This window comes from Miscanthus floridulus, chromosome 7 (genome assembly GCF_019320115.1).
Source record: "Miscanthus floridulus cultivar M001 chromosome 7, ASM1932011v1, whole genome shotgun sequence".
In the NCBI taxonomy this organism is placed as follows: Eukaryota; Viridiplantae; Streptophyta; class Magnoliopsida; order Poales; family Poaceae; genus Miscanthus; species Miscanthus floridulus.
Genome location: NC_089586.1, coordinates 122,755,035 through 122,826,373, shown reverse-complemented (window position 1 = coordinate 122,826,373; position 71,339 = coordinate 122,755,035). Strand labels below are relative to the sequence as shown.

Here is a 71,339-nt window from a genome sequence, read left to right as displayed (position 1 = left end):
CGCACCAAGATCTGATCGCCGCCCAAGTCATTTCACTGACTAGCATCACGATGATAGATAGCCCCTCTAGGGGGGAGCTAGGGGCAACCACATCGAACACCTTTGCCAACACAACCAGGAGGTTGACCAGAATGTCCAAGTGCACCTCAATAATCTCTGAGACACACGACGATGTATCGATGAGCGCCGCTTCAGTGGCCATGAAGAAGTACACCGCTATCAAGAGTACGAGCAAGAGTTCGATAACCTAGACTTAGCTCTTGAGCCACTCAACGTCGGCAATGTTGCAGATCATGACGCCGACAACCTCGAAGGGCCTCCAGCATTCATGAGGGCACTCCGAACATTCTAGTGGCCCTGTGGTTTCAAAATCACTAGGGGCGAGCCCTACGAGGGAAGGATGAACCCCACACAGTGGCTACAGGCTTACACCACTGTTGTGCGCGCCGCTAGAGGAGATACCAGTGTCATGGCGAACTATCTTCCCATCATGCTCACGCCAACCACCATGAATTGGTTCACAAGCCTTGCCCCAGAGTCCATCGGATCCTAGGAAGAACTGAATGTGGGGGTATGGCCCCCCAAGACGTGGGCCGCACCGTCGGAGGTGGCCCGGCCCATAAGATCAAGGCGTGCACGGCGCTGCTCAGCGTGCACCGCAAGACATTGTATAGTACCAAATAGGATACTTTACTTGTAACCCTGCCCCTCCAGAGTATATAAGGAGAGGCAGGGGTCCTCTACTTGACATCATGTATTCAATACAATACACCAAAGACACAGGATGTAGGGTATTACGTTGATCAGACGGCCCGAACCTATCTAAATCGTTGTCTCTGCGCCTTGTGTCACCATCTGGTTCCTGATTACGCGCATCCCCACCGACAAATCTACCATTGTGGGATACCCCTCGGTGGACTATCGAGCATATTCTATCGATAGTTGGCGCGCCAGGTAGGGGTGTGCGCTTGATCCATGGCGAGCTAGATGGATCTCAAATCAACAATGCGTTCTCATCGTCAATCTCGTGGAGATCCATCCTAGTCCACGACGATGATTCATCGCTGCTACACCAGCCCCTGCGACAGCAGATCCGATCTCAGAACCACCTCCGAGGTTGTCCTCGCTGACCACTCACCGTCGCTGCCCTCATCGACGACTCACCGTCGACTCGTTGTCACCGCTCGACGGCCTTCGCCGACATCCTTCGCCGACGTCCCTCGCCATTGACTCGTCATCACCGCTCGGTGGCCTTTGCCGATGTCTTTCTCCGACGTCCCTCGCCATCGACTCGTCGTCACCGCTCGGAGGCCTTCGCCGACATCCTTCGTCGACGTCCCTCATCGTTGACTCGTCATCACCGCTCGGCGGCCTTCGCCGACATCCTTCGCCGACGTCCCTCACCGTCGACTCGTCCTCACCGCTCGGCGGCCTTTGCCGATGGCCTTCACCGACATCCTTCACCAACGCCCCTCGCCGTTATCTCGTCGTCATTACTCGGCGGCCCTCACCGACATCCCTCGTCGTCGTCGAGCTGCAAGCGAGTTGCCCGTGTCGCCAACCAGATAACGCCATACGCCGTCGACCAGACATTCTGTCTAAAGCTAAGTCATGCTTTAATATTTTTCTAAATATTCTCCAATCTTTGTATATCGCCATAATATTTCTCCGAGCTGTTTTCTCCTTGTTTGCACTCCAAATGATTTTCCGAACCCTCGAACAGTCACGTTGGTGCTCGGACGCCTCCAGAGACGGCCCTATCTCTGGCTCCTCCCTACACGTGCTACGGGCTCCATGCTCTACGTTATGGGTGATCGGCAGCGGCTCCTTGGTCACGCCTGTTCCTCCTACACGTGCACGGGCTCCGCGCTCGATGTTATGGACTATGGGCTAGCTAGAGCTGGAGACTCAGCTATACACTAACTGTTCGGACGGTTTATATTAAACATAAATATATTTTCACACCAACTGATCACCAAGCTACATACGCTATTTTTTCTCCAGAGTTTATTTATTTGTACATCATGTACTACCCATTCTATATGTTTGTATTGCAGGATCATCATCCAGGTGATCGGACCACCTGGTGCTCGGACTTCTCCACCGATCAACTGGTCAGACCGCTTGGTTCATGGACTCTGTCGCCGACCAGTTGATCGGACTATTCGCTGGTTGTTTCTACTCAATGTTCACTTCGCCACCGACCAATTGACCAGATAGTTTGCCGCTCGTGCTTCATCGCCAGCTACGCCAGTTACTCCTCAGCACTTGGATTCTTCATGCTCGAGGACTAAGTGGGCACACTTTACCGCACGGACGTCGTCAGCTATGTCGGTGCTCGGACCTAGCCGCCTACGCTGGGGACTCCTCGGTGCTCGATCATCGCCAACGACGCCGGAGACTCCTCGCTCCTCGGTGCTCGATCATCGCCAGTGATGCCGGGGACTCCTCGCTCCTTGCTCCTCGGTGCTCGGTCATCACCGCCTATGCCGGGGACTCCTCGGTGCTCAGTCATCGCCAGCGACGTCGGGGACTCTTTGCTCCTCGGTGCTCAGTCATCGCCGCCTACGCCGGGACTCCTCGCTCTTCGCTCCTCGGTGCTCAGTCATCGCCGCCTACGTCGGGGACTCCTCGCTCCTCGCTCCTCGGTGCTCGGTCATCGCCATCTACGCCGAGGACTCCTCGCTCTTCGCTCCTCGGTGCTCGGTCATCACCAGCGACGCTGGGGACTCCTCGCTCCTCGGTGCTCGGACATCGCCAGTGACGCCAGGGACTCCTCGCTCCTCGGTGCTCGGTCATCATCAGCAATGCCGGGAACTCCTCGCTCCTCGGTACTCGGACATCGCCAGCGACATCGGGGACTCCTCGCTCCTCGGTGCTTGGACATCACCAGCAACGCCGGGGACTCCTCGCTCCTCGGTGCTCGGTCATCACCAGCGACGTTGGGAACTCCTCGCTCCTCGGTGCTCGGTCATCGCCAGCGACGCCGGGGACTCCTCGCTCCTTGGTGCTCGGACATTGCCAGTGACGCCGGGAACTCCTCGCTCCTCGGTGCTCGGTCATCGCCAGCGACGCCGGGGACTCCTCGCTCCTCGGTGCTCGGACATCGCCAGCGACGCCGAGGACTCCTCGCTCCTCGGTGCTTGGTCGTCGCCAGCGACACCAGGGACTCCTCGCTCCTCGGTGCTCGGACATCGCCAGCGACACCGGGGACTCCTCGCTCCTCAGTGCTCGGACATCGCTAGTGACGCCGGAGACTCCTCGCTCCTCGGTGCTTGGACATCACCAGCGATGCCGAGGACTCCCTTGCTGCTTAGATCTTGCTACATCTCGTCGGTGTGCTATCAAGCTGCTCCATGCTGTTCAGATCAGGGTGCTGATCTTGGGCAGCACGTCTGGGGTTTTGATACACGCATGTCAGATGACGTCAGCAAGCTTTCAGACTTCTTTGACCCTGCTACAAGATTCATTCTTCATCTTCCAGCAGGCTCGGGGACTAAGTGGGCACACTTTACCTTGCGGTGAATGTGCTTGTTCTCATCTCGAGGCTATGCCTGGGGACTAGCTGCCTGCTCGGCTGGTCTTCTACTTTATGACTCTGGCACCACATGACTGCGTCACCTACTGTCAGGCTCGGGGACTAACTGTGGGGGTATGGCCCCCCAAGATGTGGGCTGCACCATCAGAGGTGGCTCAGCCCACAAGATCAAGGCGTGCACGGCGCTGCTCGGCTGCACCGCAAGACATTGTATAGTACCAAATAGGATACTTTACTTATAACCCTGCCCCTCCAGAGTATATAAGGAGAGGCAGGGGTCCTCTACTCGACATCATGTATTCAATACAATACACCAAAGACACAGGACGTAGGGTATTACATTGATCAGACGGCCCGAACCTATCTAAATCGCTGTCTCTGCGCCTTGTGTCACCATCTAGTTCCTGATTACGCGCATCCCCACTGACAAATCTACCATCGTGGGATACCCCTCGGTGGACTGCCGAGCATATTCTGTCGACACTGAACAAGGTCTTCACTGACAACTACATGGCTACGTGTACTCGGCTGGGCACCAAGCATGATCTGAACCGCGTCTACTAGAAGCTATCCGAGCTCCTCTATAGCTACATCAGATGCTTTTTCAAGATGAGGAATTCTATTCCCAACATCATGGAAGCCGAGGTCATCACCACCTTCGTCTGAGGACTCTATCACCGTGATCTCCACTCCAAGTTCAACCGTAAGCCGCCCACGGGGATTGGTGAGATGATTACGATCACCAATCAGTACGTCGACGCCGAAGAAGCCAAAGTGCGCTTCAATGAGGATGCGGGCACTCATCGCCTAACTCGCTGCAGCGACGATCGCCCCGATGATCGGTGCCACACCAACCGCCACTACGACAACCATAGTCACCATTGGGACAGTGGCCGTGATCAACCAGAAGGATCCAAGTCTGGTCAATATCATCGCCGCTGACCAGACCATATCATCACCGCTATTGACGAACCTCACGCCAAGCGCGACTATGATGAGCAATATAAGAAGATCCTCGACGACCCATGCCCTCTCCACAAGAACGTCAAGCATAAGATGAAGGACTATCTCAGCTTGGCTAAGGAATTTTAGGCCAAAAAGCCAGATGACAACAACAACAACGGCGCCGGAGGCCACCGACCACCTGGGGGCAATAACAATGCCTTCTAGGATCATGACAAGGTGGTCACCACCATCTTCGAGGGTCTCGCCTCCACCGAGAGCAGAAGAGAATGGAAGCTCGTCGCCCGCTGGGTGCTCGCCGTCAATGCGGAAGACGTCACCGCCAACCCTAGCTATCGCCCCTGGTCCGAGGTCCCCATCACCTTCAACAGGGCCAACCAGTGGGTGGACATCCCCTACACAGGGCGTTTCCCCCTCATCCTTGATGCAACCGTCCAGAAAGTGCTTTTTAGAAAAGTGCTCGTCGACGGTGGGAGCGCTCTGAACCTCCTCTTTGCTGGAGCCCTAAAGGAGCTAGGCCTCGAGATAATAGATCTCACACCCTTTGACTCCTCCTTTTAGGGTGTGGTACCTAGCAGGGCATCCAAAATGCTTGGAGATAGCACCCTACCAGTATAGTTCGACGCGGCAAGCAACTACCGCATCGAGCACATCAACTTCTACGTCGCCGATTTCAACACCGCCTATCACACTATACTTGGTCGGCCAGCTCTAGCCAAGTTCATGGTTGTACCGCACTACGCTTATCTAGTGCTAAAGATGCCTTCGCTTGTAGGAGTCCTGGCCCTGTGGGCCAACCTCTCCATCGCCTACGCCTACGAGACAGAGAGTCTCGCCATCGCTGAAGCTACCGACCTCTCCATCCACATGGCCAGTGTGGTCACCGATGCCAATACGGTGCCCACCGACGACCTAGAGATCCCATCGTTGGAGCCTCCTCGCGTGTCCGTCAAGTCCAAAGAAACCAAGAAAGTCGGACTCAGCCTCGATGACCCCTCCAAGACAGTGAAGATTGGGGCTCACCTTGACCCCAAATAGGAAAGCGCGCTCATCTACTTCCTATGTGCTATTGTTGACGTGTTTGCTGGGAAACCTGCAGACATGCCGGGGCTACCATGGGAGAAGATCGAGCACTCCTTGAATGTCTCGCCGACCGCCAAACCGATCAAACAAAAACTCTAACAATTCACGCTAGACAAGAAGGAGGCTATTAGGGTAGAAATAAAATGGCTCCTAGCTGTCGGATTCATAAAATAAGTGTATCATCATGAGTGGTTAGCAAACCCTATTCTCGTTCAAAAAAAGCATGAAGAATGGAGAATGTGCGTTGATTACACTGATCTTAACAAACACTGCCGTAAAGACCCCTTTGGTCTGCCTCGGATAGACGAGGTGGTAGACTCCACCGCCGGCTGCGAATTGATCTCCTTCCTCGACTGTTACTCTGGCTATCACTAGATTTCCCTCAAGGAAGAAGACCAGATCAAGACGTCATCCATTGCGCCTTTCGGTGCATACTGTTATACCACCATGTCCTTCAGACTCAAGAACACTGAAATGACCTACCAAAGGGCCATCCAGATGTGCCTCGATCAATAGATAGGCCACAACATCGAAACTTACATCAATGATGTGGTTGTCAAGTCCAAGACCACCGATAATCTCATTGCTGACCTCGAAGAAACGTTCGCCAACCTAAAAAGGTACCAATGGAAGCTGAACCCTTTAAAGTGCATCTTTGGAGTTCCATTCGGTATACTCCTGGGCTACATTGTCTGTGCCCGTGGCATCGAACCCAATCCCGACAAGGTCTTCGCTATCACCAACATGAAATGTCCAACCTGTGTAAAGGACATATAGAAGCTTATAGGCCGCATGGCTGCTCCAAGCCACTTCATATAATGCCTCACTGAAAAGGGACTATCATTCTTCAAACTCCTCAAGGCCTCCGAATGCTTTTCCTAGTCAGAGGAGGTAGATACAGCTTTTGAGAAGCTCAAGTTGTTTTTAACAAAGTCTCCGATCATGACGATGCTTCGACCAGATGAAACTCTACCAATCTACATCGCCGCCACTTCTCACATCATTAGCACAGCTATCGTCGTCGAACGTGAGGAGGCCAAGCATGCCTATAAGGTGCAATGTCCGGTCTACTTCATTAGTGAGGTCCTTAACGAGCCCAACACTCGTTATCCTCAAGTTCAAAAACTACTATATGCTATTCTGATCACGTCACGCAAGCTCCGCCATTACTTCGAGTATTACAAGATCACCATGGTCACCGAGTTCCCTCTAGGAGACATTCTCTGCAACAAAGAGGCCAACAGTCGCATCATCAAGTGGGTTGTCGAGCTTGGCACTTACTCCATCGAATTCAAAAGCAGGCCTACCATCAAGTCATTGGTGCTCGCTAATTTTGTCGCTGAGTGGACCTAGATCCAAGAGCCCATCACCGCTATTTGCCCCGAGCACTGGGTGATATACTTTAATGGCACCCTCAACATCAATGGTGCTGCCGCGGGCATTCTGTTCATTACGCCGACAAAGGATAAGCTCCGATACGTTCTCTGAATACATTTTTCGGCCTCCAACAACGCCACCAAAAACAAAGCGTGTCTTCACGGACTCCGTATAGCCGTTGAGCTTGGCCTTAAATGCCTCATGGTATATGGGGACTCTGCGCTGGTCATCAACTAGCTCAACAAAGATAGGTCCTACTCTAGTGAAAAGATGGATGCATATTATGCCAAAATTAGGAAGCTTGAAGGAAAATTCTATGGTATCGAGTACCACCACATGGTACGAGATCAAAATCAGCTCGCTGACCACCTATCCAAGATAGTCTCTTCTCGCGTTGTGATTCCACCAGGGGTCTTCGTTCAAGATCTTTTGGCTCCATCCACTAAGGAAGAGAAGGAAGTTCAAGAAATCCCCCTCGTCGAGCAGCTGATACTTACAGTACCTTCACCAGCTGCTGATTAGAGGGAATAGTTCATCAATTACCTCATCAGCGTTGAAGTACCCGCCAACAAGACTGAAACCAAATGCCTAATCCATCAAAGCAAGCATTACATGCTGGTGGACGGGAACATGATGAGGAAAAGTGCCAAGGAAGGGATACTATAGAAATACATCACCCAAGAAGAGGGAGTGAAACTACTTCTCAAAATTCACTCTGGTACTGCAGTAACCACATGGCCTTGAGAAACCTGGTCGGCAAAGCTTTCCAAGCTAGTTTTTACTAGCCCATGGCCATCTCTAATGCAGAAGACCTCGTCTAACATTGTGAAGGGTGCCAATTTTTCGCTAAGCAAATCCACGTGCCGGCACAAGTACTGCAGACCATCCTAGCTTCCTGGCCTTTTGCTTGCTAGGGTCTAGACATGATCGAACCTTTCAAGCCAGTGTCAGGTGGTTTCCGGTACGTATATGTCGCCATCGATAAGTTCTCCAAGTGGATCGAATACAAACTGCTTGTTTCGGCTACTGCAAAGAAAGCAATCGAGCTCTATGAAGATATCATCCATAGATTCGGTCTCCCGAACAACATTATCACCGATCTCGGAACTACATTTACTGGTCATCATTTTTGGGACTTCTACGAAGACCGATGCATCTATGTAAAATAATCTTCGTTGCCCATCCTAGATCCAACGGCTAGGTCAAATGGGCGAACGGCATGATCCTTGATGCCCTCAAAAAGAGGCTATATCAGAAAGAAGAAAAGCATCTAGGCAGATGGCTCAAAGAGCTACCAGCTGTGGTCTAGGGACTGCATACTCAAGCTAGTCGCAGTATTGGTGTGTCTCCATATTTCTTGGTCTACGGCTCAGAAGCCATACTACCAATGGAAATTGCCTTTCGAGCACCTAGAGTAGAACATTATGATGAAGAACAAGCCGCAGCTGTTTGGACAGAGGACGTCGATAGGGCCAAGGAAGAACGCCTAGTCACCTACATTGTGGTAGAACCTCCTAAGAAATTGGGCCCACGTGCACCTATCATTGTCTCAACAGACCTCTGATAGCGTACACGAGTTCCCAACAACTTAACAGGTATGTCGGGTGTCCTCGGGAAACCCGAATCATCCATGAATCTTTTCCAAACAGGATCCCAATCATAGACATTGCAGATTGCAATAGTTTTTCAATATACATACCAGAGATTATAAAGCGGAAGATTTAAGTTTTAATATTACAAACTAGTTTTTTCAAACTTACATAACCATAAGTGTCACACAACCATAGTAGCGGGATAATATTACATTAACATTATTTATCATACAAACTAGTGCCTTGTACAAAGGCCATTCATCATTCCTCATCGTCATCGACTTCAAACACAGACATGCAGCAGGGACCAAAACAAGCCTACGCATGCGACTCACCTACAACAAGGGTTAACCAACCCTGAGTACAAAAGTACTCAACAAGACTGACCCGATGTAAAAGGGGTGAAAGACTTTAGAGATGCAGGTGTTGGGGCAAGGTAAGGATGAAGCAAGATTCAAAAGTTCTTTGCCAAAAGCTTACTATTCTTGATCCTATTTTCAAGTTTTACCCCTAAGTCGTCTTAGTTCATTATCTCAAACTAAGTGTTCATATCCCATGTTCCAATCCTTCTCATTCCATTCCTTTTCTCAAATTTTAGTAATTCACTAGTCCTGCATTGTTTCTGTAATGAAATGAGTCTCCATATCCGTGGAGCACCGACAATTTGATTTGATTCAAGTCCCAGCTGGGGATTCCTTATCACACGATATATGTAGAACTTAATCTTGCATATATCAACCTTGCTACTAGATCCTCCTATACTAAGTCATCTCCACGCCACCCGAGAGCACATCACACCTCTAATCCAGCCACATTCTAGCCATGAGGGTACATGCTACTCCCACCATCTCTCCACTCCCAGTGCGTGGGCATTCGTCTTAGTATCGGATTAGCCAAAGTAGGCTTACTGGAGTATGTGACCAGTACTATAAAGTGTCTTGTTCAGAAGATCCACAATGAGTGGCCTTTAAGCGACATAGTCGGCAACATTACCCAACATTCAAGATAAGTCACCCAACTAGTCTCTAGTTCATTCTATATTCTTTCTTTCTTTGGCCAGTATGCCATCTTTGATTGTATCGAAACTTTTACTTTGAAAGCCTACCATAAAGCATACTAAGCATTCTACGCCTTTCTAAATGAAATCATCTTCAAGGATGATAAACAATTAACAAGGTAGGCAATGCATCAAGTAGGTAACATTTGAATAAATCAACTTAATGCAATAGGTAACATAGGTGATAAACTTTTTAAAGTAAACAATGTAATGGTTTAATGCAGAAACCGGGGCTTGCCTTCGTTGACGATCTCGGGTTCCGGATCTGTACCACAAATATCAAATTCCGAGACAACCGGGGATTCTTCCACAACTTGCTCAACTAGGATTGGTTCACTCTTGGATTCTACATGAAATAATAACATATGCTTCAACATGATGATAATATAAACATGATGCTTTCATGGTGCATGAAATATAATAACACCTTGAGTACAACTTTCCTTCACGGTACAGTTACAGGCCAACAAAACCAACTTGCAATTCTACCATCAAGGACCACACAAGTGACTTGACCAAATTGATCTTGAAACCCTACTGGTCACAAAACATGACCAAAACAAGATCAAACTCTAACCTAACACTTAGGGTTTGCTTTTATTCATTTTTGAATTAATTTGGAAATAAGCCCAAAAATAAACTTGTTCCAAATGACCTCAAAATTTTATGTAAGCTTCCTCATGACAAATTAGTGTACCAAAACAAATTTCATAATTTTTGGAGTTGTACAGTGGCCTACAAAAATTATGGAAATTACATTTATCAATTAATTGACTGAATTTTTGAACATTAAAAATTTATACAAATTTCAAGTTTCATATTTTTAAACCATAATAGAACATGTACAGAAGCTACACACAAATTTTCAGAATTTTTGGAGCTGTAACTATTTTCCTATGAATTTCCAAAGTTACTATACTATTCAAAATTTAGAAAATATCAAAACCTCACTGTTCTCTCTCTTCTCTCACTGACAGCCTGGGCCCATTCGTCAGTGACACAAAACAGGACACGACAGCGCTGACGATTTCGGTTGGCCAAAACGCGCCGATGGTGAGGCTCCGACGAGGTGGACAGCACCATCATGATCTACAACACCTCGCGAACCTAACCCGACCCTCAGAACAGTTGCAGATGCACCGGAGGAAGCTCTACATCAGCCATGGCGGCCACGGTGGCACGGGCACGGCGGCGCATGGCACAACGTTGGCTACAACGCGGTAGAGAGTAAAATAGAGAGAGCATCACGCTCAGGAGCTCACCGCGAACACGACGGTGTGCTTGACGAAGGCAGAGACGGACTGGAGCATCCTAGCCAAGGTGAGGTCGGTGGTGGCGGTGCTTTGGCCGGCTCCGAGGAAGAAGACGTCGTGCTGGGTGATTCCAGCCAACTCGAGTGATGCAAGCAAGCTGAGGAAGCGCTAGATCGAGACGATCACGCTGGCATAGCTAGGCACGATGGGAACGGTTCGACGACGGCTACGGTGAGCGGCGGAGCTGAGCGGTGGCGGAACAGAGCAGAGAAAGAAAAGAAGGACGACGACGAGTGCTCCTATTTATAGAAGGGGAAGGCGCGTCTAGCTTCGCCAGCTCCTGAATGAGGTCGCCACGGCGACAAAAACATGTCACCGTGAGAGGAAGCGGTGAAGATGATCGGCGGCAGCAGCTCGGTGGCAAGCAAGCGGTGGCGCTCTGCTGTCAACTGAATTTTTGAAATATTTATAGAATTGCCACTGAGTTCATTTTACAAATTACTCCCAAATTTTCTAAAGAAGTTGAAAATCTCCATCAAGTTCTACAACTTTGCTTAAATGAACATTTTCAAATTCTGCCTCCATTTTGAAATTTGAATTTGGGGTGCATTCGAGCATTTGAATCATTTCAAAATTACTCCAAATTTTATATGTAAACTTTAAAAACTTTGAATACCAAAGTTGATCCTTATAAAATAAGCTTCAACTTTGCTTTTTGCCACACCCCCAAATTCTAAATGGATTTTGAAATGGACAGAAGGGGCAAAAAGGACTTTTATGATTTGAATTTGAATTCAAATTTGATTTGTTTACCATTTTACTTAACTATGATTTTTGACCAATTACATGGCCCATTAGGGTTATTTGAGTCAATTGACACATGGTCTCACATGATCACATGAAATTTGACACTTGTGGTCATGATCTTTATTTAGAGTTTTGGATCACATACATCACATAAAATAACAACTTATGAAATAAAGCTTATTTAGTGAATGCATTCAAATTTTTCTACTTTGTGAATGCTTTGCAATGCATATGATAACATGTCAAGTTGTAGTGCTAGGTCAAAACACCAGAGGTGTTACATACATCCACACAGCCAAATACCTAAAAGGCTTGTAGAGATACTACAACCGCAACATCAAAGGTCGTTCATTTGCTGTCGGCGACCTTGTTCTCCGTAGAAAATAGAAAACCGAAGGGATGCACAAGCTCTCCTCTCCCTGCGAAGGGCCTTACGTGGTCAAAGAGGTTACCCGACCAGGGTCTTATCGGCTATGTGACATGGACAGAATCGATATCCCCAATTCATGGCACATCGAGCACCTTATACGTTTATATCCTTGAAACGCTCCAGATATGTATTCTCCACTCCATGATGAATAAAGTTTTGGTCGCCATAATTTGACTCCATTATTTCTCCATTATTGATGAGTACAGGCCCGATCTTCCGAGAGGTAGCCGGTAAGTTCGATTTGTAGAGATCTCGACGTTGGCGATCCGGCTTCAAATCAGACACGATTCGAACCCTGCAACCGTTACACCACTGCTCCATTGGTTATCAACCAAGCACAACTTGATTGACCTCGCCAAGAAGGCTTTTCCTGCAAGCGAATCGAAGAGCACAAGCAAGAAGGTAAAACACGCAATCTGAAATTGCAAATATGAATGACGCGAATATCAATAAAGGATTCAAGAACTCGGTTCCAAAGGACTAATCGACACAGTGGAGGAGATCAAGAACGGGGGCCCTGGATCACTGTAAAAGGATTTGTCACCACAGTTACAATGAACGATTCAGTTTCTCGATGGAAAACTAAACTCTAAACAAAACCCAATTGTGTAGCAGCGGCGGCGGCTATGTTTATAGTCTAAGACTCGACCTAGGGTTGGGGACGGCCAGGGGTTGGGCGCCCACAACTTGGGCTTAAGGCCCGACACGATACATGGCCAAGTTGGCCCAAATAGGTGACGCAACATCTTGCTGTGGTCACACAGAATGATCCACGGACCTTCTAGAGCTGGGACTAGATCCAAAACGACGGCGTCGTCGTCCCCTTTCCAACGCATCCAAGAACGGCCCATTTCGATGTCGTATGAGGAAGTTATGACCGAAACAGTGACAACATGTCTGCTGAATCCGAGGGCGACGTGGCAGCTGAGTTGGGAACGAATTGGAACTTAGGGAAGACCATGGCGTCGATGTGTCCAACGTGGCGATGTCCTCATCATCCTCCCCTTCTCGAATTGGAGTCGTCCTCGACTCCATCTTGGCAATGTCCTCATCATCCCCTCCTTGTAGAATTGGAGTCGTCCTCGACTCCATCCCATCATCAGCGAACTCCTGCAAAAGGTTAGTGACAGCAGGCAATGCACCAGACATAAAAGGTTGACAAAACATAGTATAACATGGTGCATCAGGATTATCACATAACTCAACAGTAGCAGGAGTTGTAGCAAGAAAAGCACCTCCTTTTAACTTAATCCCATTATTTTTAGCAATGTCTGTTGGAGGTTTATTTTTTATCTCATTAGCATGTTTAATAATATCCGTAGGAGACAAAGGCAGCAATGTAATTTTCTTGTCCTTATGTATGATAGTGTATGTATTAGTTCTACCATGGTGTAAAGCATCATTATCAAATTCCCATGGGCGACCTAACAAAATGGAACAAGCTTGCATAGGGACAACATCAAAATCAGCAGTACCATGATAAGAGCCTGTGAAAAAACTAATGCGGGCTGATTTAGTTACCTTAGTCTTACCACTATTATTAAACCATTGAAGTTTATATGGATACGAATGTTGTCGTGTGGTCAAGCCAAGCTTGTCAACCAAATCTGAACTCACCAAGTTGTTGCAACTCCCGCTATCAATGATAGTGAGAACACGACAACCCTACACAATGAGATACATGTGGAACAAATTGTGGCGTTGGATCTTCATCTTTTCTTCATGACCCACACGTGTACTCAACACATGCTGCACAAGAAGGCTAGGGTAGTCCGCGGCAGCAGCCACGGAGTCAATGGTGATGGCCTCCTTGTCTTGATCGCCCTCGATGGGATCTGCATCAATGTTAGCAGCAAGGGCTAAATCATCTTCAACATCACTAGCACTTACATATCCATCCTCGGTAGCAATGAAAGCGCGACGACTGGGGCATTCCTTCATGACATGTCCCATGCCTTTGCATCGGTGGCAAATGATTTTAGAGCTGGACGAGGAGGAGCTAGTAGAAGCACCCGGAGTGCCACCTTTCTTCAGCTGTGGAAACTGCACATTAGACAATTTACTTACCCCGGAAGAAAATGGAGGTGTAGATGGCTGTGGTGCAACAGGAAGCTTGGGCGTCTTCGGCTCGGAACGCTGCTGAAAATTCCTCCCATTGTTAGACCTGAAAGGCTAGTGTTGTTTGCGTCCCTGTACTTCTCGTTCGGCCTTAATAGCAAGATGATACAATTGGGAAAAATTGCGCCATTCTTTGTAATCAAGTATGTTCTGTATATCATGGTTTAAACCACCAAAAAATCTAGCACTAGCATCATCATCATCTTCATTTATACCACAACATGCTAAACCAATAAGCAATTCTTGATAGTATGCTTCTACTCCTTTATCACCTTGTTTTAAAGTTTGTAGTTTCAAACGTAAATCACGTTGGTAATAAGGAGGAACAAAACGAGATTTCATACGTTGCTTTAAAACATTCCAAGTTTGAGGCATAGCAGCAGCATTATTGGCATTGCAAAGATCACTCCACCAGAACAAAGCAAAATTAGTAAACTCACTAGTAGCAAGTCTAACTCTATGCTCAGCAGGAACATTATGAGAATCAAATTTTTGTTGAACAGCAAGCTCCCAATCTAAATATGCCTCTGGATCAACATTACCAGCAAAAGGTGGTAGACTAAATTTAATTTTAGCAAAAGGATCATTATTACCATGATTATTACCTGCCATACCGCGACGATTGAAGTTGAGGCGGCGACGGGCACCACCGTCAGCATACGCATCTTCATCACTAAAAGCATCTGCATCTTCATCATCAGCATGATAAGGTGGAGGGCGTTGCTCAAGCTGTTCAATGCGGGTGACCAGATTGTTCACGTTGCGCGTCAGCTCGGTCATAAAATTGCGTTGTTCAGTCATGAACGTTGCAAGCTCGCCCTTGGACACGCACTCATTGAAGTCCGTCGGAGTTCCTGCCATGGTTAGAAGATAGAAAAAGACAACACCAAAGTATTATCCCTATCAACTAAAAGGAAACAAGTGGTGGTGATGGTGGTGAAAGTGGAATGCAAAATCATAAGCGGCTTACCACCGTCTTGCCTGTATTCTTACCAACGCCAAACAGGAGCAAAACCAAAGTGGCGAAGCAATCCGTTGTTGAGCGTGGGTAACAGTTGCAAGATGAACCTGTGCTGACAGAAGAATATGTGGAGCTATGGGTAGGCACACAATATGACAACAAGGATTAGCAATTAACGAGTGCAGAGTAGCGATTGTTCAATCTGGATCCAAAGTACAAATCACAGGTGCTGGCTAAGACGTGTCGAGACGTAGCGCAACAAGGTGAAAACAAAGGACGATCGAAAGAACTCACAGAACAAGCAAATAACCCGGATTTCTCCTTTTTCCTGATTTTTTCCCGGATTTTTCCAAAAGGCACTAGTAGGAAACAAATTTTTTTTTTACTATTTAATCTCCACTTACGGTCGCCGAGCACTAAGCTACTCCTTAACGAACTCCAATACGAGATCGCCATAAATGCTCCACCATGTTTCTCCATATCTCCAACATGTGATCGCCATGAACACTTCATCGCATTTCTCCATATCTCTAAAATGTTTCGTCAATCGCCGAGCAGCACACGTTCTGTTCTATGCTCTATGGAGAAGACCTAGTCTTTGATCTCTCTCTACACATGCCATGGGCTCCGCGCTCTATGTTATGGGTGGTCGACTGTTGTTCCTTGGTCATGCCTGTTCCTCCTAAACGTGCACCGGCTCTGCGCTCGACGTTATGGACTATGGGCTAGCCAAGGCCAACAGCCCAGTAAAGAACTAACTGCTCGGACGCTACTAATACTATGTATATCTCCAAGTTATTTCGCCAACTGCCAGGCAGCATACGTTTCACTCTGTTCTCTATGGAGAAGACCTAGTCTTCGATCTCTCCCTACACGTGCTATGGGCTCCACGCTCTGCGTTATGGGTGGTCGGCTACGGTTCCTTGGTCATGCATGTTCCTCCTATACGTGCACGGGCTCCGCGCTCAACGTTATGGACTATTGGCTAGCTAAGGCCAAAGAGTTCAGTAACAAACTAACAGCTCGGACGCTACTTATACTACATATAATCGCGTTAGGGTTAACACTACAATGATCTTTTCACCGTAATACTAGCAAACTGCATAAACATGCACATGTCATCTCACAACATTTATACATATATATAAATGATTGTCTATGCCCTTGTGCGTTTTAACTACCCTGTTCAGTTATTACAGCATGTTCTTTGAGCAGATCATCGGGTTTCGTCATTGACGTCCATCTCGCCAAACAGGTCGATGTTGCTAGCCAACTTCGTCGCTGCGTCCTCCACCTCATCTTCCAGCTGCTGGTGCTCCGTCTCACCAGTCCCTCTAGTGAATCTAGTCCCTATCGCTTGAAGGTCAATGGTAGGATAGTGGGACCGTACCACCGCAAGGGCATGTGTTATGGCTGTGACGATGGCGTCATGGTTGAAGCTCTTGAAGTTCTCCCACGCTGCCTTGCATCTATTAATGATGGTGTCTCAATGCGGTGGCCTACCATCGGGCTAAGGAGCCACCTCCAGGTCGATGCAGTCGAGCATCGGCTTGACTCCGGTAACCACGATGTTGAGCTTGTTCCTCTGGGTCCTAGCCTCCTGCTCCAGCACATCAAACTGTGCCTTGGCCCTTTGACGGTAGCCTACAGGCATCACAAGGAACCGTCAAACAAAAGAAATCACTCCGGCAACAACTCCGACCATGAAGTACTCACCTTTTAGCTCCTCGTCTAGCTTCTCTGCTCACCCAGCCATCTTCTTCTCCTCCTCCTAGAGTTGACTAACGACTTGGTGCAACTAGCCGAGCTCTGCATCTTGCCCTACAAGCATAACGGTCGTCAGCAACAATACAATTTTAGCAATGTAAAGTAATTTCGTCGATCCGCCATACCTTTCTTCTGCTCGAAGACTTTCTGCAGCTGCTCTGACTTGGTCTTTAGCTACTCAAAAGCACCCATCAACTGCTCGGACACGATGGCCAGTTGCTCGGACCTACTCTGCAACTGCTCGGACACAGTCGCCAGCTGCTCGGATAGGATGCCCTTCTAGTACTCTAGATCCTACGTGTTCAATTTGGCTAGATCACGCTAGCACTAGGCCTTCTGGATGTTTTTCTCCTTAATTTTCAATGTCTCCTTCAGTTTTTCATTCTCCTCAGCGATGGGCTCCATCATCTTGATCAGCTAGCGCCGTTGTTTGGCGGTCTGAGCTATGCCCTGCAAAAGCAACAAGATTATGAAGAACTCAAAATCTCCAACGACAAACACAAACATTGATGATGCAATGCTAACCTTGATCTATTTCACCACCATGGAAAGGGTGGACTCCATCCTCCTGAGCTCCTTCATGGTGTCCTTCTCCTCAATGACCACCACTTCATCACCCCGCTTGCGGATGATTCGGATGGCTTGAGGTCGTGATTCCTCACGCTCAATCTCCTCCAACTCGTCCTCTTCCTCCGCAGCAGGTGGCGCCACCTAGGGGCTTCGTGGCCTCACAACATGTCCAACCACGCCGTCCGACGTCTCAGGGAGTGCGGCTAGCTCTTTCGGCTGCATTGGCCTCCCTGCCCCACACTCAGGTGCAGCACCAGCATCTCCAGCATTCGCTGCTGAAGACCCAGCGTTTTCTATCGTTGTCCTAGGCATCGTGGCCGACCCATCCACTGTCTGTGCCAACCATTCGCCATCGCCAAGTTCGCCAGCAGCGGCGGTTGACTCCTTCGTAGGCTATCGAGTGCCTAGGGACTCTAGGATGGGATCTGTTGGCATCGTATCCACGCTGGGACCAGACCTAAGCTGCTCGCTAGTCTAGACAGACGGATTCAACTCATCCGTACGCCTCACTCTGCATCAGATTAGCTCATCAGTCACCACCATGATAAAGATCTTATAGGAAAATAACTACAAGGCAATGATACTTACGTGTTGGCCTATTGGTACACTTTTTTGAATCGGCGCTGCCTACCCGAGCCCCTAGGCATGGCCTTGGGGTCGATTCCTATGCCTTAGGATGGAGGTCTCGTGGTCTCTACCATCGGCCTCTCTTCCACCCATCGCTCCAAGATTCCCCTCGCCTGTTGCTCAGAGACTCCCATCGCCTGCTGCTCGGGGACTCCCTCCTTTCCCTTCGATTGAACCTCTACGTGTGTGTTGTGTGGAGGCGCCTTAGTGCTCGATGGAGGAGCCACTGGCACTTCATCGTCATCCGACCACTCGAACATTGCCACACTCTGTGTCCGATCGGTCTGGTCGCCACCAAGCGAGATGTCACCTAGCTTGTAGGGGATAGCACCTGTCGTCTTCCTCTTCTTTCGGGCTAGCTCATCTGCTGCCACCCTTTTCCCCCGGGCTTTCTCCGACACCGGGAGGCTACTCTCCATCCGACCAGCGTCGGCGCCTTTGGATTCCGACGAGGCACTAACAGTACCTTCCTCAGGCTACGTTGATGGCTGGGCGTCTACTGCATGTGGCCAATTGCCTCTCAGCATACCCGAGAAGTACACTGCTGGTTCCTACGAATGGATCTTTCCATAGTGCATCAGTTCACTGCTCGACAACTGTAAAGGATAAAAGCATCAAGAACAAAACAATTGGGATGTTTACCTGAGGAGGTGGATTCTTGTAGTTAAAGGGTCTCGTCTACCCTGACACGTTGAATGAGGCAAATGGAGCGAATAACTCTACAGCCCGCTCTAGCACATCGTCCCTCGATAGCATCTCTGTCCTCTCCCGGATGTCGTTGGTGTCACCCTTGAAGTCATAGCCCGTGTGGGCCCTCTCCTTGCAGGGCTGGACGTGGCGCACTATGAAGCTCACCGCCATCAGTCCACCATTGGTCTTCACACCCTTTATTAGGGTGAGGAGCTCCCTCACTTGCTCCATATCAGCACTGCTTTGCCTCTCCGATCAGCTTTTCTAGCTCTCCAGGATGTGGTCGGTGTCGTGGCGGATGGCAGAATGGCTCTGCTTCATGTAGAACCATCTGGCATTCCACCCCTTTAGCGATGTGTTCAACGGCACAGTAAGGTACTCGCCCGCCATTCCATCGTGTAGTTGAAGATACACTCCGCCGACCACCTTGGAACCACCACCGACTTTCTTCTTCAGCTAGAATAGGTGATGGAAGAGGTTGAAGTGGGGAAGGATTCCGAGATAAGCCTATTAGAAATGGATGAAGATAGATATGTGCAATATGGTGTTTGGGTGGAGGTTGCACAGACTAACCCTCCGGAACTCCAACAAATCCCTCAAGAATGGATGAACAGGAAACCCTAATCCATGCCCAAAATAGTTTTCAAATACTACAACTTCATCAGTATGAGGCATTGGATAGGGCTCACCAAGGGTCGCCCGCCATCCGATGGTGACGTGGTCAGGAAGAATGCCCGCCTCCACCAATCTATCGAGCTCTGCCTCCCCCGTACACGACGACACCCACTCTTCATCACGACTAACTCTGGTGCTCACCTTCTTCTAGTTACCAGCTCCCTTCTTCAGCACCATCTCTCAGATCTGGTTTGCGGTGGTGGCGGAAATGCGGGCGAATATGAATCTGGAGTTGCGAGGGCAGAGGAGGGAAATGAAATGGCAAAGTGGCAAAGGTGGGAATGCGGGGTGCGGCGGCGCAGTTATAAAGCACTCCCCCTACCTCTTGCATTCAAGGATTTTTGGGAAACCGCTCCTGGATTTGCGCCTTTTTGAATTCTCTGCAACCACGTGGTGGGCCGTTACCTAGGCCTTCGCGTAAATAAAGCCCGTATCGCTCATTTCTCACCACAATTTGATACTGCTCACTGAATATTCATCGACTTCTCCACCATTCGTTATGGCTCAGTTATTACTATTGTATAGCCATTACTTCGGTATTTTCTTCGTGATTTGTTTTCTCTAAAATTTCCACTTGTGGCTCAGGGACTACGTCAGCAATACGACTTGGATCCTCACCGCATTGGGGACTTTCTTCTGATGACTGCTGTTTCTAACCCTGGCACCACATGACTACATCACCTACTCGAGGACTAAGTGGGCACACTTCACCTAGCAGTGAATGTGCTTTTTCATTTCTGGGCTATGGCTGAGGACCGGCTTCCTGCTTGGCTGGTCTTCTACTTTTCTTCTACTTTGGACCCTGGCACCATGTGACTACATCACCTACTGTCAGGCTAGGGGACTAAGTGGGCATACTTCACCTTGCGGTGAGTGTGTTTGCTTTAATGTGGAAGACTCCACGCCTTTTGAAGTGGAAGAAGACTGTCTTCCTTTCTCGTGGTCGGACTCTAAGTGGGCACACTTGGTTCACTGCGAAGAAATTTTCGATTCTGAACTTGAGCTCCTTACATCCTTATGGCAAGCCATGCTTGGTTCACACTGCTCAGCGACGGTTCACACTGCTCGGCGATGGTTCACGTTGCTCGGCGATGGTTCACGCTGCTCGGCGACGGCTCACAACTTCTCGGCAACTCATCATGGTGGCCGGACCATGAGTTTGACTGCTTGGCTTTGTTCGCACCTGCTTAGACAAGCTCAAGACGGCGTTGCACAACGGATACAAGGCGCTCAGGGACTAGCTATGGGGGTACAACCCTAGATACCCATAGCAGACCACATGGGCTGCACGGCTACACCCCAGGGGTGGCCTAGCCCACAAGACGAAGCCTTACGGGCACGACGCTGCTCGGCGCCTCCTGCAAGACACCAGGAAGATATCCTGAAGATACTACGAGATCTGTTAGGATACATATAATTCTAGGATTCCTATAATCTGTTATTACTTTCTGGTTATCTCCTAGATCTAACCGACTTGTAACCCTGTCCCCTAGACTATATAAGGCGGGAAGGGACCCCCTCAAAACACATGCAATATCATACGATAGCCAATACAAAACAACAGACCATAGGAGTAGGGTATTACGTCATATTGACGGCCTGAACCTGTCTAACTCGTGTGTCTCTGTTGCCTTCTTGTTCTCGATTACACGTATCTCTGTCGATCAATCTACCTTCATGGGATACCCCTCGAAGGACTGCCGATGATATTCTGTCGACAGCGCGACTATAGCTCCAACCGACCCCTGGACGTGCGGGCTTCACCTTGCTCGGCCTCCGGGGGAGGGCTCCGCCTCACCCGACCACAAGGCCGCGGGCTCCGCCTCGACCGACCCTTGGGTTTGTGCTCTGCCTCGCTTGACCCCAAGGCTGCGGGATCCACCTCGCCCGACCCTTGGGTTTGCACTCCGCCTCGTCCAACCCTTGGGTCTGCTCTCTGCCTCGCCCGACCCTTAGGCTTGCGCTCTACCTCGCCCGACCCTTGGGTAAGTGTTCCGCCTCGCCTGACCCTTGGGGGAGGACTCTGCCTCGCCCGACCCTAAGACCGTGGGCTCCGCCTCGCCCGACCCTTGGGTTTGCGCTCCACCTCGCCCGACCTCAAGGCCACAGGCTTCGCCCCGTCTGGCCCTCAGGTTTCTGCTCCACCTCACCTGGCCTCTAGGGGAGGACTCTGCCTTGCCCAACCCTTGGGTTTACGCTCCGCCTCGCCTGACCTCTAGGGGAGGACTCTGCCTCGCCTGACCCTTGGGTTTGCGCTCCGCCTCGCCCGGCCTCTAGGGGAGGACTCCGCCTCGCTCGACCCTGAGGCCGCGGGCTCTGCCTCGCCCAATGGAGACCCATACCACTGCCAACCACTCCAGGTCCAAGCGTATGGTTTTGAGTCAAAGCTCTGACATGAAGGAAGAGATCGACACGCCTCGATGTAACCCGTGGCCTTGACGGGCCATACCGGAGGATTCACATCAAGAACAGCGTCGGGCGTACCAATGTTGTTCTGCCTAACCCCGTACGAACACTGACGGGTGCGTCAGTTCACCATGATGTTCGCTAGAACGAAATGGAGTGCCATGACTGGCATATGACACCTACGCATGGCGCTAGTGATGGACAGGACCGCGACACGAAGCCATCCCTGTTGACATCTACAGGGTCGACAGGACCCGCATGAAGGAGAAGGACCCGGCGATCCTAAAGGCCTTCGGCTCTCACTCTCTCTCATTCTTCTTTTTCCTCCGTTATAACCCATGCTTTCCCTTTGCCTATAAAAGGGAAAGCAGGGCGTCCCATAAGGGGATGGCAACACATCGGATCAATTCAAGCCAGATCCGAACAAACCCATCAAACCCCGAACACACGGCTGAGCAGCAACCGAGCTCCCTTAGCACCCGTTTACTCCTTTCACCAGAGACTTAGGACCTGTCCCTCTCTCGCCCGTTTGTAACCCCTACTACGAACTTTCGGTGCTAGTAACACAAGCAGCAGCAACGAACTGGACGTAGGGACATTTCGCTCAAACCAGTATAAACCTCGTGTCCTCTTAGCACACCATCCGAGCCAGATGCGCAATATTAGAAATTTACTTGTCGGTGGTCGAAACACCGACAGCGTCGTCGTCGCCGACGAAGTCCCACACCGAGGTAGCCCGCTGCAAAGCAGAGCTAGTCGCCACAAGCCACTGCAAGCCGTGTAGCCCTCCCATAATTGAATCCGCTTGCGCCGCCTCTGAAGACGTTGTCCTACGCCGGACTAGCCACTGCCAAGCAGGGCTAGCCGCCGTGGTCCACTGCAAGCTGTCAACCCAATCGTGGGCGGTTGCCTCTGGCACTCACCAAGTAGACCCCGCCACCGAGATCCCCGCACGCACCGAGATCCAAATGGATAGTAACATACTTATTAATTAGATGTTATATAGAAAAATTATGTAGTCTTGACGGAGCCCATGGGGTATATGGCCTAGGCCTCCCCGGAGGAGGCCCAAATAGAGGTTTAGGTTGCTTCATGTAAAAATCAGTCCACGTCATAGGTCTTCTTGTATGTGATCACTTTCCTTTGTAAAGTGTTCAAGGGCATAGTGAGGGGGAGGAAAGAGTTCTCTAGAATGGAATAAAGGAAGTCCCAATTCTTGTTATCCTGAGCTCGAGAACGAAGAACCTCCAAGAACATTCGAGAAAAGGTTTAACCTCTGAGAGCCCTTAAAAGAAGGTTTAATCTCCGAGAACCTTCAAGAACATCTGAGAGAAGGTTTAACCTTGGAGAACCTCTGAATGAAGGTTACACCTTCTTTAACATGTGAGAACCTCCAAAGGAAAGTAGAACCTCTACAAACCTCCAAAGGAAGGTAAAGGCTCCGAGAACCTCCCAGGTCTTTATATAAGCCTGCTGATGAAATGAAATAAGATCTCCAAACGTTGTTTCACCAACGTGTACAATGTTTGAGTTTATTGTCAAACAATATAATGATACTATATGTTGAGTGAGTTATATTATAATTATCATAATCATAACAATGTAAACGCGTGATCACTGCGGACAGCGGATAGCCTAAGCCAGACGGCAACGGGCAACGCGCAGCACCGCGCGGAAGCAGAGAGCTTGTAGCTGTAGGGTGTAGCAGACCACGTGGATCAGACTGGCGGCTTCGGAGTGGTATTCTTGTTTCTTTTTATATGCTTACTAATAAATAAAGTGGTATTCTTTTGGGAACAACTAGATGACCATAGGAAAATCGTATTGTATATTTTACACAGTACTGGCAAAAATACGGAGCACGTACGAGGCCGGTACGCGCCTACGCGGAAAGCACGTCGGTGCAGTCAAACAGTTGGTCTTAGCTGGCGGATCACCATCAATCACAATCAGGAGTGTATTGACCTAGAAATTTGTTTGTGATTTTCTTGGGTGGCGGCTTAGCACTGGCGTTCAGAATAAATATTGGAATATGATTTTGCTATTTAAAAAATAATAATTTTAGAGTCTCGTGTCTTGTAGTTTTGTACCACTGGAAGCTATTGCTGCGCTAGTGTATGACCGTTTTATCATGTCACTCTCCGTGGTTACAAATGCTTGACATCTACCCTGTACAGTACTCTCAAGCTGAGCTTCCCAAACATTTCTTGAAAAAAAACACCCAAAATTTTTTCTTGCAACAAAAGAAAAGGGGAATAACTAGTGCCCGGACATCCGGCCACAAGCCCGCGCCCGGACGTAACTCCGACGCACAATGTCCCGTCCCCCGCATAACAAAGCGTCCACCGCCCCTGCATGGGGTCTCAACCTTGTCGCGCCTGCGTCACCTCCATAGCCAGGGTCTACATCTCCATCACGTGGGGAGATGCCACAAACTCATGCTCCAGGCCCTCCGGCGGGGCCAGCGGAGGCAACATGTCATACAGGGATGGGCCGCGTGCGTTAGCGCGGACACCTGCGAGTCCTCCGGTGGAGCGTTGCTACCAGCTTATATCCGACACCGCCATGGCTCTCGCACTAGCTCACTTTACCTCGCTAAACAGGGACATTGAGATCTACTTTTCAACACTCAGATAAACAAATGCAACATATGACTCAAAACAGATGAAACGTTTGGAACATACACTTGCAACATAGTCATTGTAACATATGCAACATCCAGATAGAACACTTGCAACATACGTCTAAAACAGATGCAACATATGGAACATGTTGCAACATATGTATGAAACATATGCAAATATCCGGATCAAAACACTTGCAACATACGTCTAGAACAGATGAAACATTTTGAACAAACGCTTACAACATGCCTCTAAAACACTTGCAACATGTGCAACATTCCCGATCTACTTTTGCAACACCAATAAGAAACAACTGCAACATACCTTTGAAACGACTGAAACACCTGAAACATACATTTGCAACATAGGGTAGGAGAAACCTGGGCCGGTCTATTCCAGCCGTTAGGGTCAGAGCCGGCGGCGAGCGGCAGCGCACGAGCACCACCAGCATCCAGCACTAGTAGCGCGCGCGAGCACCACCACCAGCACCGGCCTTGGCTCAACCTGGTGGGCGGCGCGTGCTACGAGAAGGAGCGGGCGACGCGGCGCACGGCCAAAGCGAGGAGCGAGGTGCGGGTGGGGCGTGCGACGGGCGAGGGAGAGGAGCGAGCAGTGCGGGTGGAGCGCACGACGGCGTGGGAGCGAGGAGCAAACGAGCAGCGCAGGGTCAAGGTGTGGTGGGATTCCTCCGAGCGGAGTGAGCGAGCGGTGTCCGGATGAGAATAAGAGACGGAGGAAGTCAAAATTGTAGTGCACGTCACGTCACACATCCGTTCGGAGGGAGTCGCTGGCGTTGGACGTCCTGTGCGTAGCGTTATCGAAAGAAAAAACCTAGCGAGCTAGTGAGTGCAGACGAACACGGCCCGCCAGAGGCCCATCTGTTGCTTCCCGTCTCAGCTTGCAAAAAGAAGGAAATACCACCAACCAGTAGCAGCGCTCGTGCAGTCCACAGACCACAGATAATGTGGCCCAAGTTCTCCTCGTCTTATCAGATCGGAGCCTGGCAAACAACCACATTTTTGCGCTTTTCCGCCCTGGCATCAGCATCACAGCCCGTCGGCCATTGAACGAAGCAACGAACGCCTCTAATTCCATATCCAGAACCAAGAGCTTTCCTGTCCAACAACCCCGGCCAAAAGACAAGATCAAGCACGGAACAACCATTCCCGGTCCCGGCTGTAGTACCCGGCAAGCAAACATCTCCGGCAGCGAGGGTGGGCAGTGGCAGCAATGGCGTCCACCGTAACAGCCGCCAATAGCCATGGAAGCGTCCTGCGTACCGGTACCGCCCCCTCCAGCAGGCCGCTCGCAGGTTGGAGCAGCAGACGCACGCTTGCTATGCCTGCACACCACGCGCGGTCACCCAGAGCTCGGGTTGTCGCCGTCCGAGCCGCCGGCACCCAGCGGCCAACCTGGTTGCCCGGACTGGATCCGCCGCCTCACCTCGACGGCACGTCGGTTTTCTGACGCTCTGATATCTGCCGGTGTTTCTCTGGAGGCGATGATGATGTTCGTCAGCTGACAGTGGAGTGCTTATCTCTGATTGCAGACTACCAGGTGACTTCGGCTTCGATCCCCTGGGCCTCGGCGAGGATCCAGCAAGCTTGAAGTGGTACGTTCAGGCCGAGCTCGTGCACTGCCGGTTCGCTATGGCAGGAGTCGCAGGAATCCTTTTCACTGACGTAAGCTGCTGCTCACCTTCCCGTCAGTTTTTCATCAGAGCAAATCGCTTCAACCGAGAGATCAAATATTAGATGGGAAACCGTAGCGACAACTGGTAAGCTCTGAAACAGCCAAAATGGTTATTATCAAAGTTAAGGAATTGCGGATTGCTTCACAAATGTTGTATGCAGCCCTAAACATTTTCAGTTACGAATTGTGGGCTTTACCCTGGTTAGAGGGAGCCCTTCCAGAAATTCTCTGCGGCCCAGGGCCGCAGAGGGGGTTTGGAAATAGTTTTCAACCAGCAATTGACGCGCCTCGGTATTACCTCATGAGCTGCGTCATTGCCCCAAGCGCAAAGACGATTTCCAACGTCCACCCACAGCCTGCTTTTATACATCTCTGGGGACGCACGTTCGCTAACATAGGCGATGTGGTACTAAACGGCAACCGACCTACTACTGGTTCCCGAAGTGCCGATTTGGGCTTTTCCTCTTCTATGTTACGCCCTGCTAATCATGCATGGACCTGGTATCTAAAGCCAAGATTCACATGGGCTTTACTGATTTGGAGAACAAGGCTGACTCAACCCTTGCTTTGCTTGTGACTCTTTGGTCTTTGCAGTTGCTCCGTGTATCAGGGAACAGCGACCTCCCCGTGTGGTTTGAAGCAGGTGCGGCGAAATTCGACTTCGCGAACACCACGGCGCTCTTCTTCGTTCAGCTTCTCTTGATGGGGTAAATTCAACATAAACGACCAATCATTCCATCGGTGATAAAAAAAAAGTTTCCATAGAAAATGTTTGATTTCACGGAAAACAAAACTGACATTGTTTTCTATTCAACTCCGATCCCGACAGATTCGCTGAAACCAAGAGGTACATGGACTTCAAAAATCCAGGATCACAAGCAGAGGAAGGAACATTCATAGGGTTAGAGGCTGCACTTGCAGGTCAACAGCCAGGGTAAGTGAGCGTTGAAGCATAATAAGAGTTTACCTGACAAGGCCTTAGCTACGCTCATTGCATTTTTAAAATTTCGACAGCTACCCTGGGGGCCCACTGTTCAATCCACTAGGACTTGCAAAAGACATAGAGAATGCTCATGAAGAGAAGCTCAAAGAAATCAAGAATGGTAGATTCCTCTCAGTAAAATTTGCGAGAAAAATAAGCCTACACTTGAAGTTGCTAACAACGTGATTTCTTGCTGTCACAGGGAGGTTGGCAATGGTAGCCATGCTTGGCTTCATGGTGCAAGCATCCGTAACTCATGCCGGCCCCATCGACAATCTTTTAACACACCTTTCAGACCCGTTCAACAAAAACATCATTCACGCAATCTCCTCTTCCTAAGTACTCGTCCCAACTCCCAAAACCTTTGTTTTCACTGTCCAGTACTATGGCACAAAAAGGTCACACTGTTTTCTAACAGAAAGTGGCCCTTGTTAGCTCTGCTCTTTCAAAGTTTTCTATAATGAAAATTGAATAAAAGCTTCAATAGCTGACGAACTGTATTAATAGCTCATGCTAGGGGGGGACGGAAGACAAGGAAATACAGCTTATCATTCTTTGTCATTGATCATAGTCCTCAGTATATTTGCTCACTTTTCATTTTCTTGGTTGATTTTTCGCAGTTCAAGCATGCTATAATCGCATGAACAGATGCTATATATAAGAGATACAGATAATTTATATGGACAAAACTGTTATAGTTGCACTATAAGCTTATACCTGATCACAATCAGCATTCTGTGCCATTTCGTATTAACTACGTCACTCAAATCTTGCCTTCAATATAAATACAAACTTGAACCTATATACCTGAAAAATCCATAGCACAAAGCATTCTGTTGTACTGTACATATATGAATCAAACAAAGAAAAAACACCGCATCTTGTCATCTACAGCTCACCCGTATCAACTAGCTTGAGCCCCCAGCTCATATCTTCACAGTGTCTTACATGTGGAACAAGCGTTCCTGTATCAGTTCCCCTCCTAGTTTTGCAATCATAGAAAGGTGGAGCATGAAAGCACGGCTCTATAGACATAACTTGACGGCAAGGTGGATTAGGTGCAGTGCGGTTTTCCGGCTTGAACATTAGCCACGTCTTCGAACCACTCAGACCCTGAGCTACATACCCAAAAGTTGACCATGCACTTGTTACCATAACATCAGATAAGCTCAACAAATAAATCTCTGCCCATGCTTTCATGTTATGCATTTTCTTGTCTGAATCCTGATGCTCCTCGTGACTTGGCTGATGGAAGCTAATTATCTCACCATTCTCAGTTGGATGTTCCCAATACATGTTCCTGATTCTTTCATAATATCCTGAGTTCAAAGAAGTAATCAGAACAACTTTGGACCTGATGTTCCCTGTCGAGATAATTGGCTGTTGTGCGTTAATCTCTGGTAGTAATTTTTCCTTCAGTGCGCAATCAAGGACCTGATCCAAGACATGCTGAAATGGACCGGTTTCAGTATCAAAGACTCTAATCTGGATACCTAACTTCTCATCAGCTCTGGCAAGGTAAGAATCATAGTACCTTGTAATCAAGCCCCAGACAACATTGGTAGGGTGGAACAAGTAACGTCCCAAGTGATGGAAAACAACATCTTTCTGAGGAAACAGCCTCGTGAGTTCTTCTTGGTATGATGGGATCAGAAAAAGTGAAGGTACAAAGTAATTATCGGATCTTAAGATCAGCCATGGGATCTTCTGAAGATGTTGCTGACTATGTTCACAGAAAAAAAGCTTATCATAATCATCATAGTCATGAGCCAGGTGAAGATATACAAAGGCAGGTTTAGGACCCTTAAAAGAACCATCAGAGTGAACAGCTTCAGTTTTCACCATGTTTCCGTAACTCTCAGGGGAGCCAATACTGAAGTTCTTAAATTGAACAATAGGGAAATCCGGCGGTAGTAACCATGAAGTTTCAGGGAACGGCTCACAGAAAAGATCTGCAGTGCCTTTATCTCCATCTACAAGTAAAACTCTGTTTGTAAGGATGGCATAGAGAAATGCTGAGGTAATAGTCAAGATCCTGTTCCCAAGACCACTATAAGATACCCATACCAAATAGTTGCAATCTCCAACCGCAATATCCTGACCAGATTTTAGTTGCTCAATAGCTTTCTTGTATGAATGTGTATATGGGCCACATTTCTTCTGGAGAACCTCATGTTCTCTCAATCTTTCCAGAAGGTATGTTGATATTAAATGGGGCGATTCTTTACGATACAATGCCGATTGGTATCTACTTAGACATGACTGTTCATCAAAACCAGGAGCTAACAAGCCACCAATTAGTTTGTCCCTTTGAACTTTGGAAGACGCCATAGTTCCATGCTCCCCTGAACACAGGAAGTGAATAGTTTTATATCAGAGTTCAGATGGGGTAATTTGACTTCATTCTGTGCAAGACAAATGCTACTTTTCGTTCTTCCATTATATCACATTCACGACTGTGCAAGACAAATGGTACTTTTCATTCTTAGTAGAGATTACATTCATGACATATACACATGTGAGGTAGTGGATATTCTCAGAAAAGAAAAAAAAAGAAAGGTGAGGCAACAGTGAATTACTAACTTTAATTATCAGTTCAATAAAAACAAAAATCTGTGCTTCCATGAACATCATCATGGCAAAACTTAAATAAGACTTTTTGCCACGGTTTAAATGGCAAACCAGAACAAATTCTTTTATCACAGATGCAGGATGCTATGTGAACGGTGAACCGCCTATAAAAAAAAAGTACTCATGTTAAAACACAGTAGCTAATGCAAATCAAATGTCCACTACTTCAAATGCAGCGAGAAGCGAGAACATATAGCAAGAAAGACTCCACACATACACAGTGGTGTTACATTGCAGGTGTCAGCCAAGGTAACTCAAGACCACTGCGCCTAAAAGTTGTACCGTTAAAAAAACATTATCAGTGGCAATTACTATCCCTCCACAGTGATCGATAAGGCTGGTTTGATATGAGAGGAAAACACTATTGACTGGCTGATAAGCCAAGCCAGATACAGGCAGATACAGCCTACCGGACAGGCTGCACTTCGTATGACTTATTGAAAGCTAAATTGCTACTGGCCTACTATATGTAGGAAAAGCACCACATATGGTTGTAGGAAAAACAAATGTCTGTTAAGTTGGCCCTCTTTGGCAGGGCTCCGGTGGCTCCGACTCCCGCCCCTCCGCACCTGTCGGCCACCCATGGGCCGACAGGGGGCTACTGTTCATTGGAGCCATTTTTCTCTCTCCTCCTTTCCTCTCTCACCGACAGAGCAGAGCCGGAGAAGCTCGTTTTTCGGGCTCCGCGACTCCGGCTCCGTCTGACACCTATCGGCCCATGGGCGTCCGACAGGAAGAAACCCTTAACGCTACATCTACAATAGAGTATGGAGCATAGCATGCGAAACAGGGAAAGTCACGAAGCCCCAGATATTGATTAAAGACGTCACGTCTGCCATACAAGACGTCACGCCGAGACCCGCACAAAGTGTTCGGGGAATTTCAGAAGCGCGACCAGATGGCGGTCCCAAACCGTCGAAGTCCAAATGGAAACTGTCAAACCAAGGACCACATGAATGTATTACGTACCATCGCGCGGTCCGGCCTGGTCAAGGCCGCCACGGTCGTCGCCGCCGGAGAGAGTGGTACGATCCGCGCCGGTGAATTGGCCGCCCCTCCTCGCCGCGGAGCCGCCCGCAAGCAGTAGCAGCATGACCCCGCACGCCACGAGCGCCGCGATCGACAGGGGCAGCACCGCGACCCGGCCCTTCCTCCCGTGCGGGTGCCCGGGCGCGAACGCCGCCTCCCCTACCGCCTGCGGCGTCGGCGTCGGCGGCGGCGACCGGCGGATCCGCTCCTTGATGTCCATGCGGCGTGGCGCCCGAGCCGAGCCGCAGGGTTCTTCAGTCCTCCCCGCGCTTCCGCCGCGGTGTGGTCTGTGGGAAAGCACAAAGGAGTCGCGGTCGCGACGTGGGGCGTCGTGTCGCGCCACGAAAGGCGCAGTTCGGGCGCGGACCCGCGCGGCTGAAATAGAGGGGTTTTCGATGCGTTTGAGGTGAAAACCAGTGGGGTCCCGTATAGTGGCGACGTGACGGCACGGTGGCGAGTGGGGGCGTCGTCCTCGGCACGACGTTGTCGGTGAAACTGGAGCGCCTAGGCGTGGCGATGGAGTGAGGACATCGGACGTGGGGTTTCGCCTGTTGCAGAGTCGTCGTCGCCGTGGAGTGTGGGTTCCTGGCCTTGCTGGGCGCGGGCGGGGACGCCGGGCGCGGCTCAGCGGATGGTGATAGTTGAGCCGTTAAGCACTTGAGCTGGCCGGCCGACCGGGTCATGTCGCTGGGGTGCCGGGTTCGTCCTCCGCTTTGGGGCGCACTGACTGGGACTCGCGGGCGTGTGCTTCGTGACCGCTTTGGGGCGCATTTCCTGTTTGGATCCGCTTATTAGGTACGAGCTTTTTTGATAAGTCATTGTTTGGCTCGTGGAGACCATAAGAGAGAGTTGAAGAGGAAATTCATAACCCCTGTTTGGTGTGAAGGTTTTAAGTGAAAAATCATATGACAAGTCATGGTGATGGTGTATTTATTTTTCATTAAGAGCACAGTTTCCACCCAATTGCCACCCCTTCCTAGAAAATTAATTAGTGGCAGTTGGCCGTCTGAACTCTCATTACCTGAAACTCCCACTTCCACGAAACAAACAAAAAGATTCCTAAACTCCTACCTTCGAACTCTAATCCGTCCTCTCAATTACCCCCAACCAAACCTGCCATAAAGGGTCCTTTTCAAGACAAGGGTCATCCGAAACCTTTTTCGACCAAATCATGGAAAACATCCTTTTTCCAACTACCATTTTTCCAAATCTAAAGATAGTCCTAGTTATATCCTCATGAACTCCAAAGTCAACAATTAAAGGAACATGTTCACTAAAAATTTTGGATCATATGTCCTAACAACAGCTAAGGGCTACTTACTTTCAAAAGCAATGCTGCTAAAAAAATTACCTAGAGCAGCCATAATTAGTTGTTCCTGATTTGTTTCACCAAGTGTAAGCCCTACTAAAGTTCTTATATTCAATCATACCCCACTCATTGCACCAGTCATTTAACATAGTAGGCTAATGATGATTAATCATCCCATTATTTTTCTCATTTTGAGTTCTACAATATTAAAATCCCCACCAACTAAGGTTGGTTTATTCCAATTATCCATCACCAAGTGAAGTTCATCAATAAACTCTTGTTTACCTTCCTCATAAGGGGAGCCATACACCACCACTAGCCTTCAAACAAAATTATGTACTACATTTTTAATATGCCCAATCAAACAAAATTTGAAATTCTGTCAACATGCTACCTCTAATTTGCCAGCATTAACCCCTTCTTACCCTTCTCAGGTACCTACAATCATGCAAAGATTCTATTAATGTTACAAGACAACACATGAATCTTGATATTGTCCTTTTTCTTCCTGCTTGGCTGCGATTCGAGAACCTAGGATAAAGCCATACATTAGAACTTGTTTAGTTGCACTCCAATCCATCTTAATTGAGATTTATGAGCGGTTGAGGTGGATTGATGTACAACCAAACAATGCCATAGGGATTTAGACTTCGATCTGCATGTCTCGAACAATCAGCACAGAATGCCCCTTCCATGGTTTTGTAGTCCCTGGCGGCACGTTGCTGGGATTTTTGGTGATCAAAGTTAAGCAAATTGAACCCTGCCACTTGTCAGCACCTGACTGATCCACCCAAAATCTGTTCTGAAATTTCAAGCCTTGTACAACTTTGCATCGACAAGTTTGAGTCCCCAGCTCACATCCTCGCAGTACCTGACGTGCGGCAGCATTTTCCCTGTGTCGGCTCCACGCTTCAGCTTGCAGTCGTAGACGTGCGGCGCGTGGAAGCACGGTTCCATGGACATATCCCGGAAGCACGGCGGGTCCGGCGGCGACGTGACGTTGGTGGGCTTGTGCAACACCCACGGCGTCATGCCGCCGAGCCCTTGCGCGACGTACCCGAACGTGGACCAGCCGCTGGTCACCAGCACGTCGCACAGGCTCAGCAGGTACATCTCCGCCCAGGCCCTGTCGTCGTGCGACTTCTTGCCGTACTGCTGCTGCTCCTCGTGGCTCGGCTGGTGCACGCTCACGTCCTCGCCGGTCGCCGTCGCGTGATCCCAGTAGAGTCCCTTGATGCGCTCGTAGTACCACGACCGGAGAGAGGTGACCAGAACGGCCGTGGTTCTGCCGCCGCCCGGCATCATCGGCATGGCGTATTTTTCCGTGTCAAGAACCTCCGGGAGCAGCTTCTCCTTCCACAGGCACGACGTGATCTGCCGGAGGACGACCGGCGACTGCTGCGTCCAGGGATCGAAGTTGCGCACCTGGACGCCGAGCCGGAGCTCCGCCCGCGCGAGGTACGCGCGGTAGTACCGCGTGACGAGGCCCCAGACGTGGTTGGTTGGGTGGAACAGGTACCGCGCCAGGAAGTGGAACACGGCGTCGCGCTCCGGGAACAGCATGTCGAGCTCCTCCTGAAACGCCGTGACCAGGAACAGCCCCGGGACGGTGTACATGTCGGTCCTCATGACCAGCCACTGCACGTTCGACAGCAGCCGCTGGTCGTCGTCGCAGAAGAACATCTTGTCCTCGTCGCCGTAGTCGTGGTCGAGGTGGAGGTACACGAACGCTGGCAGTTGCGTCGCCGTCGCCGGCGGCACGTCGGCGTTGAGCACCTTGTTCTTCAGCATGTTGCCGTAGCTCTCGGCGGTGTCGATGCTGAAGTTGGTGTAGCTCGCCAGGGGAAAGTCCCGCCGCGGGAGCAGCCACGTCGTGCCGGGGAACGGCTCGCAGAAGAGCTCGTCCATCTCGTTGCTCGGGTCCACGAGGAGGACGCGGTCGGTGAGCACCGCGTAGAGGAACGCCGACGCGGCGGCCAGGATACGGTTGCCGAGGCCGCGGTGCGAGATGGAGACCACGTACTTGCACTCGGGCGAGTCGACGCTCTTGCCGGCCCTCAGCTGCTGGACGGCGCGGCTGTACGCGTCGGTGTTCGGCCCGCACCGTCTCTGGAGCTCTTCGTGTCTCCGCAGCTTTCCTATGAGCTGCGGAGAAGGTCGCCGTGCCGGGTTCCGGCTGTACATGGAAGACTCGTACCTGCTGCGGCATGATCTCTCGTCGAGTCCATCGAGCAGGAGGCCACCCAGAAGTTTGTCAGGTGGGCTTCTTGCGTACGGGAAGGAGCCATCGCCGGAACCTGCACGGAGCAGACGGAGTTTATCAGGTTTGACTTCATAATTCAGATTGATGACTCCTACATTTCCAGATAGGCAGATATTGGAAGTCCTACCAAAGGGAGGGCTGAAAGACGCCGCCAACAGAGAAGGATGTAAAGGAATTGCAGATGAGAGTTCAGCGAAGAAATTAGTAAGATGCTTAGATTTTAGTTCAGATTACCCAATCGGGCAGGTCACAGAAAATGCAGAACTGCTGCGAATCTTCAGCACTATGCTTCTAAGCACTGGCATTGTGATCTGCTGAAGCTTGTGTGTAGCACCCAAATCCATATGTAGCTACCACGAGAAATAAACAGCAACATGGAAGTATGGAACTCACCTCGCCGCAGCTGGGCCTTGGCGGCCGCGATCCAGACCGATGGCGCGATGTCGCCCCCAGCGTAGACAACGATGACCGGCGGCACGGCCATGACGAAGGCGATAAGCATGACGTTGACCACCGTGTTCCAGCGCTTCTCGTCCAGGGCCAGCCTCTTCTTCCGCGGCACTGGTGAGTGCTCCGGAGCGCTTTCGGCCTCAAGCCAGCTGCCGTTGCGTGCCATCGCCATCGCCGGGTTCTCCTGCGCCGCCGCGCTCTCGGCGCCGCCCCAGACGACATTGGCCTTGCGTTGCTGCATTTCTGTCTCGTGTCTCCCTGCTAGCTTGAGATGCAACGCGAATCCATAGGCCAGGAGGAGTTGAAAACTATGCCGGGGTGTGCGTTGGATTGGACACTGCTAGTTTGGAGCGGGAGAATACAGTAATTGTAGTATTTGTTTTAGTCCATCGATACACATTGGATTTGCGACTAATCGTAAGCTACACTCCAGCTGGGTGCTGCACTGAGCTACTGCCGCTATCAACAGGGGACATGGTTAATTACTGAAGAAGAGCATCTCCACTGTTCGTAGATCGTCATAGTGTCATAAACTAACCAGTTGACTAGCATGACCATTAGTTATTTAAGTACTGCCCGGTTCGAGTAGCCCAGCTGGTGGGCATCTCGAGGTGTCCTTTCTGACCTATGGAGACTGGCCATTGTGGAAAGCTTGGTAAACGAACTGAAACTTAAAACATTTTTTACAGCATAGATTCAGCCTGTTCGGGAGGCCGTATCGTATCGTGAATTATTTACTGCTGGCTGGTTTGGTGTGAGAGAAAAACACTGTTACCGGCTGAAAATATCACCGGGACGGGATCCTCTGCAGTTGGCCACGTGACTTCTCTCTACTCTGAACATCTGGGCGTTCATTCATCTCTAACGGTGGCCAGAGCATAAGTGCTGCCCCCCTCAGCTAGCTGGGCTTCGGCCCAAACAACAGAGCCACGTCCACTCAAAAAAAAAAACTGTACAACAGAGCAGCTGTATTTTGGTTCTGGTGCGATTACTCAATACTTTGGCGCCGGGACTGTGCTTTTAGCGCGAGAAAGGAAAGGGCGGGCGCCGGGATCGGACTGCTGCTGCTGTGGTGCTCTCGATCAGTAAGCATCCCTTGCTGTGACGTGTTGTTCTAATTTGATTTTTTTTGTCCTTCCTCGCTGGATTTTGCTGGAATTGATAGATTGAAGGAGATCTGAGATGGAAGCTTGAAGGGAACGTCAACTTGCTTGAATGAAAACAAAATTTGCATGTTTAACATGGAAGAAAATAGGTGTGTAACACCATGATTGTTTTTTGGTGGTCCAACTAATTTAGGGATAGATTGTAGTTGTTCAGTTCACCACCTAATATCATGTCATCTTTATCCGTTTTCTTGTAGGGATGGCTTGCTTCCTAATCTTTTACCTCAAGTTGGCATGGAGTTCAGTACAATAGATGAGGCTTGGATGTTTTGGATTAGCTATGGGGTTCACAAAGGATTTGAGGTGAGGAAAATGTACACAAACAAAAGAAAGTTAGATGGGAAGGTTAGTTCCTGCAGATTTGTTTGTGCAAATGAAGGTCAGAGAAAGCCAGATAAAAGAGATTATCTAACAAAGTGTCTACGAGCTGAAACTAGGACCAACTGTCAAGTTCACATGGGACTTATAATGGACAAGAATAAGGAAAATTATAAAGTGACCGATCTATTTTTGGAACACAATCATACCCTTCAGCTATCACAAACCTCACGCTTAATGGCGTCCCAAAGGAAAATTTTAGAGTTACAAGGTTTTGAAATTGAGATGGCTGACGATGCAGGAATTAGGCCCAAAGCTGCTCATGAGTTGGCTTGCATCCAAGTTGGTGGCTCAGTTAATCTCAGTTACACTCTTCAAGACCACAAGAACTATTTACGGGGCAAGCGGCAATGGAAGATGGCATATGGTCAAGCAGGAAGCATGCTTATGTATTTTCAGGAAAAAAATTGTCGAGAGCCCACAATTTCAATATGCACTGCAGATGGAACGGGAAGAATAGATTGCAACCATATTATGGGTTGATGCTAAAATGCTCACTGACTATGCATATTTTGGTGATGTTGTCAGTTTTGATACTACCTTTGGTACAAACAAGGAGAGTAGGTCTTTTGACATATTTGTTGGGTTCAATCATTTTAGAGAAACAATGGTTTTTGTGCTGTTCTCGTGTATGACGAGACATTTGAATCCTTCAAGTGGCTATTTGAGATCTTCCGGAGAGCCCATAATGGCAAGCAACCTAAAACAATATATACCGATAAAGATTATGCAATGGAAAAAGCAGTTAAGGAAGTTTTTTTAGAAGCATGACATGGTCTGTGCACTTTTCACATTATGCAGAATGTTGTCAAGCATCTAGCTGAACTGGATGATGAAGAATCAGGTGCTTCTCCTAAACAAGAAGTAGAAGACAACAATAAAGAACCGAGTATTCTCTCATATTTTAGTGCGTGTATGTATGAGTATGAAGATGAAGATGAAGAAACATTTAACATCATGAAGTCAAAGGCAAGCAAGCAAACTTGGTTGGATAGTATATAGAAGGTAAGGGGAAAATGGGCCGAATGTTATATGAAGGATGTGTTCACATTAGAGATGAGAAGTACACAACTCAGTGAGAGTTTGAATAGCGACCTCAAGCGACATTTAAAATATGATTTTGATATAATCAGATTTCTTAAGCGTTTTGAAAGGGTTGTGGAATAAAAAAAAAGAAGGAATTGCAATCTGAATTTAAATCAAGGAAAAAATTACCTAGAATCAAAATAAGGACACCTATGTTAATCCAAGGTAGCAAGCTGTACACATCAACTATTTTTGAAGCTTTTCAAGGTGAATATGAGAGATCAATGGTAGCATGCACCACAACATTGGAAGGCACAAATGAATATCTTGTAGCAATTGGGAGTCTAGATGAAAATTTTACCTTTGAGAAGGAGTACAAAGTTATTGGTGATCCATTAGAACAGATCAGTACATGCAGTTGTGGGCAATTCAATAGAATCGGAATACTATGTGGCCATGCTTTAAAAGTCCTTGATTTGATGAATATCAAATCACTTCCCACACAATATGTACCAAAGAGATGGACACGGGAAGCACGCAGTGGAGCAGTACAGGACAACAAAGGCCGAGACATAATAGAGAATCCAAAATTAGATGATATGCTTCACTACAAAGATATGGCTCGCAAATTTCTCAATTTGGCATATCGAGCTGCCAGCCATCCAAAATGCACCTTATTAGTAAACAACACACTGGATATGTTCAGCAAGCAAGTTGAAGAAGAAATGAATGGTGTTACAAGCCCTATGGATCCCATCATCGCTCCCACCAATGTTACTCTGCCTAATGAATTGTTGAGTACAACAAGCCTAAAAAAAGAGGTGGAAACAAAAACCTCGAAGCGCAAAAGAAGTTGGCTTGACAAGAAGCGCAAGTGTACAAAAAAAAGAGGTAACAAAAAAGAAAACAATACAAAGGTGTGTGACAAGAAAAAAACTTCGAAGGTTTGTGACAAGAAAAAAGAAAAATGTTCAAAGGTATTTAACAACACAAAATATATCAGATTCTCTCTAACTGTATTCGCTACAAAAAAATTTCAATTGTATTTAACTATTTGATTCTCTTCTATCTGATCAGGAGCAACAGACTACAAAAGTGTCAGTCGATGATGGTGCAACACCACAAAATACATGTCTGAACCATCCATCTTTACCTCAGGAAGAGATCTCTGAATCATACAGAGTCATCAATAGTTTCTCTCAACTATTGACGGTAATATTACAAAGTAATACATTTTTCCTCTGAATCATACATGGTCATTATGTTGAATTATTTTTGTTCTATTTTTCAGAGAGCAATGACAGATGGTGTTATTGATGAATTCTAGTAGTACAGATTATGTCCCCTTTGCATTTGTCCTGCAATGACAGATGGTGTTCAGATAGTTTTGGTTTTATGGTTAAAGTGTAATCAGCCAAATGGAGCTTCCAGTAATATGCATCATTTTGTGCATCTTGATGAAATTGTAGTAACCAGCAACATCTTTGGTGCAGCTATATGAAATTGCAGTAACGAGTGACATCTTTTGTGCATTGCATTCACAATAGCATTCCAAATCAATTTACAACACAATGGCGATATTTACGTCTTCTATAGTCACAAATTGTTTGCTAGCACTTTAATAAATTTACAGAAGGGAATCCCTTTACAGAACTGATAGCAATTACAGTATCCTTCCAGTCTTTTATAGTCCACCGATGGGCCTGACCATAGGGCGCCAGGGGCTGCGGCCACGAAGCCGGGCGTCGCGGTGGCAGAGAGGGGAAGCATCGGTGAGGTGGGGAACACCACCGTCACAACTAGCCATGAGGCGACTGCGTCTGCAGCGACGCTCGATGGCTTGAGCGTGGTGGAGGGCGTGGGGGCGGGGAAGGCCGGCGCTGCCGAGGTGGGACCTCTGTTGCTGACGCTGAGGACGCCGGATCAGGGAGGGGACGAGAGCGCTGGCGAGGACCTCCGAGGGGAGCGTCGACGAGGACCTCCGAGGGGAGCGGGAAGGGGAACGCTGAGTCACCGACCCTTCAGACCTGGGAGGAAGAGGACGGCGGAGTCGAACTAGTGGACGCTAGCAATTGGGCTGATATGGGCCTGGTTACAGGCCTGTGAGATTGGTTCGTTTCCTTCGCTCATGGTTGGATAGAAATCGAATGGTTTAGATCAGTGACTGCAGAGACAAATCGTTTTGCTCGACTTCAGAGGATCTTGTTCCTCTGCACCTGGTCTTGTTTGGGTCACATACGCAGTTCAGGCTGCTATAAACTGTTTGCTTAAGCATAGGCAAGCCTACGTCCCTAGGCATGCGTCTGGACGCGGCTCCCGTTCGACTCAACCTCCGTGCCCCCATGTAGGCTGCACCCACACAATAAGAGAGTGCTTGACCCCGTGCCTACGTCACCAAACGTCCGTGTCCCTGCTCCCAAACCGCGACGTAAGCAACCCCTCCACCCAGCGCCCATCCCGCTCTGGAGGCAGCGTCCATCCGTACGGAGCTCCCTCGTTTGCGCCCGACGCATGCAGCTCCCTCATCCCGTGCTCATCGTGCCCATCGTCCATCCCTCGTTCGTATGGATGCCCTGCTAGCTCCAGGAGAGACGATGTAGCAGAAGGTGGGAAGAGGAGAGATGCAACTCCCGATCTACTTTTAAAATATCCAAATACAACGGTTGCAACATATGTTTGAAGGCAGTTGACATACTTGAAAAACACACCTGAAACACACTTGAAAACCATTGCAACCATACACAACATACAAATAAAACGCATGCAACATATGTGTGAAACATATGCAACATCCAAATAAACACAATTGCAATATGCACCCAGAAAACACAGATAAAACACAGGGAACAAAAGATTGCAACATACGTATACAACTATTGCAACATATGCTATCTACTTTTGCAACATCTGCATGAAACAATTGCAACATTCCTACGAAACATCTGAAACACTTGAAACAAACACTTGCAACATGTACTTTTAAGCGCAACATCTGCTCAGACGAATTGCCAGTACGACTCCATCGCCTGTCGGCTCAGATCCATAGCTGCTGCCTCGATAGGAGGAGAATCGAACCCACCACGGTACCGGCTAGATCGGAGGGCGGGATCTGGGATGGGGAGCGGGTGGAAGGCGTGGACCGAGGCAACGCCGTGCGCCCGTGCCAGAGCAAGGCCGCGCGCCCACGCCAGAGCAAGGCCACACGCCCGCGCCCGCGCCCGCGCCGGGACCGCCGCCGGGGTCACGCCCGTCCCCCGCACTGGAGTTGAGGCCGGGGGTGGCTGGCCGGAGAAGAGGAAGGGGTCGCGTGGGGTGGCCGCGTGGATCAGAGCTCATGCTCGCGCTGGGGCCGCCACCGTGCCGGAACTAGAGGAGGGAGAGGGAGGCAGCAGGGCGCGTGGGGGCGGGGGCAGTGGCGTGGCTCGGCAGAGGAGCGTTGTGGCATGGATGCGACGGGTGCGGAGATGCCACGGTGGGGGAAGGGCGTGGGGGGAATGAGCAGATGCGGAAGAGAGCGGACAGAGGCATCCGTCCATCTGTCCGAACGTATCATTATCGTTAAGCTAATCACAAGGAGATAAACATTTGCCAGTAAAGTGGCCTCCCGTTCAAAGCCTATGCTTATCGTCTTAAAAGAAGCCCATGCCTTTGAGGCCTTGGCATATGGATACGGGCCACATTTAAAAGCCCACACTTCATGTACTTAGGCCCAATATTCCTGCCATCAGTCATGGCTGGGCTCCCCGACTACCCGAAACTCCGCAAAGCCCACTGCTTCCGGGCGCGCCATGGCCGCCGCCGTCGTCCTCACACATCTCGTGCTCCGTACCACTCACTCAAGGGCGCCTCCTCTCCGCTGACTACCGAGATGTGCCACATGCATTAGGGCTTTGGAGGAGAGGACGGCGTCTGCGTCTCATCTCTCAACGGCTCCGTGGTCCGTGCGTTGCCGTGTGCCTGACCGCATTGCAGTAATCTTTCTGACTAACCTGTTCTCTTGACACCTTTTCTTTCCTAGTTTAATGACTGGAACTACGAGCGTCTTGTATCAAGCAGTTTTTTTAAACGACAACAAAAGCTTTGCAGCAGGTTTTTACCAGACGAAGAAAATAAAAGACAAAGAGGTGGCCCAGTTTTTTTGGAAACCGAGCAAAAAAAAAAAAACATACAGCCAGTTTTAGTCATGGACTCATGGCAGTGACACACAAGGATAGTACAAGACATGCCAACGAATTGGCAAAATGAGCGATGATCAGGATTCAGACAGTAAACATGTTTTTCTTCCTTTTGACATCAGGGAATAAACAGATTGAACAGATTAGTGAATCTGTTTATCAACTATCTACACTGGGATCAAATACAGGAGGGAAAGAATACATTTTGTATAGTTTCTTTTACAAAAAAAGAATTCTGCCCAAGTTAGCAAGCCTGTCGTGAGTCCTGACAAAATTACAGCTACAAATGAGTTTGATTTACAATCTTCAGCCCCCAGCTCACATCCTCGCAGTGCCTCACGTAAGGCACTACCTTGCCCAAATCAGCGTCCTTCTTCGCCTTGCAGTCGTAGGAGGGAGCCTGATGGAAGCACGGCTCAATGGACATGGCACGGCCGCACGGTGGGTCTGGCATCACGTGGTTCTCCGACCTAAACATGATCCATGGCTTCAGGCCAGCGAGCCCCTGAGCAGCGTACCCAAACGTGGAAAAGCCACTGGTGATCAGTACGTCGCTCATGCTCAGTAGATAGATCTCAGCAAGTGCCTTCATGTTGTGCTTTTTGTTCCTTGACCTCTGGTACTCCTCGTGGCTCGGCTGGAACACTCTGACAGTTATGCCATCAACTGTTGGTTGCTCATCGTACTTCTTCTGAATTTGATCACTGTACCAAGAGCTCAAAGAAGTCGTTAGAACAGCAATCGTTCGGTTATTTTGAGTCCCAGCTGCTGTTCGGTTATTCTGAGTCTCAGCTGCTGCTCCCTCTGCCATACTAACTTCTGGAAGCAGCTTTTCATTTTGAGCACATGAGAGGATCTGATTCAAAATGTGTGGGAACGGACCATTTCTTTGTAAGATACCTTTGGTTTCATATATTCTGATCTGAATTCCCACTCTTTTTTCAGCTTTGGCCAGGTAGGACCGGAAGTATTTTGTAACCGAATACCAAACATTATTTGTCGGATGAAAAAGATAGCGTGCCAAGTGATGGAAAACAGTGTCTTTCTCAGGAAATAGCCTGCTGAGTTCATCTTGGAAAGCTGGAATGAGAAATAGGGACGGCACAAAGTACATGTCTGTTCTCATGATCAACCATGAAACCCCTTGCAGGAACTGTTGGTCGTCTTCACAGAAGAAAAGTTTGTCATGGAAACCATAGATGCCATCAAGGTGGAGATACACATAGGGAGGTCTATTACCAGCCAAAGATCGATCTGTATTTCCACCGAAAACACTATTCTGCAGCATGTTTCCATAGCTCTCAGGACTACTCTGACTGAACTCGTCATTGTTCAGAGGGAAATCTGAAGGAACCAACCACGATGTTCCAGGAAAGGGTTCACAGAAAAGGTCTGCAATCTCCTTATAACGGTCCACGAGCAAAATCCGGTTTGTAAGTAGCGCATAAAGGAATGCTGAAGTGATCTCAAGCATCCGGTTCCCTAAGCCAGCGTGAATAATCAGGAACAGATAGTTGCAATCTGTCACATTGATGCTTTGACCGGACTTCAGCTGCTTTGAGGCTTCCTTGTATGCTTCGGTGCCTGGACCACACTTTTTCTGCAAAGCTTCTTGTTTCCTTAACCTCTCTATGAGGTATGGAGAAGGTATGCTTGGTGAACTGTGATAGCGTGCAAACTGATACCTGCTTCTACATGATATCTCATCAAAACCCTCAACCAGAAGGCCACCCAGAAGTCGGTCGTAGGCTATTTGTGGCGATGGTGATAGATCATCGGACATATCATCTTGTATATCTGAAGAATATATAAAGAGGTTTGGGTCAGTCAACTGCACATTGTAGTTCACTATCATGGAAGAACATGGTGTTGGGTTGTTGGCACATGGGTGCTGCCAATGCCAGAGGAGAAGTGGAGCACTACAGCTACAAGTAGTCAACACGATATAGAAAAACACGATGCCAGGAAGGACTAATAGAAAGAGTGGCTATTCAATGAATATAACCATGAAGCATGCAACAATGGACACTGCATAACAACTCCATCTCCTTGGATTAAATGTGCACATCTACTGTTTTCAACGGCTGGTAGGTTGTTTCTTCTTTTCGCAATTAAAATTGCTTGCAAGTTGAAAGAAATTATGCATCCCACTTGCACTTGGAGGTCGTTCATCATAGACCTGCCCTTTCTGCAATTCAGGGGACTAGCCGACTAGGAGAAGGGAAGGACCCAGTCCTTTGCTGTTCCCTCGTGCTGGGAGCAGTATTGCACACTGTAACTGTAAAACCATTGGCTGGATATGCATGCACCTATCGAATGGTCTTGTTTGTATCACCAAGTGCGACAGTTTCTCTATGCCATCGATCCACCCTTGAGATACAAACAAATCTCTCAAAACTATTTTTTTTACTTAAGTTTTTTCTTAGAATACACGACGTGCGAAGTGTGAACCTTTTCTTTGACTGGAGTAACAAAGCAGTAAACTTGATTCTAGCTGAACAGCTACAGTTCTTCGCATAGCTAAATCATTTCAACATTTTCGGGGAGGGACAGGGGCGATTAGACCTAGACTCGCGCAAACACACTCACTCAATTCACGCACACTCTCCCGCGGCCTGAGAGCAACGTCTCAAGCAGCCCGCACCGCTCCACGCCGAGACCTGGGAACCCACAGCCCAGGCGCAGGCGGCGCCCGGGCGGCCGGGTGTGAAGATGCTATTTACTGTCTATGGACAATAAAATTATACGTTAACTTAAAATATCTGTGGTAATGATATTCAGGTGGGGATAGTTCATCCCCCCGATGATCTTCAAAAAAAATGACTCACACTCCATACATAGACAACTATGATTAGATGAGGACCACATACTCCCTCTGTCCCAAGATGAGTGACGGTTTTTACTTTTAAACTTCATGTTTGACCGTTTGTCTTATTCAAATTTTTTTGTGCAAATAATAAAATAAATAAGTTATTATTAAAGTATCTCTAATGATAGAAATAAGTCATAACAAAATAAATAATATTTATACAAAAATTTGAATAAGACCAACGGTCAAACAAGTCTAAAGTAAAAAACATCACTTATTTTAGGACACAGAGTATTTCTTTGTGAAATCCCTATGCCACATGTGGTTTATTCTTGTACAGCTTGTGTCAGACACAAAGAGGGTGCAGAAAAAGCATATCCTCTTCTGCAACCTGCCACCAGAGTTGCGCAACAGTAAACTGAGACAATTAACGCAATAGCCTATAGTGAACTTTTAGGGCAGCATGAGTTTATTAAGATCATGATGAATAAATTCCCTTATATCTCTTTCAGAACAGTATCCCTAAAGTTCCACTATTTTTTTTATTTAAAAAAAAGAGTTACTTTTGCTATTCAGAACAGTTGTATATATAATAAAAAGGAAAAAACGTTAAACATGCTGAATAATCTATTAAGAATCACACGACACAAACAGTCCTCCTGAAAAGGAACTATATGTAGATTCTCCGTAAGGACTGCACATTCAAGAGAACCATGGAGGCATGCAAAAGCTGAACAAGCACGGCCAGCGCGTCGCGTGCCGCGTTGGGGACGGATTCTTCGCCTCCACCACCGCTCTCTGCAGTCTGCTTTCCGCCTTCCCCAGGCCCCAGTCTCTGCTCATCGTCATCCCCAAGGGACATGGGCTCTGCTTTTCCTAGGCGTGTGCGTGCAAGTGCAACCGAGCATCGCTGTCGGTTCTGGCCTTTTTGGGACAGCAAGGGAGCAAGGCAGAGTCAGTCAAACGAGTCAGGCTATCGCCCATGGGACTGTGGCTGTGGGCTGTGGCTGAGCTCCTGTTGAAGCTCCATAATATAACCGGACTAGAATAGCCGTTTGCGCCTCAAAATGAAATAACCACACTACTGTACATAATTTCCAGCTTGGCCTGACCCTGATGGGTAGCATGTGTAGCAGCACTAACATCCGTACCTGACTTCTTCCAGGGAGGGCAGTCGAGGTGAGCCTGCTTGGACCTGAGCAGTTCTTCGTCCATGCTGACGGAGAGGTTTCGCCGCCGCTTCGCCGCTGCACAAGCGCCGCAGAGAAGGCAGAGCACGAGCACGCGCACCAGCAACCATTGCGAGGCCATTGCGTGCAGCAGCGATCGATAAATGTTACAGCCGGTTTCGGGGGCTCCGTGGAGCTGATGGAGGACTCGTGACCCGGTCACTAAAATAGCCGCGCCACGCACGCTTCGCAAGGCTAATACTTTGGAGCGGCCGAGAGCGAGAAGATGAGCTAATTTGGTGGAGGAAACAAGAACACCACGATGCAATCGATGCAAGGTTGGTGTCCTTTTCTCGACCGGGCGGATGCAAAGAAGTTAGCGCATGATGGACGGGATTTATAATAATGCAAAATGTGCTCGCTCTATGCCAAAATAAACCAATTTCTATAATCATCCTAAATCAAATCAATTTTGGTGTTACTATGCCACACATTGTAGTCGAATAATACTCAAAGTTCTGAATGGCGGTGATTTAGGATTCAAAGCAGTATTGTCAATTACAACAAGGAAAAAAGATGGGGCGTACGTGGCTGAGCTCCCGAGGGAACAAGGTGGCAAGCGAGGCAAGGCTAGTGGGATGAGGCGGTGAGCACTGCGGCCTACTAGGCGCGTAGCGCCGGTAGGCGGTGGCCACTTGCCCAGTTGCCCTGCCGGGGCTAGCCGCCCCAGTTGCAGAAAATGGGGCAGCCCACCCATGATGACAGGGAAGGTAGGCTCTCTGCCAAAGCCATGGAAGATGAGAAGGGGAAGGTACCCTCAGTACGTGTGAGGGTAAATATTTGGTGCAAGTGCAAATCTCTCAATCGTTGTACTTGTATAATAACCGTGAAGGCACTATTAAAACATATACTTACAAGTATTATTTTATTTATGATCACACTGCATCAAAAGTTAAGATACAAATCATTTTCTAAAAGTTTATATAAAAATAAACAAAATTCATGTGCACTAGATGACAAAATTCATGTGCATACACATTAGCTAACAATACTCCTATGATTTTGTTTTCTGGTACATATGCACATAAAATTTGTTATTTCATATATTTTTTCTATGATCTTTTTAGATTGAGTTTGTAGTACAAGTGTTGATACAATAGACATCTATATATACACTATGAACGGGGATCATCCTCTATCTTGGGTGTGACCTGTGAGATGTGTGTCCAACTTTTAGTTGAACCTAAATTTTAGGACCGTTTAGAACATGGAAATTTCACAGTATAAGAATTTCAAAAAATCAGTTTAATTTAAAGAAAACGTGGGATTTAGCTGCTTTAGCACCTTTGTTCGATTTTGGCCACAACAACGAACTCAGGTGCACAAGGTAAGTTCGAATCAGGGATATCAAATTGGTTACCCTAATTTTGACATGGCGAAATTTAGCCAAACACATTTCTTCGCACGCAAAACACGTGAGGCCTCAGCTCAATTTTGAATCCAACCCTTTGCCTATCAATTGAGTGGACCTTCATAATAAAGGAGACTTGTCGGGTGGCCTCAGGCCTCAGCTAAAGACTGGGTAAACGGGTCTAAAGGAAATTTACTACTCTTCTGTTTATAAAAACTTAATATTTAGGATTCAATCGTTCAAATTTTCGACCAAAACCTAATCATTCTAGCACTTAGAAAATTTGCTACTTTTCTGTTTCAAAAAACACTATTTTAGGATTCAAAATTTCGACCAAAGCATAATCATTCTAACACTTAGAGGATGACAAATAATACAACCTACTGTTACTTGTGTTTACATTAACAAATACATGTTTCACTTTCTTCTCTCAAGGTTTTTTAGAGCTCATGCATCGGATAGCTATAAATGTACAACCTACTTCTTTTCTCTCTTCCACCTCCGCATAAAGTCTACTATCTCTGTTTCCTAGAATTATCCTAAGTCAAACTATCTTAAATTTGACCAACTTTATAGAAAAAGGTAACAACATCGTAAAATCGAATAGATATACTATTAAAATATGTTTTATGATGTATATAGTGATACTAATTCGGTGTCATAAATATTGGTGCTGACGAGACATAAAATACCTTGATTTAGGACAACTCTATGGCCCTTTATGAAACACAACAACAACAACAACAACAACAACAAAGTCTTTGAGTCCCAAACAAGCTGGGGTAGGCTAGAGTTGAAACCCAGCAGAAGCAATCAAGGTTCAGGCACGTGAATAGCTGTTTTCTAAGCACTCCTATCTAAGGCTAAGTCTTTGGGTATATTCCATCCTTTCAAGTCTCCTTTTATTGCCTCTACCCAAGTCAACTTCGATCTTCCTCTGCCTCTTTTCACGTTACTATCCTGACTTAGAATTCCACTACGCACCGGTGTCTCTGGAGGTCTCCGTTGGACATGTCCAAACCATCTCAACCGGTGTTGGACAAGCTTTTCTTCAATTGTTACTAACCCTAATCTATCACGTATATCATCGTTCCGAACTCGATCCCTTCTTGTATGACCGCAAATCCAACGCAACATACGCATTTCCGCGACACTTATCTGTTGAACATGTCGTCTTTTCGTAGGTCAACATTCTGCACCATACAACATAGCAGGTCTAATCGCCGTCCTATATGAAACACATGATTGAAAAAATGCATAAATAGGAAAAACACATGAACAAGAAATAATAAGGTTTGAGTTGATTTTTTTCCATGATTTTCCACTGAAACCGAATACTAAGGGAAAGTTTCCTATGTTTTTTTCTGCAAACAATTTATGTGAACAAAAGATGTTACAGTAACTCAATTCATAGGAGCGAGAATCCTTTGTTTTTTCTCTAATCCAAAGAGTTGGATGGACCTAAGTTGATTTAATTTGAAATATTGGGCTACAATCCATAGGGCCCTATAAGTTGATTAAATTTGAAATGGAGGGAATACTTATAACCTTTCATGGCGCTGCCGTGAATACACGGCTATGGTCCTCTTGCCCACGATAGGAAAAGAGGAAAGCGTGGCATCCACCACGAGCTTCATGCTGTGGGGGCCCACCTCACAGCGGTGCACTGGGCCGCCGGCAAAGTACATGGAAGCTACTGCCTGGGCGGTCCGGCGTTCGGATTTTCTGCGGGCATCGCGTTGAACTTTACTCGGCCGATGGGCGATGGCCAATCATCGTCGCTATACATTTGCGCATGACATCACCTCTGAAAACCGTTTCAACTAGTACTACCATGAGGCATAAATTAATTTTGAAAAAAAAAATCAAGAGGCATAATAAAGTAATGCTGCTACTATGGGTGCTGCCAAACACCACCAGGATTGGGACGAGCTACTCCCGAATAAAATAAGCCGGGCGGGAGACGGCAAAGGAATCTGCTTTGCTGGTTCGATCCAATCTCATACTCTCCAAAGAAGGCTTCAAAGCTCGATCCGTTCCAGCTTTGATTTCCTGTCTACTCCCCTCATAGTTCGATCCATTCCCGCTTTAATTTCCTGTCTATTCCCTATCGGTGGCAGCTGGGCAGCTGGTAGGTGAAGATGACCAAGCGTCGTGCGGTGCCTCCTATTGCTTGCTATCGCTGTGGCGCTGTCTCTGCGGAATCGGAATCGCTCAAGCAAACAAACAGCTGTCGCACGAGTGCGAATTCTGCGTCTGCGTGTCCATGAGTGAAGCGATTAACCAGGCGTTCAGCTAAGGATTATCATCCATTAACGGATTAACCGGCGATGACGAGAAGTGGTACGGACTAATCGTCTGGCACAGTTCTTGCGTAGAGCAGAAACAAAAGACGAAAGACGTATGGTATGAAGACGCGCGCGTACCTTGGTCGTCGTCTTCCTCGGGGGCCTCGAAGTCGAAGACCCACTGCGGCGAGGAGTCCGCCTGCCACCGCAGCAGCAGCAGGACGGCGGGGACGGTCAGCAGGCAGAGCAGCAGCCCGGCGCGCACGGACGCGCGCCAGAGCCTGCTGCCCCCGCGCCTCGCCTCCTTCAGCTGCTCCGCGGCGTGGTGGGCCGGCGGCGGCGGCGTCCCCGGCGCCCGCTGCTGCGTCTCCAGCACGCCGCGGAGGGGTAGCCGCTCCTCGTCGCCCCCGCTCCCGTAGCTGTTGCTTGGCCTCCCCATCACCATGAGCTAAGCGACCGTCCCCGTACGCGCCTCATATATGAGTATGCTCGCTGGCTCCGTCGGTCCTCCTCGGCCTTGCGCCTTTGCGCTCTCGCCTAGTCGGAGACGGGGTGGTCAAAGTAGTACGGCCGTCCACCGCGTGGAGAAGTCTTGCAGGACTTCCATGGTTGGACATAAACGGCCCTCGACGGCCCAAGAGCCCAAGACGTGGGTTCGGTGTGTGTGGCGTCATACGGTTTGGTTGATGGTATGGAACACGGAACACAACTATCGAGTTCACGTGGCAAACTTGGAAAGAAATCTTTATCTCACATGGTGGTATAATAGTATATTCGAAGTTTTTTTTAGGAAGTATATTGGATTTTTTTAATAAATGCAATATACATATAGCGTTGTAAGTATAAGAGCAACTCTGAAGAAGTACTCCCTCCTCGTCAAAATAATTTGCACTTGGATTTTGTTGGAAAGATTGATACTAGAAAACTCACATATGTATCCCTATCATCAAGAGCTGTTCAAAGTGTAATAATTATATTCTGGAAATAGAAAAGGTAGTAAATGCTACTAGAGCTAGGTTAGACTGATGTGTATTTACTTTGGATTAATTTTAAGTCTCAGCAGGAGTTTCATATCATTGTTTCCTTTTTCCCAAAACTGATAGATCATACTCCCTCCGTCTCATTAAAAGTGTCGTTTTTGACTTTTTAGATTTCTTATTTGACCGTTCGTCTTGTTCAAATTTTTTATACAAATAATAAAATAAATAAATTATTATTAAAGTATATCTAATGATAAAATAAGTCATAACAAAATAAATAATATTTATAAAAAATTTGAATAAGACGAACGGTTAAACAAGAAGTCTAAAACTCAAAAACAACATTTTCAACGGGACAGGGGGATTATATAATAAGATGAAATACAGATGGAATACTCACTTTTAATATAAAGTTTCATTCTATGGTTTCATAGACATTTAATTTCATGGATCATAGACACTATAAATGATGTGTCATAGTGAGCTTCACTCTCGTTCTGGCTCAGTGGATATATGATGAGGGTGACGGACCCACACGTTAGCCTCACATACTAGATATACTATGTCCACTCATGCAGATAACCAAATAGTATCTGTCGGAAACTAATACTAGGGTACCCAAGATGAGGAGGTAATGGTCATCAACATTGATTCAACTGAGCAGTCAAGAGCGCACCTACAGCTCCAACCGCCCCTAGGTGCGCGGGCTCCACCTCGACCGAACCCGAGGCCGCGATCTCCGCCTTGCCTAACCCCGAGGCCGCAATCTCCGCCTCGCCCGACCTCCGGGGGCGGGCTCTGCCTCACCCAACCCCGAGGCCGCGGGCTCCGCCTCGCCTGACCCTGAGGCCACGATCTCCGCCTCGTCCGACCCTGAGGCCACAATCTCCGCCTCACCCGACCCTGAGGCCACGAGCTCTACCTCGCCCGACCCTTTGGGTGCGGGCTCCATCTCACCCGACCGAGACCCATATCGCCGCCAACCACTCTAGGTCCAAGCGTATAGATCTGGTTCAAAACTATGACACCAAGGGAGAGACCGGCATGCCCCAATGTAACCCACGGCCACGACGGGCCATACCTGAGGATTCACATAAAGAACAGCGTCGGGCGTAGCGGTGCTGTTCTATCTGACCCTCGTACGAACACTGACAGGCATGTCAGTTCACCACGACGTCTGCCAGGATGGAGTGGAGTGCCATGACCGGTGGATGACGCCTGTGCATAGCACCAGTGATGGACATGACCTCGATGTGAAGCCGTCCCTATTGACATCTACAGGGTCGACAGGACCCGCATGAAGGAGAAGAAGGACCCGATGATCCTGGAGGCCTTCCTCTCTCTCGTTCTTCTCATTTTTCTCCGCCATAACCTGCGCTTTCCCTTGGCCTATAAAAGGGAAAGCAGGACGCCCCATAAAGGGGATCCCAAACTGATCGACCCATCAAGATCTGATACAGATCCGCATAAGAGCAGGACACGAATGTACAGTTGGGCAGCGATCGAGCTCTCAGCACACACTCACTCCTTTCACCAGAGACTTGGGATCCTTTCCCTCTCTCGCCCGTTTGTAACCCCTACTACAAACGTTCGATGCTAGTAACATGAGCAGCAGCGACGAACTGGACGTAAGAACTTTCTGCCTGAACTAGTATAAACCTCGTATCCTCTAAGCATACCATCCGAGCCAGATGCGTAATAATACAAATTTAGTCATCGGTGGTAACTCGAAACACCGATAGTTGGCACGCCAGGTAGGGGCCTTTTGTGCGTCTTGACATCCATACCAGGCCTCGGATGGCTATTCACGGCGTCAGCTGGGTCCTAGGCGCGCACATGCGCTTCGGAAACCTAAACTTCATCGTCACGACGGAGGAAGGGTTGGTGCAGGCTCCTACCACCGTCCAACCTCTCCACTTCACCTACCTCGATGCGATCGCTGAGGCGCTTGAGGAGCTACAATAGCATGCACTGGAGGCCCGCATCCCCGAGAGCGACCAGCTCCTCAGCTTCGATTACGGGAGGCTAGAGCGCCAGCTCCGCGCCTTCCTAGGACCCCGACCGTCCTAGGAGGACTAGCGCCACCTCACCTTCTTGTTTGCCAATGTCATGACATAGCTTGTCGGAGGAGAGCTGTTCTCCCTGGAATACCTCATCCGAGGTGCCCTGACAGTGCTCCCGTCTGGTCTTCGCAACACCACAGAGATCGTTGGCCACCATATAGCGCAATGCATGCCTCAATCCCCCGCTAACGACGAGTTCGTGGGGATGACCGAATACGTCATGGAATCTTTCCACGACCTCCTCACGGGAGAATCGGGTCACCCTATGACTCTGACTCCAGCGGGGGGAGCCATCACCCTTCTCATGAATGTTACATGGCAGGTACCCCTAAGGGACACATCGAAAGCATCCACGAGAGAGAGGCTACCCCAATGAACGACCACGATGATGAGATCGAGAGGGATGCAGGGGCCCCACCTCGCCTGTGGGTGGAGTAGCTAAAGGCCTAGCACCAAGAGCTTGAGGAAGCATGACTCTAGCTCGAGCAGGAACGCATGGAGCTCGAGCAAGAGATTGAGCGCCATGGAGATGGTGGGTGTTGTGGCAGAATTGCCCGAAATAGCACACTTATGGAGGCGCTCGTCTTCCACCAGACACTAAGCACCTCAAAAGCCAGCTACATCGGCGGTATCTGTCGGGCACACCCCAAGGGAGAATCCGAAAGATCCACATTTTTCCCAAGGATCTAATAATGGGAACGGGTTACAATACAAGTCCATTTCATACATCAGAGTTTCTTAAAAAGTACATTATTACAATACCAAATACCAGAGTGCAGAATGATAAGTAGCGGAATTTAAAAATATACATCTAGCGATAGGGACGAGGATCCGTCTGAGCCCACCAGAAGAATCCTCCACACAAGGTACTTCTCATGCATCACATGCAACAGGGGTAAATAAACCCTGAGTACACAATGTACTCACAAGACTTATCCAACGAATGGGAATAATTTCTCGACTCCAAGGAATATGATAGGCTTTATGGTTTGTTGGTTTTCTTTAGCAGAAAGCAACACTAATAGTGAGTCCTTATTCATGTCTTATTATTAGCCGTATTAAGTTATCATCTAGTCAGTCTATATAAGCACATGTTCTATTTTTAAGCAAGAGTTGAGCAATCAGTTCCATTTCTTCTCCTTTCAACTTTCAGTTCTTACTACGGTGCTAAACCACAGACAAGCCGTACCGGATTTCCCGGCGATTCATGAATCAATGTGCCCAGCTGGGTGCCCCGAAAACACACGCCCCGCTTGTACCCTAGGCATAAGCTAGACTAACCCATCACTCTCCTGTCCCAGGTGTCTAGGTCCCCGTCCAAACTTGGACTCCAAGCCCCCACTTCCTAAGTCCTGGACTCGGTGTGGTGCAAGGACCTCCATCATCTCTGCCTCCAATCAATCTGTCTAGAAAGAGCTGGATCCATGACAAGAGAGCAACAAGTCTTCCCTACGCCCATACCCAAGTATGCGCTCGGGACAAGAAATCTATGACTTGCCTAGAGTCATGTGCAACGACCGGTCCTTAATCGACATAGATAGGGAAAAAGTGTAACTAAGTCATACCCTGTTGGCCGCAGGACACAACCCCTTACACCCACCAGTACCCAAACCATATCCCTGCCCGGTCACCATTTTCATTCCCACCATTTTATCATGAGTGATCATATTTTATTATCTATTTATGAGTAACGGTAGGTTACTCACGCTACCGATATCCTGAGCATAGCAGCTACTCGACCTATACTAGTATGACTCATGGGTGGATATATTTATACATGTAGTTTCCATAACATGCCTATAACTTAAATGCACATCACATATATATATTCAGTGATCATTAAAATAGGGGTTATGCACCGGAGTTTGCCTTTGGTAGGCGCCGAGTCAGCAGGGTCAGCACCAACAGGCTCCTAAGCTCTCTCCTGCAAGAGGATCTCCTCCTCGTACTCTTTGATCACCTTGTCGTACTTCGGCTTGCTGATGGGCATGAAGTCTACAAGTTCGTGATCTACATGCATAAAATGGTGATGCAATGTTTAGGAATATAGCAACAACAAGTCAGCAACTCTTAAAATAACAGTACATCGATTTACCTACTAAGCTAGTGCTACTGACCATGGTGCTAAGCTACCTATCGTTACCGATAAGTTGAGGTATGACATTCATTATTATTATAAAAACTACGGTTATTCGTACTCCTAATACCGATTTACGCTATATACGATAAAGCAAGGGTAATAGCTACTTTATTTAGCAACTCATTTTAAAGCTATAAAATTTACAGCAAGTACATAACAACCTATTGAACCTGCTGTAAACTTTTTGTGTCTATATCTATCACCCATTATCCATAAATATTCATACAAGTATTAACCTATCTAATATTAGCCCTCTAGTTTTGAATTTATGACCCAATATTCATCACAGCTAACTGTAATCCAACTGTACTAGCAGGTAGATGGTATTTTTGTGAACCTAACAAAATTAGTCTCACTATTTTTGGACCACTACACAATTTACTATAAATTATCAAAGTTCAGCTTGAAAACTAAATTGAATAAGCATTAATAAATTCGCTAGAAAGATGAAACCGCTTTCTACTTCGTGGCCCAACTAGCATCGGCTCGGCCCACGACGACACGGCGCGCGCGCCAGCGAAGCGCGGCCCACGCGGCGGCACGGCCTAGCCGACCAACAGTCCACGACGGGAGAGACCCGCGTGCGATGGCAAACATGCAAAAATGCCCCCGAACTAATCTGTAATTATCGCGAGCTCTAAGGCACTATTCCTCTAGTCTACGGTTTTACAACCAAGCCCTCCCCTTTCATCATCTTCGCCGCAGCGACATCCCCGGCACCCGTGCGCGCACCGGCATGACGGCACGGGCACCGGGCGGCTACGCCGGCATCACCCGACCCTCCATGTCCTATCTAAGAGACCGATGGTTACCTCAGCAACAATGCGCAGCGACTAGAGACGATATGGCGAATAGGGGTGTGGTCCCAAGCTGCTTCCCCGGTGATGGTCCTTGACCTGTGATGGTGGGTGCGTTCCTGTGAGCCACAACGAAAGCGGAGCAAACCAATTAGCTAGCGAGCTCAAGGAACTACTCATGGAGACCTTTGAGGTGTCGGTCTGGCTGGAGAAGGCCCGAGCCAAGCTGGCTGCGTGCGCACTGACGATGCGACGGCGCACGGCGATGGCACGACCGTGTCGGGGAAGGCTGGACTGCTCTAAAGCTATGACTGAGGTGCGCAGGGTGTTCAAGAGGGTAATACTAGGCCAATGGTTCAAGGAATCGCTACTAGGTGCTCGGAATGGGTGGCTTGCCGACGGTGCGTGTCCGTTCGGTCTTATGGACCCGGCGGGACGACGATTACAAATTGAAGCTCTGTGCAATGGTACACGCAGCAAGGTGGGGATGGTTGTGTGGCTAGCTACCTAGCGGAGCTAAGGGTGTGACGAATTGGAGTATAGTGCCACGGTCATGGTGAATTGAAGAAAAAAGGGGGGGTCCTGTTGGCCATGGCGACAACGAAGATAGGGGAGCTTTGGCACGGCTTGGTTCGGCCCGACTATGGATGTCAATGCAAAATACAAGCACACACAACTAAGGGGGATAGCAGGACGTGCACCAGGTGGCTGTCCGCATGGCCGAACCTGCACGCCGACGAAACTTGGTACGGCGTCGCAGCGAGTAGCGTCGGACAAGAGAAACACAGCGCAACATGACGCCGAGGGGATGGTGGAGCAGGCGGTCGTCCCCTATGCGAGTAGCCACAGTGAGTCAACAGGAGCAGAGCCGCGCGAGGCAGCTGGCAGCATGTAGCACGGGGCCCGATGCGCCATCGGCCAGAGCAGAGTAGGGCAGGGCATGGTTGGCGTCCCAAACGCATCGCGATAGCCACGGCGACATGACCCACGCTCCATCGAGCGATAGTCGATAGTCAAGGCAGTAGCGCCGGGACCCAACATGCAATGTGCATTCACGGGCGGGACATGGCCGGCGCTTCGACGCGCACTAAGCGAGCCAGCAGCTGTGCCAAGCTGAGCAGCGGTGGGAGCCGCGGCCAGCGCGCGGTGGTAGGCGGCCTTGGCCCACAGTGCAAGGACCATGCGTGTGCGTACACGTGTAGGCACGGCAGCGGGACACGGCCGGTGCAGCAACGCGCGCTGATAAGCCAGCAGCGGTGCCGGCCAAGCAGAGGGTGGTGATCGCGCCCGGAGCTAAACCATGTGTCATGCACGCTTTTTCAAGCAGCTCAAAAACTTGAACCCGATGCTCCAAATGCCAAACCAGTTGCTCGATGCATAAGATGTTACATAGGGCTATCGACTGAAGCCATGACATCACGCTACTTCCTAAGCCGATCGTTCTACAAAATTTGCCAAAGGTAGCTTCGTCGACCCATTTCTAACTTACGCGAGATGACGTAACTCCGAACGATTTCACGCCGAGTCTCAATTCTGACCCACTAGATGCACTAGCTAGCTATTCTCGCCCTCAACCGCACATATTTCATGGTCGCCTACAAAATACGTACTATAACTTTATCAAACTCCGCATAGACGTTCTATAGCATTTTTGTCCGATAAAAATTTGCTTAGCATACTAACGGTGCAAAGAGACATGAAATGTAACATTTGTTTCATGTTTTTGACGAACATTTCAAGTTATGTACATTACTATATTACACTCATCCACAAACAAGTATAATGTTCATGTAGTGTTTTAGCAAAAATAGTACAATGTAACACTAAGGGTGTTACAGGTGTGCACACGCCATGGCCCACGACGTGAACCGACGGATCATCGAGGATGATGAAGCTCTCCCACACTTCACCTAGGTGAGCCAGAACATCACTGCTACAACGACCTTGCTTTGGGGGCTTCCGAGGCCTGCGACACCCGAGGATCGTCAGGCCCATTGCGAGATTTACACGCTACTCGAGCGTGCAGTGACACAACAGGATGAGAGCTCGCTATCCCGACAACACGAGCTCAATGCCAGCCAGCGCGCACCCTTAGAATGACCCAACATGGATGTGTTAGTCCACCAGGCATAGCGAGGCAGCAGTCCATGCACCGCGGTCCTAGTGCACGAGCGTCTCGACTGTAACCATGACGCGTGCGACACCCTCGATGCCCGCTGGTGTGCCCACGACAACGTGAGGGAGGGGGCCAGCTATGGCTAGCACCCTCATCGTGGTGGATGCTACGACAGTGACAAGGGCTGAAGCCCAAGGCTCAACTTGCTGGGGCCTTAGGCCTTTGTCTAACACATCCTCAACACCGCCTTTCCACCGTGGTACCGATCACCGACCAATATCCTAGAATACTCTAGGGAAACAAACCCTAGACTGTGGCTCAAGGATTATCGGTTTGCTTGCCAAGCTGGTGGAGCGAATAATGATGATTTCATTATTCACAACTTTCTATTATTCCAGGCCGATTCGACGCGAACGTGGTTGGGACACCTTCCGCCCAACAGAATCCAAAGTTGGGCGGATCTGAAAGAGGACTTCATGGGAAACTTTCAGGCCACATACGTGCGTCTTGGGAACCCATGGGATCTTAAAAACTACCGATAGAAGGCCGGAGAAACTCTTCGTGGGTATATCCGATGCTTCTCCTGACAGTGCAACGATTAGCCTAACATCACCGACGTCGACGTCATAGGAGCCTTCCTATCTAGGACCACCTACGAGTCCCTGGTTCACAAGTTGGGATGTAAGGGCCCACAAACCACCATGGAGCTCCTCGACATCGCCACCAGCCACGCCTCAGGTGAGGAGGCGGTCAGAGCAATCTTCGACCGCCTTAAGGGCAAGGCAAAGCGAGATGAGGACGCCGGTGTAGGTGCCTCCAACTGTCCCAGTAAGAAGAACAAGTAGCGACGCGAGGGCTCACTCGTGGTTGCCACTGACCGCAAGGGGGGTCAAAAGCCCGCCGAGGGCATCCTGGACCACTATGAGAAGCTGCTCAAAGGACCATGTTCGAACCATGCTTTCCCTATCAAGCATCTATACAAGGACTATGGTCTCATGAAGCGGTTCTTGTCCGAAGGCTCCAATAAGGGGGAGCATAGGAAGGACCCTAAGCCATCCGCAGATGATGCCAAGGGGAAGGACGATGGCTTTTCGATGCTAGATGGCTGCCTTATGATCTTCGGAGGGTCGGCGGCCTATGACTCCAAGCGCCACCAGAAGCTCACGCGCTGTGAGGTCTATACGACCGAGCCAGCCATTCCTACCTTCCTCCGATGGTCGGAGTCTACCATAACCTTTGATTGGATTGACCACCTAGAGAGCGTGCCACAACTAGGGAGATATCCACTCATGGTCAACTCAATCATCAGCATGAAATAGCTCACCAAGGTATTGATGGATGGAGGCAGCAACCTTAACATCATGTACGCCGAAATGCTCGACGCCATGGGCATTGATCGATCACACATCTGACCGACCAGAGTGCCTTTCCTTGGTGTCATGCCTGGAAAGCAGGCCATGCCACTTGAGCAAATTGATCTGCCCATCACCTTTGGGGATCTGACTAATTACAAGATGGAGACCCTTACCTTTGAGGTGGTCGGGTTCCACGGAACCTACCATGCTATCCTAGGACGTCCATGCTATGCAAAGTTCATTGCCATCCCCAACTACACCTATCTAAAGCTGAAGATGTTAGGACCATGTGGGGTCATCACCATTGGCACCTCCTTCTAGCGTGCCTATGAGTGCAAGGTCGAGTGTTGCGAACACACTACGACAATCATCGCCTCCAAGGAGCTTACGACCATCAGGAAGGAGGTCGTCGAAGAAGCACCCGACCCCAAGTGGTTGGCCAGGTCTTTTGAGCCTGTAGAGGGCACCAAGGTGAACGGCTCTAAGGGCAAAGTGGTGCGCATTGGCAATATGCTTTCCTCTGAATAGGAAAGCGCACTTGTCGACTTCCTTCATGCCAATAGAGACATATTTGTGTGAAAACCCTTGGACATGCTAGGAATTCCGATAGAAGTCACTGAGCATGCCTTGAAGATCAAGCTAGACTCCATGCCGATGAAGTAGCACCTACGTCGCTTTGATGAGGAGAAGCACAAGGCCATCGGTGAGGAGATTGCGAAGCTTTTGGTGGCCATGTTCATCAAGGAAGTATACCACCCTAAGTGGTTAGCCAATCCTATTCTTGTATGAAAAAAGAGTGGGAAATGGAGAATGTGTGTCGACTACATGGGTCTTAAAAAAGCATGTCCAAAGGATCCGTTTCCTTTGCCATGCATAGACCAAGTAGTCGACTCAACCTTAGGGTGCGAAACCCTTTGCTTCCTTGATGCATACTCTAGGTACCATTAAATCACGATGAAAGAGTCCAACCAGCTCGCGACATCTTTCATCACCCTATTCGGATCATTGTGCTACATCATGATGTTGTTCGATCTAAAAAACATAGGGGCTACGTACTAGCGTTGTATGCTAAAATGTTTCAGGGACCTCATCGGGTGAACTGTTGAGGCCAATGTGGATGACATCATAGTCAAGTCCAAATGAGCTGACCAGGTCATAGCCGACCTAGAGTAGATCTTCATGAAACTTTGACTAAACAGCATTAAGCTCAACCCTAAGAAGTGCATTTTTGGGTCCCAAGGGGTATGTTGCTTGGTTTTATTGTCTCTAAGCGTGGCATCGAAGTCAACCTAGAGAAGATCTTGGCCACCACAAGGATGGGCCCAATTCAGAACATAAAGGGTGTACAACGAGTTACAGGGTGCCTCGTCGCGCTCAGCCGCTTTATCTTGCACCTTGGCAAATGAGGTCTCCCCCTCTATCGGCTCCTAAAGAAGGCCAACCATTTCGAATGAATGCTCGAGGCCTAGGAGGCACTTGACATGGTCAAGCAACTTCTGACAAAGGCCTCGATCTTGGTCCCTCCGACCAATGGGGAACCACTTCTGCTCTACATTATGGCCACCACGCAAGTGGTCGACGCCGCCTTGATGGTGGAGCAAGAAAAAGAGGGCCCTGCCCTCAAAGTGTAGTGTCCCGTGTACTTCATTAGCGTGGTCTTATCTAATTCTAAGACTCTCTACCCCCAAATCCAAAAACTCCTATATGTTGTCCTCATTACTAAGAGAAAGTTATGTCACTACTTCGAGTCGCATCCAGTGATGGTCATGATGTCCTTCCCTCTCGAGGAGGTCACCAAAAACTAGAATGCCACAGGAAGAATCACGAAGTGGGCACTCGAGTTGAGGGGTCAAGGCATTTCATATGCCCCTTGGATGACCATCAAGTCCCAAGTGCTAGCTGATTTCATTACAGAGTGGACAGAGGTCCAAATGCTGCCAGCAGTCATTGACCAAGAGTACTAGATGATGTACTTCGATGGATCATTGATGAAGAAAGGCGCTAGCATGGGGCTGGTCTTCGTTTCACCCCTTGGGGTATGCATGAGGTACATGGTTCACATCCATTTCCCCTCCTCCAATAATGTGGCCGAGTATGAGGCACTCATCCATGGCCTACGAATCGCTGTCGAGCTGGGTATCCGATGACTCGACGTTCGGTGTGACTCCTAGCTAGTCATCTATCGAGTCATGAAGGAATCAAGCTGCCACAATGCTAAGATGGTAGCATATTGCCAAGAGGTCCGCTTGGTGGAGGATAAGTTCGACAGCCTCAAGCTTAATCACATCTCAAGGTGTCTCAACGAGGCAGCTAATGTGCTAGTGAAAATGGTGTCTGGCCGAGAGCTGATGCCAGCGGGTGTCTTTGCTAGTGATCAGTACAAGCCCTCAGTCTGCTATGAGGAGCCAGAACAAGCCAGTGATAGGCTGCCTGCCCTAGGCTTAGGGGCTAACTAGCTATCAGCTCCATCTAACCCTAAAGTCATGGAGCTTAACAAGGATCCAACGACAGAGCCTGATCCTCTGGCTGACTGGAGGATGCCTTACCTTGACTACCTCCTCCGTGAGGCGCTGCCAATGGACAAAATGGAGGCTCGACAGCTAGCACGTCGCGCCAAGTCCTTTGTCCTTATTAAGAGCGAGCTCTATAGGCGAAGCCACACCGGGATCCTACAGCATTGCATCCCCATCGAACAAGGGAAGCGGTTGTTGAGCGACATCCACGGTGGGGTCTACGGTCACCATACCGTGCCTAGAACCCTAGTCAAAAACACATTTTGATAATGCTTCTACTAGTCAACTGTGGTAGCCAATGCTGAACATATTGTGCACACCTATGAAGGGTGTCAATACTACACTGGGCAAACCTACCTAGTGGCCCAAGCACTCCAAATGATCCCCATCACATGGCCATTCATAGTATGGGGGCTCGATCTAGTCAGACCTCTCAAGAGGGCGTCCGGGGGCTATACGCACTTACTTGTCACCATAGATAAGTTTACAAAGTGGATAGAGGCTCGACCAATCTCCATGATCAAGTTCGAGCAAGCCATGTTGTTCTTCCTCGACATCGTCCATCGCTTTGGGGTCCCGAACTCCATCATCACGGACAACAGCACGCTGTTCACCAAAAAGAAGTTCCTCCAATTTTGCAACAAATACCACATCCGCATCAATTGGGCTGCTATGGCGCACCCCCACATGAATAGGCAGGTCGAGCATGCAAACAACATGGTCCTATAAGGCCTTAAGCCTAGGATCTTCCACCGGTTGAACAAGTTTGGCGGACGATGGGTCATGGAGCTTCCGGCGGTGCTCTAGAGCTTGAGGATGACCTTGAGCCAGGCCACCGGCTACACACCATTCTTCATGGTCTATGGTTCCAAGGCTATCCTCCTAACCGACCTCGATTATGGGGCATTGAGGGTTAGGGTGTATGATGAATAGGGAGCTGAGCCGTCCCTCGAGGATGCCATAGACCAGCTAGATAAAGTGTGTGATGTTGCCCTCCTCCGCTCGGCCAAGTATCAGCAAGAATTACGCTAGTACCATAGCCATCGAGTACGGGGTTGGGCATTTAACATCGGGGACCTCGTGCTCCACCTCGTCTAGAGCAACAAGAACCACCACAAGCTCTCTCCGCTATGTGAGGGACCGTACGTCATCGTGGAGGTGCTCCGATAGGCACCTACAAGCTCAAGACAATCGACGACAAAGTCTTTGTCAACGCTTGGAACATCGAACAACTATGTTGTTTTTACCCTTAATATACACACACTTTCTCTTATTAGTTTCACTACCAACTCCTTGATCTTTAGTGACACTCGACCCCAGCAATGGTAGGGGGTCGGGCCTCACTCGGTGGCTGATATGAGCATATCTATCTGGTAGACATTCTCTACGCTCGACCCTTTCTCATGTTAAGACCCAGAAGCAAGGGTTGCGAAAACACACACTAAGTAAAACTGGTCGAACTACAAGAAACCTATGCCCTAGTGGCTATGACATTTTTGCTCACCAGCGTGATCAGAGTTTTTTCCGCAGCCTGGGCTTTTCTAGCCTTAACTACGAAAAGAGTCGGCACACGTCTAAGAGTATATCCACCCAGTAGACATTCTCTACACCCGACCCTTTCTCACGTTAAGACCCAGAAGCAAGGGTTGTAGAAATAGACACTAAGTAAAACTAGTCGGACTACAAGAAACCTATGCCCCAGCGGCTATGGTGTTTTTGCTCACCAACATGATCAGAGTTTTTTCTGCACCCGAGCTTTTCTAGCCTTAACTATGGAAAGGGTCGGTACGCATCTAAGAATATGTCCACCCAGTAGACATTCTCTATGCCCAACCCTTTCTCATGTTAAGACCTAGAAGCAAGGGTTGTGGAAACAGACACTGAGTAAAACTAGTCGGACTGCAAGAAACCTTCGCCCCAGTGGCTATGGTATTTTTACTCACTAGTGTGATCAGAGTTTTTTCCGCACCCCGAGCTTTTCTAGCCTTACCTATGGAAAAAGTTAGTATGCGTCTAAGAGTATATCCACCTAGCAAATATTCTCTATTCCTGACCCTCTCTGATGTTAAGACCTAGAAGCAAGGGTTACGAAAACGAACGCTGAGTAAAACTGGTTGGACTGCAAGAAACCTACGCCCCAGTAGCTACAACGTTTTTGCTCACCAGCATGATCAGAGTTTGTTCACCCATACCCTAGGCTTTCCAGCCTTAATGACAGAAAGGGTCAGAATGCATTAACCTTTTTATACAAAAAGGGGAAAAGGGCTAAAAATCTATTTGGCCACAACAAAATTTAAGAGCTTGTTCACTTGTTATGAGTTCACCGCCTGGCTTATCTACATAACTAAATTTTTGGGGAGGATGATCTTATCCTCTATCTTTGTAGGAAAGTCCTATGCCAGCGGGTCACCCAGGTCAGTTAGACGGCTCGGGCCACTGTCGAGAGATGGGCAAGGAGTAGTAGGATGCCCCATGCAGGTTATGTCGACCCTATCATGAATGGCGGACCCAGATTCCACTCGAACATATCCGGTAAGAGCTCCCCAAACCCATCACTCGAGCCATCAAGGTAAGTCCCATGCCAGTGGGTCACCCAAATCGATCAGATGGCCCGGGCCGTTGCCGAGAGACATGCATCCTTAATTTACACATGTCTTCTCCTATTGGTTTCACTATCGACTTCACGATCTCTAAGTGACGCCCGACCCTAGCAACGGCCAGGGATTAGTTCTCACTTGGGGGCTGGTAAGAGTATATCTATTCAGTAGACATTCTCCATGCCCGACCCTTTTTCATGTTAAAAAACTAGAGGCAAGGTTTGCGGAGATAGACACTGAGTAAAACTGGTTGGACCAACATAAACCTATGCCCCAGTGGCTACGATGTTTTTGCTCACTAGTGTAATCAGAGTTAGTTGCCCACACTTTGAGCTTTAGCCTCTACCTTTCTAGGAAGGGTTTGGAGGGGCCCACCTATGGAATCTCCATCGAGGAGAGGCCAGTAGGTCACCCAAGTTGATCGGATGGCTCAGGCCGCTACCGAGGGATGGGTAAGGAGCAGTGGGAGGCCTCATGTGGGTTATGCTGACTCCGTCACAAACAACGTACCTAGATTCCACTCAGACATATCCGATAAGAGCTGCCCGAACCTATCACTCGAGCCATCGAGGTAACTTTACCAACCCCCGTTCTGCTTTTTTAGTGCATGATCATTCATTCATCCATTCCCATGCATGCTTTCATACATTCATTCATACATTCATCTATACATCCATCCCATACATCCAAGCATCGCATATGCAATTATTGAATCATAACGCTTCGCGACGCATCATGAAGCGGTAGTCGTCTCATTCCATATGAGCGGCGACCGACCAAGGTTCGAAGGCCGACCCGCGAAGGGCTTAAGGCCGCCTTGTGCCAAACAGAGCTAGGGGAGAAAACATAGATAAGCCCCAGCAGCGTTTGCTCGGCCCCGCTCAAAAGCAGATAGGGTCATCTCAACCTTCTTGTTTTATCCTAACCTCAAGCCATGCCCACAGAATCTCCATCAAGGGGAGGCCAATGAGCCACCTGAATCGGTCTCCAGAATGACTTGGGCATCTATCGGGAGGCAGGTTAAGGAGCAATGGAATGCCACATGAGGGCTATGCCGACCCTATCATGAACGACGGACCTAGATTCCACTCGGACATGCCCGTTAGCGAGCTCGTTGAGCACGACACTCGAGCCATCGAAGCAAGTGTCGTTAGCTTAGCCCCTCTAGTTGTGGAAACCGTAGATGGGGTGATGTATAAAACTCAGCCGACCCCTACGGAGCACAACGGGGCTTAGAGGCTTGAGCCGCTTGACCCTAACTCAGGAATCTCATCGACCAAGGTTCAAAGGCCAGCCCACGAAGGGCTCGAGGCCACCTCGCCTCAAACAGAGCCAGGGAAGAAAATGTAGATGAGCCCCAATGGCCTTTGTCTGGCCCACTTAGAAGCAGACAGGGTCATCTTAACCTTCTCATTTGATCCTAATCTCGAGCCATGCCCACAGAATCTCCATCGAGGGGAGGCCAATGGGCCAACTGAGTCGGTCTCCGGAACGACTCGGGCATCTACCGGGAGATGGGTTAAGGAGAAGTGAAATGCCACATGAGGGCTATACCATCTCCATCTTGAATGACAGACCTAGATTCTACTTAGACATGCCTGTTAGCAAGCTCATCGAGCATGTTACTCGAGCCATCGAGGCAAGTGACATTTATTCAACCCTTCTGGTTGTAGAAACAACAGATAGGGTAACGATCACAAAGATGAGTCGACCCTCGACCGGACCCCCACTCCGCATAGGGGCTCGAGGAAAGTTGGACTCGCAAGGAGACCGAATACGTGATTGCAAAATGATGGCTCAGATCCTAGGGAGGGGATACGTGTGAAAAACTAAGGATAACATTTCTAAAACAAGAGACGCTTTCTCCTACTAGTTTGGCTATCATCTCTCTCGATCTTTAGTGAAACCTGACTCCGACCATGCCAAGAGGCCGGGCCTCACTCAGGGGCTGATAAGGGTATATATATACCCTTTCTGAAATAGTCACCGCGCCCGACCCCTTCCTCACGTTAAAAACCTAGAGGCAGAGTTTGAGGAAATGAACAACTGAGTAAGGCTGGTCGAACTGCAAGAAACCTACGCCCTAGTAGCTACAACACTCTTGCTTACCAGCATAATCAGAGTTTCTTGCCCACACCTCAAGCTCTATGGTCTTAACAATAGTAAGGGTTGGAATGCATTAACCCCTTTTTTACACACAAAAAGTAAGAAAGAACAAATTTGTTCAAACGAAATAACAAGTTTGTTTAAACAAAGCACAAAGGTCAGAACTTGTCTGCTTATTATAAGAACGACCGCCCATCCTATTTAACTAATTAGCCCCTTCAGGGGAGAACTATGTCTTCTATCCTGTCCGCCAGGTCCTGCGAAAAGGGAGCCACCACCGTTTCCATCTCCTCAAGCTCATGGACTTCATAACCAGGCACGTAGCCATGGCTCATTGCCTCTAGATCGATGCTATCCCCATAATTAGAATAGACAATCACGAAGGACTGATTGACCCTAGCGTGAAGGGAATTCCCCTCGAGCTACCTAGGCCATGATCTTGATGGCATGAGCCACGAGCGAGCTGGTCCCCTCTGACCGCACCACCTTAAGGTCATTGTAGACCACTCCGAGGGTAGCGCTTAGAATACTGAGCTCGTCACTCTCTGCCTAAATTTTTCTCCTTTCCTTAGTGAGATCCATAGCCAGCTCGATAGAAACGCTCTCGACCTCTAGCTTCTAGGGCATCTCCCTTTCGAGCTTGACCTAGAGGGAGCCTACTTCTGCTGAGCATCATCGTGCTTTTGGTAGGCCTAGTCACCCTCTCGGAAAGCCTAGTCACGCTCTTAGTGAGCCACACCATGTTCAAAGCAGAGCCTCTCCGTGGTTTGGATCAGCTCATCCTGCTCCTTGTGCAACCAAGCGATCGCTGCGGCATCCAGGCTCACCCTTTTCTCTAGGGCCCCTAGCCTCAGATCCCTTTCTTTCTCAACCTTGCTCAGAAGGTTAAGGATCCATTGGTGGGTTTTGATGTTCTTCTAGAGCAACTCATCCCGCTCCTTCCTGACCCTAGTGGCTTCTTCATCATCCTTCCATGACCTCGCCGATAGGGCCTCGAATGCCTTCTAAGCCTCGTCAGCATCCCAACGGGCCTCATCCACCCACGATCAAAGATTGGTTGCCTCCTTGGTAATGGGAGTCAGCTCGACCACCCTCTGCTAGGTGGCGACGAGCTGAGCTATCATGTTCCCGCGTAGCCATGCCTCCACGATGAGGTGGTCCTAGGTTTCCTTCTGTTGATGAAGGAACTGAGATTTTCTCCGGCTGCGAGCTATAAGGGACTACAGGGAGATGATGATCAGGATATAAAAGTATATAGAGGAAGAAAAGCCCAAGAAGTAGGACCAAACCATACCCGGTCGGAGGGAACAACAACATTTTGTAATGCGCCCATGGTGTGGTCTAGGGCCTCGAGCACGAACATAATCCCTATGTCGAGGCTCTCCTGCTCCATGCTCTCTGTGGCGGCGTCAAGGGTAAAAAGCATCGATGCTAGATCCTACAGACCCCTCTCGCTATGACTTTCCTGCCGGGACACAGCCCTTCGGTGACGGAAGGGGCTAGCGGTGCGAGCACAAACCTCTCTCCTAGCACCATGACTCTTGGGGACCCCTCAGTCATGTCCCCTCAGTCCGGCTCGCGCTAGGCGCCATCTCTTGGGCTGCCAATGGCACGGGTCGTGCCAATGCCTTAGGCAACGCTGCGGTCATGCCTGACTGTACCCATCTATCACGGCCGCTGCCACCTCCACCTGCATCGGTAGGGTCACGACCGGCCGCGTTGCGCCCACCATGCTTGGCGCCACGAGCATGATCGATAGCCCCATCTACCATGTCGTTGGTAGCAGTATCGCGGCCATCACTGGCTGCTCCGTGATGTTCGAAGGCGACCCTTGAACACCCGTGTCCGCCCATCCCACTGAGGGCATAGGTGACGACGCAGTCACACTGGCACCGCTCCTACCTAAAACAGGCATGACACCAGCCACCGGCCACCACCCTGATTGGAGGGTGATGCTCTTCTTCAGCACCAGCGCCAAAGGATTCCGCTACCTAATGATGCTACAAAGGATGGAAAACACAAGTCATGATGAAATTCAGCTAAAACAGGAAAAAAGAGGAATCGATAACTCACCTCGGTGCCGTCGGGCGGTAGATGTGTTTGGGGGATGAACCCCCTATCCCTTGCTCTGCCTCATCGGAACAAGGCCGCTTCAAGCCCACCCCCTCCTCTTGGGCAGAGGGGCTCACCCTAGGCAGCTCCTGTGGCATGTTGGTGGAATGCCCTGCTCCCCTTGGCACTTGGGGCACGACGGCGGGGCCACCCACCTCCGCTAGCACCTTAGATGCGACGGTAGAGCCACCCACCTCTATTGGCTCCGAGGGCAGGCCAACGGTACTCCCGCCTCTGCCGACTCCCCAAATGTACCCTCCCCTCCATGGGACGGGAAGGGTCCTAATGCCTATAAGGACGACCGATGCCTGTCAGCGCATCCTCGTTCTCTAGGTTATCCCACTCGATATCGTCGGCTACCGTTTCTTCTTCCTCCATCACCTCATCATCATCGTCGTCGTCATCGTTGTCGGTGTCCTCCCTTCATTCTCGTGTGTCATAGCTTTTGTTGCTTCTTCCTCTTCTTGTCCTCCTTCGCCTTACTCAGCCGCTCGCCCTCAACATGATTCGCCGCCCTCATGGCCAAATCCCTCAGCAGCAGAGCCAGGTGATCCATGAGGATGAGGTCCCTCGGCTGGTCCTGCCCCTCTCAAAGTTAGTCCCGCGGGGTCAAAAAATCAATTGAAGAGAATGCAGGAGAAAGGGAAACTTACGAAGACGACGTAGCCTGGCTTTAGCCGCATCGAAGGATGCCCCGACACCGGGTAGACAAAGTCGAGGGCATCACCCATGTCATCCCACAAAGGCTCCATCGCCTCCTTGATGTGTTGCATGATCTCAGAGTTGGGGAGCGTTCCCTTGATGAGCACCATTTCGTTGAACGATGCCTCAGGCACCATCGTGTATAGTAGGAGCACACACATCATCAACGGTGCCACCCTGCTTGCATTGTAGGCCTCGATGACGCCCGATACTTTTAGGCCATTCTCCTTTAGGATGTGGATGGCGGCGATGTGGTCTTGGATCTTCTTATTGTCCGTCTCTAGGATGTCGCACTTCCTCCACTGCTCTAGGGCCTCTTTGATCAGGTGCCCGGTGAACTTCGACAGAGGGGCGGTGGCGTCATTCTTGAGGTAGAACCCCTACGAGTGCCACCCCTTGTTGGATGTCGAGAGCCGCATCAGCATGTATAGCTCCGATTGTTCCAAAGTTGGATGCCGCACTTCTCCCTCTTCCTCTGGAGACTGACAGCAAAGAAATACCTCCACAAGTCGAAGTGGGCCTGATCCCTAGGAATGCTTCGCACAGCGCGATGAACGCCGCCATGTGTTGGATCCGTTGGGATTGAGATGCTGCAACTCAATCTTGTAGAACTGCAATAGCCTCGGGAGGAATTTGTGGGTGGGGGTCGCGAGCCCACCCTCGTGGAAGTGGGCAAACAACACCACATAGCCATCGGGCAGTGACAGCGAACCCTCATCGCCGGGCAGTAACCACTCGTCAGCTGAGGTCAGTGCATAGAGAAGACCGTGATGGATGAGGCCCTCCATGCGCTGGAAGGTGATGTTGGAATGGTACCATGGATCCATTGGAGGTGGGAGCGAATGGATGCGAGCTCAACGGCAGTGAAGATGTAGAGGCAGGAAACCTAAGCATTGGCGGTGGCGATGTGGCTGCGGAGGCGAGGATGCAGGTGTGCGTATGAAACCCGTAGGACTAACCCTTTGGTTTTATATTGGCGACGAGTGCGGGGAAACCAACCACCCACCTAGATCACTGCGCCTACCATGACCTATCACCACGCAACCTATGGCCATCCCCTCAAAAAATGCGCCAGACATTTCATCTCCCCAAATGGGCCATGACCCATCACAGGTAAGAGGGATACGGAGCTGAAAACGCTCTTACAACCTGTCTAAGCCTAGGAGTTTGAAGGTTGGCCCATCGACGGGTTCACAACCGCTCTAGGAACTTTTAGAGTGAGGGGTGGAAAGGGATGGGCCCAGTAGCGACTAGTACCTAGGCACACAAGCACCATAGGTGTCTCGACCCACATTCGAGCCTCGAATGGATACGATCCATGGTTTTTCCTTGAAGAAAGGTAGAGATCCCTCAGGACTGATCGAACGGACCTAAGAACTATATGGATTGACCGTTGAGAATCTGGAATTGGTCACCAACTGACCCATGCCGAACCCCATGAACGGGATGCTAGGGCCCCACTCAAACTAGCCCGTTAACAACTCATCGAGCACCATGGGTCATCCATAGAAGAAAATCATGGCATGGCTCAGCCCCTCTGTTTTTATCGAAAAAAATGCTTGAGGGAAGACGATCACAAAGATGAGCCGATCGTCGATCAGACCCCTGCTATGTGCAGGGGCTCAAGAAAAGTTGGACTCACAAGGAGACCGAATGCACGGTCGTAGAATGACAACCCCTCGTAGGGGTCAAAATCTGGTAAGACCTTTTTTGACCCACCAAATCTCACGGCTATACCCCCGAGAGGCCCGATCACGACGAAAGGGAATTGCCATCCCCAGGACATGCCATGGGCAACAATAAGAGGCCAAGGCCCTCAGAGTCCTCCCATTAGAAAAAGCCTTCGAAGAAGTATTATACTCCTCCGCAGGCTCGGGGGCTACTGTCGGAGACCAATACTAGTGTACCCGAAGAGGAGGAGCTAATGGTCATCAACATTGGTTCAACCAAGTAGTCAAGAGTTCACCTACAACTCCAACTGACCCCAGGTGCATGAGCTCCGCCTCGCCCGATCCTTAGGCTGCAATCTCCGCCTCGTTCGACCTCCGGGGGCAGGCTCCGCCTCGCCTGACCCCGAGGCCACTATCTTTGCCTCGCCCCAAGGGCAGGCTCCACCACACTCGACCTCTGGGGGGGCAAGCTCCGCCTCACCCTATCCCGAGGTCATGGGCTCCACCTCGCCCAACCTCAGGGGGTGAGCTTCACCTTGCCTAACCTCTAGGGGCGGGCTTCGCATCACCCGACCCCTGAGGCCTCGGGCTCTGCCTCGCCCGACCTCTTTGGTGCAGGCTCTATCTCACCCGACGGGGATCCATACCGCCACCAACCACTCTATGTCCAAGCATATGGCCCTGGGTCAAAACTCTAACACCAAGGGAAAGACCAGCACGCCCCGATGTGACCCACGGCCATGACGGGCCATACCTGAGGATTCACATCAAGTTCACTACGATGTCCGTCAGGACGGAGTCGAGCTCCATTACCGTGGATGACGCCTGTGCATGGCGCCAGTGACGAATAGGACCATGACGTGGAGCCATCC

General features: G+C 49.1%; 4 protein-coding genes and 1 non-coding gene across 6 annotated transcripts; 1 reads left to right on the top strand and 4 right to left on the bottom strand.

The window, feature by feature from the left end:
* The first annotated feature begins 25,589 nt into the window (after positions 1-25,589).
* Positions 25,590-27,698, top strand: LOC136467799 (photosystem I chlorophyll a/b-binding protein 5, chloroplastic-like). The gene is made up of 6 exons (XM_066466584.1): positions 25,590-25,992; positions 26,088-26,220; positions 26,825-26,937; positions 27,060-27,164; positions 27,245-27,333; positions 27,415-27,698. Exons 1-6 carry the CDS (start codon positions 25,769-25,771, stop codon positions 27,549-27,551), a joined length of 801 nt encoding a protein of 266 aa, XP_066322681.1. The 5' UTR covers positions 25,590-25,768; the 3' UTR covers positions 27,552-27,698.
* Positions 26,420-26,563, bottom strand: LOC136468329 (U4 spliceosomal RNA). Its single transcript, XR_010761834.1, has one exon. It is a non-coding gene; the product is annotated as a U4 spliceosomal RNA (small nuclear RNA).
* Positions 27,699-27,847: 149 nt separating the features above from the next.
* Positions 27,848-31,365, bottom strand: LOC136467798 (galactoside 2-alpha-L-fucosyltransferase-like). Of its 2 annotated transcripts, XM_066466583.1 has the most exons (3): positions 30,813-31,365; positions 28,747-29,557; positions 28,500-28,661 (listed from the first exon to the last, which is right to left on the bottom strand). In XM_066466583.1, exons 1-3 carry the CDS (start codon positions 31,090-31,092, stop codon positions 28,628-28,630), a joined length of 1,125 nt encoding a protein of 374 aa, XP_066322680.1. In that variant the 5' UTR covers positions 31,093-31,365; the 3' UTR covers positions 28,500-28,627. The 2 variants fall into 2 exon arrangements, with proteins under 2 accessions (XP_066322679.1, XP_066322680.1); XM_066466582.1 differs by having other exon boundaries at positions 27,848-29,557.
* A 1,603-nt stretch (positions 31,366-32,968) lies between these two features.
* On the bottom strand, positions 32,969-35,135 carry LOC136464568 (galactoside 2-alpha-L-fucosyltransferase-like). The gene is made up of 2 exons (XM_066463513.1): positions 34,838-35,135; positions 32,969-34,478 (listed from the first exon to the last, which is right to left on the bottom strand). Exons 1-2 carry the CDS (start codon positions 35,133-35,135, stop codon positions 32,992-32,994), a joined length of 1,785 nt encoding a protein of 594 aa, XP_066319610.1. The 3' UTR covers positions 32,969-32,991.
* A 6,577-nt stretch (positions 35,136-41,712) lies between these two features.
* On the bottom strand, positions 41,713-49,950 carry LOC136467796 (probable fucosyltransferase 8). The gene is made up of 2 exons (XM_066466581.1): positions 49,455-49,950; positions 41,713-43,436 (listed from the first exon to the last, which is right to left on the bottom strand). Exons 1-2 carry the CDS (start codon positions 49,759-49,761, stop codon positions 41,920-41,922), a joined length of 1,824 nt encoding a protein of 607 aa, XP_066322678.1. The 5' UTR covers positions 49,762-49,950; the 3' UTR covers positions 41,713-41,919.
* Positions 49,951-71,339: the final 21,389 nt, after the last annotated feature.

Excerpts from the sequence above, each read along its gene's own strand:
- LOC136467799 (XM_066466584.1), top strand. The coding sequence starts at position 25,769 with ATGGCGTCCACCGTAACAGCCGCCAATAGCCATGGAAGCGTCCTGCGT. Across the intron at positions 25,993-26,087 it reads CCGCCTCACCTCGACGGCAC|ACTACCAGGTGACTTCGGCT; the intron begins GTCGGTTTTCTG and ends CTCTGATTGCAG. Across the intron at positions 26,221-26,824 it reads CAGGAATCCTTTTCACTGAC|TTGCTCCGTGTATCAGGGAA; the intron begins GTAAGCTGCTGC and ends TGGTCTTTGCAG.
- LOC136467798 (XM_066466582.1), bottom strand. The coding sequence starts at position 31,092 with ATGGACATCAAGGAGCGGATCCGCCGGTCGCCGCCGCCGACGCCGACG. Across the intron at positions 29,558-30,812 it reads CCAGGCCGGACCGCGCGATG|GGGAGCATGGAACTATGGCG; the intron begins GTACGTAATACA and ends TCCTGTGTTCAG.
- LOC136464568 (XM_066463513.1), bottom strand. The coding sequence starts at position 35,135 with ATGCAGCAACGCAAGGCCAATGTCGTCTGGGGCGGCGCCGAGAGCGCG. Across the intron at positions 34,479-34,837 it reads CAAGGCCCAGCTGCGGCGAG|GTTCCGGCGATGGCTCCTTC; the intron begins GTGAGTTCCATA and ends TGCTCCGTGCAG.
- LOC136467796 (XM_066466581.1), bottom strand. The coding sequence starts at position 49,761 with ATGGTGATGGGGAGGCCAAGCAACAGCTACGGGAGCGGGGGCGACGAG. Across the intron at positions 43,437-49,454 it reads CGAGGAAGACGACGACCAAG|ATATACAAGATGATATGTCC; the intron begins GTACGCGCGCGT and ends TATATTCTTCAG.